General features: G+C 35.4%; 6 protein-coding genes, 1 long non-coding RNA gene and 1 other non-coding gene across 9 annotated transcripts; 3 read left to right on the top strand and 5 right to left on the bottom strand.

Annotated features, from left to right (window-relative positions):
- Positions 1-4,567: 4,567 nt before the first annotated feature.
- LOC110823846 (uncharacterized) lies at positions 4,568-5,540 on the top strand. The gene has a single exon (XM_022054333.2). The coding sequence runs from the start codon at positions 4,912-4,914 to the stop codon at positions 5,134-5,136; it is 225 nt and encodes a 74-aa protein (XP_021910025.1). The 5' UTR covers positions 4,568-4,911; the 3' UTR covers positions 5,137-5,540.
- On the top strand, positions 5,415-5,542 carry LOC148268960 (U6atac minor spliceosomal RNA). Its single transcript, XR_015817444.1, has one exon. It is a non-coding gene; the product is annotated as a U6atac minor spliceosomal RNA (small nuclear RNA).
- Positions 5,543-7,509: 1,967 nt separating this feature from the next.
- Positions 7,510-10,392, bottom strand: LOC110823883 (Rubisco methyltransferase family protein). The gene is made up of 5 exons (XM_022054380.2): positions 10,011-10,392; positions 9,277-9,443; positions 8,695-8,994; positions 8,276-8,539; positions 7,510-8,150 (listed from the first exon to the last, which is right to left on the bottom strand). The coding sequence occupies exons 1-5, from the start codon at positions 10,327-10,329 to the stop codon at positions 7,779-7,781; spliced, it is 1,422 nt and encodes a 473-aa protein (XP_021910072.1). The 5' UTR covers positions 10,330-10,392; the 3' UTR covers positions 7,510-7,778.
- A 2,926-nt stretch (positions 10,393-13,318) lies between these two features.
- On the bottom strand, positions 13,319-33,187 carry LOC110823849 (Golgi transport complex protein-like protein). The gene is made up of 3 exons (XM_022054341.2): positions 31,891-33,187; positions 15,619-16,092; positions 13,319-14,679 (listed from the first exon to the last, which is right to left on the bottom strand). The coding sequence occupies exons 1-3, from the start codon at positions 33,010-33,012 to the stop codon at positions 13,750-13,752; spliced, it is 2,526 nt and encodes an 841-aa protein (XP_021910033.1). The 5' UTR covers positions 33,013-33,187; the 3' UTR covers positions 13,319-13,749.
- Positions 33,188-36,801: 3,614 nt separating this feature from the next.
- On the bottom strand, positions 36,802-37,834 carry LOC110823819 (EF hand calcium-binding protein family). The gene has a single exon (XM_022054301.2). It carries the CDS (start codon positions 37,639-37,641, stop codon positions 37,021-37,023), a length of 621 nt encoding a protein of 206 aa, XP_021909993.1. The 5' UTR covers positions 37,642-37,834; the 3' UTR covers positions 36,802-37,020.
- Positions 37,835-38,508: 674 nt separating this feature from the next.
- LOC110823789 (Ankyrin repeat family protein) lies at positions 38,509-42,334 on the bottom strand. Its single transcript, XM_022054266.2, has 3 exons — positions 41,725-42,334; positions 40,405-40,814; positions 38,509-39,695 (listed from the first exon to the last, which is right to left on the bottom strand). Exons 1-3 carry the CDS (start codon positions 42,041-42,043, stop codon positions 38,826-38,828), a joined length of 1,599 nt encoding a protein of 532 aa, XP_021909958.1. The 5' UTR covers positions 42,044-42,334; the 3' UTR covers positions 38,509-38,825.
- Positions 42,335-43,513: 1,179 nt separating this feature from the next.
- Positions 43,514-44,497, top strand: LOC148268959 (uncharacterized). Of its 2 annotated transcripts, none has more exons than XR_015817235.1 (3): positions 43,514-43,934; positions 44,050-44,094; positions 44,248-44,497. It is a non-coding gene; the product is annotated as an uncharacterized LOC148268959 (long non-coding RNA). The 2 variants fall into 2 exon arrangements; XR_015817234.1 differs by having other exon boundaries at positions 44,245-44,497.
- Positions 44,498-44,585: 88 nt separating this feature from the next.
- Positions 44,586-55,213, bottom strand: LOC110823664 (ARM repeat superfamily protein). The gene is made up of 20 exons (XM_088214055.1): positions 54,787-55,213; positions 54,511-54,624; positions 54,296-54,361; positions 52,141-52,230; positions 51,936-52,055; positions 51,813-51,841; positions 51,545-51,687; positions 51,357-51,451; positions 51,026-51,112; positions 50,742-50,849; positions 50,553-50,644; positions 50,217-50,298; positions 49,039-49,104; positions 48,804-48,919; positions 48,545-48,665; positions 48,087-48,248; positions 47,755-47,883; positions 46,821-46,889; positions 45,662-45,955; positions 44,586-45,131 (listed from the first exon to the last, which is right to left on the bottom strand). Exons 1-20 carry the CDS (start codon positions 54,874-54,876, stop codon positions 45,030-45,032), a joined length of 2,175 nt encoding a protein of 724 aa, XP_088070181.1. The 5' UTR covers positions 54,877-55,213; the 3' UTR covers positions 44,586-45,029.
- Between the last annotated feature and the right edge of the window lie 923 nt (positions 55,214-56,136).

The raw sequence follows: 56,136 nt of genomic DNA, 5'->3' as shown, positions 1-56,136 counted from the left end.
CAATTTTTCTATCCACTAGCAGTCTGGGTAGTTCTTAAAGAAACACATCCGATAAGTTTTAGACTACTGGAATCTCTTGAATGCAAATTTTTTTCTTAGGTTTGCTTAATGTAGAGAAAATAACCGAGTTAAAACACTTTGTAATAAGAAAACTGCCATAAAGGAATGATATTTAAAATTTTTATTAACTTATAAATGACTATTCATTAGAAAGGTTGAATACAAGTTTCTTATGAAAATAATCTACGGTGGCATGATATGCCGCTAGCCAGTTCATTCTTAGGATTACATTAAAGTCCTCCGTGTTAATCTCTATCAGATCCATTATGGGTGAAATCGAATCCAGTGGAAAAAGGACCGGATATTGCTGGGGAGGGACTAAGTGACCCTGTGGTGGCACCTGGTTATATGGTGGGGCACCAGATTGTACTGTAGCGGTGCCGAATGATACAGTGGAGGAGCAGGGTTGTATCGAGATGACACTGAATCCTCTTGTTGTAGGAGTTGCTCATACTGTGGCAGTGGTGGAGGATCAGACAGCTCCCTCCTCTCTTCCCTATCCTGCTGGGCAGAGATGAGTCTCTATAACATCTCGAAGAGCTGATCGACATCCTCTCGAAGTGATCTGTCTCGTGTTGCCCTATTTAGTAGGAACCCTCCTCTCCTCATGTCCTTGTACTTATTTTTCGTAAGTAAATGTCTCGTATTTTATATTTTAAGTCTTTATGTAAGGAATGGTTCCGAAGAATGCGGCTCTAATAGCAACTGTAGAGACTCGGAACTTGAATGAAAATAAAGTCATAAATTAAATGCGGAAGCAAAATAATAGAGTTAGGATTTATATTCCTTACACAATAATTTAGAATGCTCAATAGAACTATGGGAATGTTCATTCTAAAAGAACAAACGAAAATAAAAAAAAATAAACGACAAATAAATCACTAAGCATCCTACGATGACCTTAACTAACTTTTGAATGGAGTGCGGGTGATGAACTATTCACAACCCTCTTGTTGATTGGAATCTGGATCTTGATCCTCTTGATCTGAAATAGTTAATGCATGAGTGAGCTACACTAGTCCTGTAAGAATATTACACTAATTACAGATACGAAAAACTAGAGATTGGTAAAAATAAAAAAAAACAACCAATGGAGCCCTTAATTTAATGTAAATTCATTTACTATAAAGAAAACCATTTATTCCATATTTGTGTAATAAGTTTTTCCCAATAATAACTTATGAAAACTCATATTCATGCACTATTATTTATCACAAGAAATTATCATTTTATATTTTTATCCTCTTACCAGTACCACTGGGGGTCCATAAGGATATCATTATACTCGTGAACCTAATATATAATTAAACAATTAACTGGCCGTCCCTATACCCCGTTCGGTAATAGGCACCAAACATTCCACCACCTCGATACTCCGTCTAGTATGAAGGTGAACCATATCTCCCAAACTTTATTGGTAAAGGACTTCCCAGCTACGTCCAACTGAGGTAAGGTTCACGATAGGATTCCCTATGTACTAGGTCCGTCCGCCCTTTTCTGAGTACCCAGTAAGTCTTTCTCGTACAGATTTCTATCAGTATAACAATCAATCATGCAATAACCATATCTCATTTTATACTTACAGTTCACTTAAACAACAATCAAATAACCAATGACCGAAATATCGGCACACAATGTTGGGAAAACAATAACCAAATAACGAAAAAGACCCTAAAAATTATCAATTGAGTTACGCATAGTATAATAGTAACCAAATATAGGCAATACAGGAAAATAAATAGAAAATCGAAACGATCATTAAATAATTAGTTCTGAATTTACTAGTGACCTGTAATTATTTTTAAGATTCTTTAATTTTTCATAAAAACACACAATTATTAATTATAAAGCCTCAATTTACTGTAACAGAGAAAAATGTGAGGTATCTTTCCCTAGATTGGTGTTTCGGTACACCGTGCTATCTACTACGCTTTCTAGTGGGTATCAGATTTTCTGAATTATTCCTACGGAATCTAAAACACTTGTTACGTACCTAAAAATATCTTAGAAATCCAGAATCGGTGTTCAAAACTTGTTCCGGCCAATTTCAGATCCCAGCATGGCGGCGCTGGCTCCACTCCCACGGTGGCGGTTCACCTCAGCCTAGCAGGTTTTGGACAATTTTTTTTTGGCAGTTTTGGCTGTATCACTACAGAAAAATATGTCAGGGGCCTTAGTTGACCAGAAAAATCGTAGAAACTTGAACTCACTGGCGGGGGACTTCTGGGTACGGCGGCTCCGCTGGTTCTCCTTCGCAACTGAGATTCTTTCTTTGGTCAACTTGCACAGAAAAAGAGGGTGAATATAATGGTCAAAACAATTACGTGAAACTGAAATCGAGAAAGAGTTCATCGGAGGAGGTTGCGAGTTTTGCCTGCAACGGCGCCGCCAGGCTTTGCCCGCAATTTTTGGCTCACCCGACGTTCGTTTTACTCCGATATAGCCATAAGGGTGCTCGGAATTGAATTTCAAGTGGGTAAGAGAATTTTTACTTTTTTTGGCAGTCAGAGGTAGCTCCGGTGCAGTGGCGGTCGGAGGTCGACAGTCGGCTCCCTTTTCTGGCGACTTGTTCTTCTTATCTGACGGGAGGCTGGCGGCTAGGGTTCAAGTTTAGTGTGATGCGAAATATTTATACTCACATCGTGTTAATCTGGGTTGTTATCGCGTTTAATCTCCTCCATTCAATCGCGCCTAAGGAGGAAATGAATTTAGATCGTTCATCGCGATTTGATCTTAACTGTCCGATCGCGTTTAAAGAAGAAAAAAGTGTAGACCATTCGTCATGACTTGATCTTGACCATCTGATTGCGTTTAAAGGAGAATCAAATCCAGGTCGTCCACAAGCGCGAGATCGATACTGAGCCGTTTGATCGCGAGACACGCAGATCGCCTGCGTGGCATCCCACGTGGCACCGATGTCAATGTGTCTTACTACGCGGCGTGCTCTAGTTCGTCGGGGTTGCTGATTGGGCAGTCCTACGTGGTAAATTTTTTTTATTTGCACTATGACCTCCAGTTTTCGTTTTTTCTTTCAAAAACACCCATCGAACCCAAATTTTCGTCACTTTTTTCAAAAATTATTTTCAATTTCATCAATAACCTATTTTTTTCTATAGATTCAACAAAAATTAAGTAAATTAATTTAAAAATATTTTTTTTTTATATTTAAAATGTTAAAATTAATTTCGAACTAAAGTCTGAACTCAGGTATTACAACCTAAATAACCATTCGATTACGACAGGCTAAAATCATATCAATTATTTCACCCCCTACTGTATTCTATTTTTTTCGTTGCTTTATATTCAAAAAATTAATTAATCAATAAACGTGCTAACAATGAACTTTTTCTAAATTAATATCTATTGATTTTTCTCGTATTCTTACATCTTTTAAGTTTTAATAGAATACGATAACTTTTTTAGAAAGAAAAAATTAAAGGTACCAAAAATATTATTAATAATTATATTTAATTTAAAACTAAAACTAATATAAGAAGTAAGCGTATTATGGTAAATTTAGAGTCTTTCTTTTCTTAATTTTGTAATATGATAGTCAAAGTTTGAAATTAAATCAATCAAATAAAACATGCGCTGAAATTGAATATTTAGGTTCCGAATTCCACATATATGGACTCAACAAGTAATTATTAGTGTAAGTATAAATTTTATATAGTTTTAATATAGTAACTTGCCTATAAAAAAACATATAAATAATTAAGTTAGGTTGTTTTCCTCCTTTGTACCATTAGATTAAAGTTGTGAGATAACCCATTACTCAAATTCAATTATTTCACAACTACCACATATTTATAGCTTAATTAATAAAACCACTTTTGTTTTCTTGTACAAATATGGGAATGCTTACACTAAAAAAAAAATAAAAAAAAAAAGAAAACAATATTTATATAGAAAGGCTTGAGAGAATTACTAACCAAATTACTTGGTTTAAAATAATTTGACCGGTTGAATAATATGATAAAATTTTGAATAATGAAATAAGAATAGGATAAATATTTAGAGTATAAGAATGTTATATTATACATCTGTATATTTGTTATAAATTTCAAAAAATCAATATTGTTAGCCTTTAGATGAAATAATCAGATTTGGTTAGAACTTATTTAAAGGAAAATATATATATATATATATGTTTTAATTATTTTTGTCATTTTGTAATTTTTTTTAATTAGTATTAAATTCATTTTAATTAACATAAAAAAAAACTTAACATATTAAATTAACACTAATTTTGTTTTTTGATAATTTTTTTTTTAACTATATTGGTAATCTACTACTTTCTCATCCATCAGATCTGATTTTTCCATTCAAATTTTATTAGTGTTAGTTTTCTGAAATAATTCTAAAAATTTAAGCCTAAAACATAATATTGGATATATTTCGGATATTAAGTTAAAGAGTATTTACGCGTGTGTGTATGTATATATATACTGCAATTTGGTAGTGTTCAGATTGTGGGGGTATTTTGGGCATTAAAAGTCTTTGTGTTAGATCTGGGGTAATGCCATCATCTAGAGAGTCACAGGGATTGAAATGAATCTTCTCAAATGGAGCCAAATGGAGAAAAGATGAAAAGCCTTGTTGCCCAACAACTTCCTTTTCTTCCTCACCTCATTCATCATTAACAAATCGTGTCTTTTTCACCTTTCAACTTTCCTTCTATATATACATATATACATATATATATATGTATCACATGTGGTGGGTATATATATATATATATATATATTTCTGCATATATAAGACTCGTCTGTAAGTGTTTAACTCCTCATAAGCAGGTATAGGGGACCGAAGGTGTGACCCTTTTGCACTCATAAACCATATATAAAAAAAATGGAGCAGAAGACAATCAGCAGCGCAGACGAGAGTAATAAGAGGGTTGAGATGAATGGGGAAAAAGGTATCCTGATTCACAGCCAAGTGATGAAGATCAAGCGAGAATTTGAGAAGATAAAGCATCCATCGCTGCAACAGACGGAGATTAGACGAGTTTTGCTTCCAGATATCAACAGGCAACGTTCCCCTTCTCCTCTGGGGTCTATCTCAGTCGGCAACTGATTTTTGGATCAGTTGTATGCAGTATCTGTGTCTTTTCCGATTCAGGTGTTGCATGTATATACATATATCTCTCCTTAGTGTTGTAGGATGGAGCTCATCTTCTTGTAATGTTACATTAGAGTTTTGGATTGATTCTGATTTCTGACTTCATTTATCGCATAATTCAACGAGTTCCAATGAATATTAGTAAGTGTTTGCTTTTCCGCAGTTTTTATCCCACATTGGTAAGAGATGAGAAATTTTTTTCTTTATATATTAGGTTTGAAAAACCAACTTTCGTGTTCGTAGAAAGGAGAGATGGTTGGCATCTCCCCTGACAGGGATGGGAATAGCTTTCGGGCTTTCCTGTTAACACATCCGGTTAAGGCAACCCACTTTCCAAGTGGATCTATAACCCAATTTTTTTTGTTCTTCCGAGCCCCATGGATCTATAACCCAAATTTTTTTGGGCTTTCCTGTTAACACATCCGGTTAAGGAAGCCTTTCCAAGTGGATCTATAATCCAATTTTTTTTGTTCTTCCTAGCCCCATGGATCTATAACCCAATTTTTTTTTTTTATTCCTAGTTCTAAACTAACCATGAAGCTAAAGACAACCCAAAACTGTCGTATTAGACTAACAACATTTTTGTCCGAAATTTTTCGCAGTGCAAATTGTATACCGGAGTACAACAAAAAAATTTGTTCATAAACTCTGCACAATATAATAGTTCCTTGTCACTCTTCGTTTGTTTCTTCTTTTTCTTTTTCACCTTAAGTAAAAATTTTGAAATTGAGGAGCTTCCTAAATCTATGATTAGTTCAATTCTCGTTTCAGCTGCTTTTTGAATGTTATGGCATTTTTTCCTATGATGAACTCACTAAAATTTTATAAGTTATGTCAGAAAATCAATTATAAAACCCATACATGTATAGAAAGAACATCATATCTGGAGGTTACCAACTCAAATGCTTATTAGCCAGTAATAGTTTCAAGGGTAATAGAATTGATGAAAACTATTATTTCAGTTCTCTTAACACCATATTATTACCCAGTACTGATGCAGAGATAACCAGAATAATAAATACACACTTGTCATCGTTACTCGGTCAAATTTTCAAGAGCCTATCAAAATACCATTACTTAAAACCCGTAAAAAGCAATGTAAAAAGAAACAGAAACAAATATTAGAACTAACCCAGTAGTGATGAACTCGCTAAAATTTTATAAGCTATGTTAGAAAACTAATTACAGAACTCATACATGTATAGAGGTTACCAACTCAAATGCTTATTAGCCAGTAATAATTTCAAGGGCAATAGAATTGATGAAAACTGTAATTTTAGTCCTCTAGCACCATATTATTACCCAGTACTGATGCAGAGATAACCAGAATAATAATACACACTTGTCATCGTTACTCAGTCAAATTTTCAAGAGCCTATCAAAATACAATTACTTAAAACTCGTAAAAGCAATGTAAAAAGAAACATAAACAAATGATAGGGCTAACTGCTTTTTGAATGTTATAGCATTTTTCCCATGATGAACTCACTAAAATTTTATAAGGTATGTCAAAAAATCAATTACAGAACCCATACATGTATAGAAAGAACATCATATCCGGAGGTTACCAACTCAAATGCTTATTAGCCAGTAATAATTTCAAGGACAATAGAATTGATGAAAACTGTAATTTCGGTCCTCTAGCACCATATTATTACCCAGTACTGATGCAGAGATAACCAGAATAATAATACACACTTGTCATCATTACTCAGTCAAATTTTCAAGAGCCTACCAAAATACCACTACTTAAAACCCGTAAAAAGCAATGTAAAAAGAAACAGAAACAAATGATAGGGTTAACTGCTTTTTGAATGTTATGACATTTTTCCCATGATGAACTCACTAAAATTTTATAAGCTATGTCAGAAAATCAATTACAGAACCTATACATGTATAGAAAGAACATCATATCCGGAGGTTACCAACTCAAATGCTTATTAGCCAGTAATAATTTCAAGCGCAATAGAATTGATGAAAACTGTAATTTCGATCCTCTAGCACCATATTATTACCCAGTACTGATGCAGAGATAACCAGAATAATAATACACACTTGTCATCATTACTCAGTCAAATTTTCAAGAGCCTACCAAAATACCACTACTTAAAGCCCGTAAAAAGCAATGTAAAAAGAAACAGAAACAAATGATAGGGTTAACTGCTTTTTGAATGTTATGGCATTTTTCCCATGATGAACTCACTAAAATTTTATAAGCTATGTCAGAAAATCAATTACAGAACCTATACATGTATAGAAAGAACATCATATCCGGAGGTTACCAACTCAAATGCTTATTAGCCAGTAATAATTTCAAGCGCAATAGAATTGATGAAAACTGTAATTTCGATCCTCTAGTACCATATTATTACCCAGTACTGATGCAGAGATAACCAGAATAATAATACACACTTGTCATCGTTACTCGGTCAAATTTTTAAGAGCCTACCAAAATACCACTACTTAAAGCCCATAAAAAGCAACTTAAAAAGAAATAGAAACAAATGCTAGAGCTAACTCATGTAATCATAACTATGATCTTTTGAACTTGCAAACAAGCAGTGATCAAGCCTATTCCCCTGCTTTCACAACTATCACTAGCTGCTAGTTGTTTCCTTCGACGATAATAACCTCACCCTCCTTGTGAGATCACTCATTACGTCAATAATGACGGATTTCTTCTGGATTCTGTACTGGATGGCCAATTCAGAGGAAGCTGAAATACCTTGTTTCAATATGGCTTCATCATCCATTATCTTTGTTGGGAAATGTTCCAATGCAATCACGCATAAGGCAATGATTGTCCGGAAGACAGCCACCTCATTTGCAATTCCAAGAGGAGCTTCAGCTGACAAAGATTTAAGGGTGTTTAGATCTTGCTTCTGAACTGATTCCATGTCACTTGTCAGTAGTGCTCTCAGGGCTGCCAATAATCTTCCCTCTACGATTTCAGGGCCTCCTAAGCTTACCTGTGAGGACAGTGCAAAAGAAAATGAAATTTGAGACTTCAGTTCTAGCAATGACTATGGATTTTGTTAAAACAAGTTCAAACTCGGAGGAATTATGAGGAAAATTTATAAGTAGAAATGGAAACCTTGAGGTTTTGAGCTTCCCCAGTCAAATTTAACTGGGAAAGAAGGTCCTGCTGCCATGGTGCTGGTGAAGAAAAGTTGGTTGATGATACTCCAGCAGCCATGCTTGCAGCATCCATAAGAGCTCCATCATATTTGAGTTCAACAAGGTCATAAGCATTTGACGGTATCACAAATCCATAATCCAAAAGGAATAGATCATTGCTCAGACCACCATAATTGAGTAGTAAAGGATCACTGTGCTCAATATCCATTTCTGCCACAACCTAGTTTGCAAAAGAAAGAACATGAAAATGAAAAGTGATTTGAGAAAGTGAAGAGAGATTTGAACCCATTTTCCTTTTTTTATTTTTAAAATTTTGTTCGAAATCTTTCAACTCTAAAAGAGACCCGAAAGACACAAGGAAATAAAAGAATCCACCTTAATCAGCATCTTCGAGTTTCCTGCATCTTGCTCTTGAATAATTCGGGCATTTGGATTGAAGCTATGATTACACATATCAATTAAAGGAAGCATCATAGGTACATCCTCACGGGATCCATCTGGGAGCTTTTTATCATGCAATCGAAATGCTCTGGATGAGACTGCTGACATTGCCCATCCAAGGGAGGACGCATCTACAGCTTGGCCACCAAAAGGGTGATCATCTGATTTAACATTTTCTAGAGAGGATTTGACCTCCCGCTCAAATTCAAGAAGAAAACGACATCGTTTGTTCACCTGTTTTCCAACTAACCAACATTTCAGTAAGGGTGCATAAGCACTTAAGCAGGCCTGCTTAGAAGAAAAGCATAACAGCAAAACACTTGCATCTTTTGTGGCACTTTTGGATAAAATAAACTATAGCAATCAAATTTGCCACAATTACCACAAATAGTAGGACTTTCCAAACTTCTGTATGGCACTCAAAGGTTTTGATTCGACAATCCCCTTTCTTTGACAGACTTCTCAACTTGGGTTAATGATATAGCAGATAAATACTCAATAAGAAGAATGATATACCTGGTAAAGAAAAGGAGCATATTGCAAATTCTTTATATCCTCCCCAGAGAAGAAGATCGGTACACTGTACGTTTCTGGGAGATTACTGATGTATGGCCACCAGAAGGATCCAACCTTTGCTCTTTCTTGTAGAAGCTTCAAACCCAACTTCATTGCCCAAAGTTCCTCTGCCAAATGCTCCCATAGTGTCCAGTTTACTCATATTCAAAACTTTAAACAGCCTAATTTGCAAAACTTTAAGTTACAAATTTATACTGGCAAAGCACGATGCTAAACAGGATAAGAAATCCAGGCCGGAAGATTCAAGATTGATATGACAGTTTTGATATGAGATATGATCCTTAAAATGCAAACAAGAATTCATCAATGCAAGTTATATATATATATATATATATAAAAAGAGGCAATCGCCTAAAGTATACAACAGCCACCACATTGAACTGTAACTAATATGTAGCTTTAAATTCATTGAAACTATAATGAATAACAATAAAACAAGTACATTCATTTGATAAGGAACAATCTTCTATTAAAAATGAAAACCATAAGAAACTGCATACTTTGGCTTGGGATCTTAAAGTACCCACATTTCCCAGATACACCATAAAACTAATAGTGAAGTGACTGATCTGCTCACCATCACCTCACTCCTTAAATTCATACATTCCATAAGCCTATCCATCAAATAGAAACAAATTGCCTATTAAAGAGAAATGAAAGGGGAGGAGAATTACCAGGAATCCGACGAGCCAAATTGGCCAAAATAGAGTCAGCTGGATCATCTCCGCCTTCTGATTGAAACCTCAATGGCACATGATCAGGGATGACTATTAGATCAGAACCTTTGGGGATATGTTGAGAGGCAACTAAGCCGAGTCCGTAGGTGGAGTCATGTGATATTGTCACAGCTCGGTGTACGAATCCACCTTCCCTCTTCACCCACTTGACGAGGTCCGGTGGTTGCGAAACCAGCCGCGCAGGATAAGAAGAAGCGGCACACGTTAGCGGGCGGATTTGTATCAGAGAGGCCACTACTAACTTTGAAGCAACCATAGTCGCTCACTTTTTGCAAGCTCTCCAGTGTCGACCTCTATCACATCTATCGTCGCAGCTGCCCTTCGCCCAGCTGGACCCTGGGCCGGGATAAAGAGACGAGCCCGAGTTTGGTTTTTTTCCGGGTCGGGTCAGAGTAAATATTAGAGACCGTGTTTAATGATTTGGTTATGTATTGTGTCTAATGTGAATACTTAATTAACATCATTCAATTGTAGATTAAAGTTTAAACATGACTTAATTTTCAAATCAAGGTAATATTTTTAGCTTGGAATTAAAAATTGGTGTGTAATTCATTTATATATATTTTATTTAATTACAATGGTGACATTGTTTTTTATATTAAAAAATAATAACAATTGAATTTATATTAAAATTTTAAGTAAAATTAAGGTATATAGTGAATTTACAAGTATGATTACAACCAAACATTCCTCTTCTTTTTCATATATATATATATATATCCTTTCTTTCTCATCAAATAATTTGATGGAGGGTCCTTGTGTGTGGTTGCATAATGTTCTAAACCAAATGGAATCACAATTTTTTTTTATTTAAACCTTACTTTATTCATATATATTGAAAAATATAAAAGTTAAATTGTAAGAATTTGTTTCTACCATCAAAAAATTCAAGATGGGTGCAGTGGTAATTTAAACACAATAAATTATGTTTTAGTTAATTTAAAAGTTAAAACTAAAAATTAGGTATTAATGAATGAGAGTTGAATCAGATGCAACAATAATTTAATTAAGACCAAATTTCAATAAATAACTTGGATTAGCCATATGTTAAATGATCAAATTTGAAATCTTTAGTAGAAGAAAAAGATCTAGGGTAAATCAAGGAAAAGAACTCGGTTGGATAACTTCTTGAAGATGAGTATACATGCATATATAAAACATAAATTTGCAGAAACAGATGAAGTAATTATGTAAAATAATACAAATGAAGCAATGAACAAACATGCGTATGTTATGTACGTATCTGTATAAATAATATATACAGAAGTAACCCCACACTCCAACCTACGAAACAATGTATTCGTATGCGCATTTGATTATGAACAAGATGGATCAAGAACCCTAAAAAACCAGACATTGGATTTTGACTTCTCTTTCTTCTGGCCTCTGGGCATCAACTGCTCATCGCTATATACACCAATTACCATATGGTTCAACCTCTAATAGCCATGACTCCACATCCTGGTATACCAACGAGTAAAAATCCACATCCTTCTGGTTCATATTCAACATATAATTATAATCTTCTGCTTCCCTGTGCTGATCCTCCAAACCCATCAGCTGCTCATAAGTAAATTGCTGTAGTTCTTCTGGGATAATATTGATCACTTGGTTGTCGCAGAATTCGAGTGATGAATCAATGGAGGGATCAAAAGAATTAACTTCATTACTAATGCTCTTAATCTCTAGGAATATTCCATGATCATCATCTTCATCACCCATACAAACATTAACAGACGGGACTTGAACTTGCTCAGGCACGGTAGGGTTTATGGGTGAGGAAGAAGATGATGATCTTCTGCAGGTCCTTTCATTTCCTGTTAGTTGTTGAACGAGAGTCTTGAAGCTAGAGGCGTCAGTGATGTATACTTTTGGCTTCAAGATTTTTATCAAGCTGCTGAGTTGCTTCTTTTCATGGTTCTTGTTGGATGATTTTGATGATGCTTGAGTTGCTTTCTTCCCCATAATTTAGGTGTCCCAACAACTTGGAATTACCCACCGACAAGTTTCTTGATCAATTTAGCGGAGGTTCCCAAGACCTTTGAATATATACACATGTACGTATATATGTATTTTACCATATGAAATGATGTTGAATGTTCGATGAAGTTTTGGATATGTGCTGGTGATTGGTGTGTGAGAAGAAAACAAGTTTAAATTCATATATAAAAATAAAAGTGAAAGATGCCCATTAATGATGTTGATCGCCATCAATTCTATACTATATATATATATATATTACCTTTATATATTTATTACCAGGAAAAACTCTTTACGCACCCACCAATCTCATTAGTCCCCCCCTCTCTCTCTCTCTCTCTCTCTCTCTCTCTCTCTCTCTCTCTAAGTGTGAATAAGTAGAGTAATGAGAGAATTATGCCATGGTTTGGATTAACATGGGGGATGTAGATGTTAATAGTCAATTCAAGAGGATATACATATATATATATATATACATATGGTGGATTTCTGTGCAAAGAAAGTAGATAATATTTACTACATTAATCAGATAATCATATATAATATATCTTTATATATTTTTATAACATAATATAATACATATGTGTGTTATGAGATAGACGGGCATGGAGGGCACGTAGCCTACTATTTGCAGGCAGAAGAATGTCTTCTTCTTGTCTTCCATCACAGTTACATCCATATGGTATGACATGAAGTAATTGACAATTAATAAAGCAATTAAATCATTTCTAATTAATTAATAAACTAAAAAAAAAAGCCAATAGAACTTTGTTTAATTAATTAAAAAAGTAATTTCGGTATGTCATAATTTTTCATATATGATGATCATACCCAACATCAAATCAAGATCTAGAAATTTGGCAGTGAAGGTGAAAGGAACCCAGTTAAGACTAATTACCAATTAATTAATCACAGATATAATTATCTGTACAAGCTTATATAATTTTTATATTAAAAATGGCTGCTTAATGCGATTGTCACTGTAGCGTCTTAAACCATAATGTCTATAATAATAAATATATTTTTTTAAAAAAATTAATATTTCATTCAATCATTTCTTTTGTCACAACCTTCACCTACTTGTGATCTAATGGCATCCCTAATTCTTAAGAAGAAAATTGAGATGGCTGACGTATAAAAAAATTATTTGGAATTCATTACCACAAAATAGATAGATTTTTGAAACACTTATTATTTATATGTTTTGACATAACCATCAGTCTTTAGAAGTTTTGCCTTCGATAATCTTTTTGTTCTCTAATCAATATAAGAATGCATCTATATTTATAGATATATTCACCATTATGACCTGGAAATGTATATTACATGAGCAACCCTGTGGAAAAAAAGTGCAGAAGAAACATGCAGGAAAAACAATGATTTTACAATCTCCAAACAGCTACTAATATCCGAAGACAGTGCACAGAACTCAAGGCTGTTGTTCAAGGGATGCTTCGATTATGAGTATCATGAGAATGGCGATATAAAAACCATTCATAAAAAGAATATCTTTTAATATGTTAAAGAAAGAAGACCTTTTTTTTACGTCAAAACTGGAAGTTGAACTGGCTCAACTGTTGTCTGATTCTGTCAAGTTTTCTCCAAATTTCCAATCGGCATCCTCCTCGAAGTAAGAAAGTTGACCATGGCTAGCCAGCTGTGAGTTCATTAATAGGTATATCTGTGACCAGGGATATCATGCAGAAACATTTTCAATCAATGAGGATCCTAGTCGAAGCATGAGAGGATAGACAGTCGTAAACTCCTTGTCTCCTCTTGCCCTGACCTTTGCTGCGTAATCATCCAAAGTTGCTTTGATTCCTTTCCAGATCTGATCCTCTCCTTGAGAATCAAGCCATAGTGAGTACTGCAAGTGTGTAAGTTTGTTCCTCTGCAACGGTGACTGCAATTCTGTAGGCCCTCGGGAATAAAGATGATGTAGTATGACACTCGGTGGTAGATCCTGAAGAAGAGGAGATGCTCCCAATTGAGATGTTTCCAAGAAAATAAGTGGCCTGAATGCTCGAAGGGCTCGGTAGGGTGCACCAAGTTGTTCTACTGGGAACAAATTCTGGCCCACGGTTAATTCTAGCTCAGCCATGTCCCGAGCCATTCTAAGCTTGCCTGATTCTGAAAGGGGTCTTACTAGGGAAGCATGCCTAATAAAGAATATCAGAACTCGAGAAGCCATTCTCCTAACCAGCCTAGTGCATATAGTTTCTGTTCCTGCTGTCTTAGCATTTGTTGTAGAAGGCAATAATCTAGATAGAAACTCACTACGGAAGTGAAGAATACACTTCTGCAACTCCTCCATGTATGGTGAAGCATTGTTGTCCATGGCAGCATCGATGCCAAGCGTACCAAAGTTCTGGTCATGAATTTGTAAAATGCAAGACTCAAGATGGTCAACCATCGCTTGAAACAGGGATGTTACCGAGTCACAAGCAACCCCATATATTACACCCAAAGAAGGAGACAACACATCTGCAGCAATAGTAGGCAGCCCAGAAATCATAGATGATATGCGTGTATGAACCTCTTGCAGATGCTGACACAATGCAAAGTTCTTGATTTGAGCAGGAGCTGCAGGACCAGTTACTTGGCGTGCTTCAGGACCAGTTGATATCTGCCAGTTCAAGGTAGTCATTTAGTTTCAAGTTAACCCCCAATAAAGTAACACTCAGCATTAATCATTTTAAGAAAAACAAGTGCCGGCCCAAATAATTAAATTGCAGGATCACTTGTCACGTGTCAGGATATAGTCCTTGGCAGTGGTTTCTTTGGATTTAAAGTTATGCTCCACACTAAACCATCAATTAATTGAGTCCAACATAAAGATTGAATGACAAAGGAGAAAAAAATATTTTACATTATATTTTAGGTGTTTACACTACAAACTAAAAAAAATTGTAAAATCATCAGAAAACACACCATCAGCCATGAGAAACAAACGTTCATACCAGGAAATTTATATTCTATAAGACCATACCAGGAACAAATTTTGACAAGGCTTGAGAATTATGAACACTAAAAATGTGAGAGGCTCACCTTAAGTTTTGAACTTTAGATCTATGTCTGAAACATTCAGAAATATGCAACTCACATATGCAAAACAGGCATCCAAAAGATCCAGAAAAACCTAGTTTCTACTTTCCTTTTACTTTAACTTCTAATATTTCATCAATCAGTTGAAATCAGCTTTATTTTCAGCGGTAGTATCTAAAACTAATGACTATAGTTCCTAAGTACAAAAGCTAACTGATCTTTTTGCTTATGAAGATGCTAACCTCTTTTGCTACATTGGTCAGTTTATAGGATGCATATTCATAGAATATAATATGTAACAAAATTCTCAAAATTTTATTTGACTCAAGACATTCTCCAAACATAACTTAGGCTCATGTTCTAACTAAGACAAAAAGGTGCTTCACATCCACATTTCATCCATTCATACAAGTTACAAACTATAAGTAATGTCTCTTCTCAAAAAATACAAACTAATGTAAGTAAAACCAGATGATGGATAGACAGCAAAATCTACATTAAAGAAGAAAAGGAAAAATACCTGGTACTCAGCACGTTGAGCAAGAAGGAGCAAGACCTTGCCTATTTCACGCAAGACAAGAAGAGTTAAACGACCATCCAATTGTACAGCCTCAACCTCTTCCTGAATACGTAAAATTATTTTGGAGATTTGTTCTTTGGAGGGAACGTTTCCACGGCTAGACACAGGGAATACTGTATTAACAAGATCAGACAAGCGACCTAAGCAGAGAGATAAGAAAGCTGTCTGGAATATCTCAATTGTTGCAACCATCTGATCTTTTCGCTGCAAGCTGATAGCTGGTATTACCCCTTTAACATCTGTGTCACGTGAAATTCGTTCAAAAAAATTTTCTATCATAGAGACAAGCTTTGGATAACCCATCGTAAAAATTTCTTTGACAAAACTTGAGGCAGTGAAAGCAGATTTCATTTGGCTAGCAAATGCTTTAACAAGTGCCTCCCATACTCTATCTGTTAACAGGGGATCATCATCCTATGCAAGTAACAGATGATATAAGCAAAAGAAGACACACATAAGCAAACAAGTAGCCATGACAAGCATAATAAGATGAAACAAATTACAGTAACGGAAAAAAAATTCTGAAGTCGAGTTAAAGTCAAAATGATAGTGTTGCTCAAATGTGTTCAGTAGCCTAATAGCTTTCAGACCAAACAATTAGCCTAAAAAACTCAATCGGATAGAACTACTGACTTGAAAACTTATAACTTGTAAGGGAGTTATCAGTTACATATTTAACTAATGTAGGATGAGGAAATTAAAATCTCCTTTATTTAAATCTTGATAGCATAATCAAGACTGCATATCGCACATCTAAAAGATGCTGAATAAGAATAGCAGAGTCTCATCCACTGAAATCCTTGATGTTGTGATCAAAGTTAAAAAGGACAATGACAAGATTGCAAAAGCATGGAGTCATCAGACTAGCAAATACCATTTGATAAACCGAACGCAAACCCAGAACATCATCCGGAAGTGTTTTTTGTACTGTGCAGCAAAACACAATTGTACAAACTTTTGATGTAACAAGGATTCTTCAGCCTATTTAGGATCATGGATTAAATTTAGATATTATTAGAGATCATTAGAAATAAAACCCAGTATTGATTAAGCATCAAAACTAGGGTGAGAATTTGACTGCATCAGACAATCATATGAATCTACTGCAAAAATGCTTTAAATAATTATGTTGGATGATGATTCTCTGATAAAAGAGATTAAATATAGGTTTTTATATGGTACTTTTATTTAATCTTAATATAACCAAGACTAGATATTTTATCTCTCATTCAAAAACCTTCTTGGTGCCTCGTAGAGACAGTCTTGAGAAATAAAATTTTTAATTTTGCTTGTCAGCATGAAGCAGAAAGGCAGAGAGAAGACCATGGAGCCTTCTCATACCAGGAACTTCGTAGTTATCAAAAGGAAATCCTTCAATATTTAGATCGCAGGGAGGAGAGGTGAAGGCCTGAAGGTGAGCGAGAATGCGAGAGGTTTTCGGTCATCAATCACATTCTGGGCAAGGAGGTGGAGTGGTTAATGGGGGCGTTGTAGGATTTCTATCGGCAAAAAGGAGAGTGTTTTTGGATAAGGAGCATGGTCAGAGAGCAACATATTTGGTGGTTAGCCATGAGGAACAACAAGAGGGGAAATTTCTAGTTTTTGCATAGAGGAAGGGGAAAGTGAGAAGGAGGATGTATATCCCCAAAGGTCCTCAAGCAGGTAGCTGATCGAGAATGATCTCTGTGATCTTTGAGGTGACTGAAAGAAAATCCTGAGCCCCAGGTTCTTGTGTCTGAAGTAGCATATGAAAAAGAGATCAGGTGTTTCCCCAATGGTGGTCCAAGTGGTGCAAACGTGCCTGGTTGTCTGGACTAACTACTGCTTGGAGCTGTGTATTAGTCTGGAAAAAGCAGTGGCAAGAAAGTTTGAAGAGGTGGTGGAGGGAGGAGATGAGGGGATTTGGGTAGTGAAGAAAGAACCTGAACCCAACCTGGGTCAAGTTAAATTCAGATTTAAAAAATTTGATATAGGCAAGGTGTAATCGGGCTCCCTTTAAAAGTGGGCTTCAGCTAGCAACCCCAACTTTGTTTCACAGGAGGAAAAGAATTGGCTGAAGAAAACCTGGGTTGAGAAGGGAGAAGTGGATCAAGGGGAGTCAGACTGGCTGTGCTGACTCAGAAACCACTGGACCAGAGAAGCGGACACCCCATTCTCATAACTGGAAAAGGAGAAGGAAGAAAGGGGCACGACATTGGGGAGACAACAGATGATGCAGAGAAGAGATCCGACGAAGGAGATGGCAACAGAGAGGTGAAGAGTGCAATCGACTGGGGAATGAGGATAAAATGGTTGATTGGACACCCTGGATGGAGGTAGTGTTGATGAAGAACAAACCAAGATCCTTGTTGTATCAGTGATGGAGGAGGTTTTGGTGGAGGGGAGTCTGGCCCAAGTGACGTTCTGCGACAGGGATTCCCTGGTGGCCAACCGGAAGGTGGGGATAAATGAGATTGAAAAGGAGGAAGCCGAACACCTTGTTGTGATAGAAGTGGAAAAATCTTTGGCCATGGTGGTGGTTAGGGATCAAGTTACAGATGAGAATCCATCCAGGATAAGAGGAAATGGGTCTGTGATGGAGGACGACAAGGGCTTGCAATTAATAACGTGTGGGGAGATAAAGGAGAGGTGTTTCTGTGGACAAACGCTCAAAATGGGTGATTAATAATATCCAGAAGATATGCAAAATGCTCGAAGTGGGTTTTGAGAGGTTAGAAGCATAAGCTATGGAGTTGTTTAAGGAGATTATCAAATACAAAAAACCTGAAAAGAGTTATCAAGAAAAGACAAAGTGTGGACAAAGAAAGAGAGCTGAAGAGATTATAATCTTCAATTAATTATGAGAACTCCGACAGGAGCATGAAGGGTGGGAATGGGGAAGTGTCATTCTTGGCCTTATGCTAGAGTGTATTATCTCATGGGACATGAGGAGATTAAATGACCATAAAAAGAAATCAGTTATAAGATTGTCGAGATGGAACCAGATTGATTTACATACAGGAGAGAAAAGTGGAATCTTTCTTTGATATCCAACATAGTATTTGGAAAATAAAGGAGGAAGGTTGGAGAGAATTGCCTGCAGGGGCGGCTGGTAAAATCGTGGTGCTTGAAAACGTGAATAGTTTGGACTATAAGGATGTCTACCTGAGCAATGCTCTATCTCTTGCTTGCTTGAATGTAGAAGAAGTGGGTGGCGTTGGGTGTTATGGTAGAGGTGAGGGGACGAAGAGAGTGTTGATTTTGAAGAAAAAAATAATAATTTTATTTCTCACCCTTTATGCTATTATATTTAAAGTATTTATAAGATTCCTAACTTATAGATAAGGAAATTCTTATTTTATTAAAATTCTAGTTATATAACATTATTATTCTCATAGAATTGAGTCGTTTTGAGCTGAGCCGAATAGAGCCAAGCCGTTTTGATCCAAATCAAGTCAAGCTGCTACCTGACAGATAGGATTTCTAACCTACAAATAAAATTTTTTTTATTCTAATAGAATTATAATTATATGAGATTATTATTTTCATAGAATTTTACTTACATGATAATAAACTAATAAAATAATTAAATAATAAAATATGATTACCAATAGAGAGAAAGGTTGTTAAGTCATCTAGAAGAGTATAAGAGAAGATGGGACCATCCATGGGTCATTTGAGATGACATTAACAAGGTTCTCAAGAGACAAGAGTGTTCTTGGGAGCAGTTCTCCATGGTATGTGCTGAGGAATTCCGTGTTATTATGGATAGGCTAGAGCCTATGGACTTATTTCTCTCAGAGGGCAAGTGGACTTAGTTTAGTCAAAGGTCTTGTTCTACTTCTCAAGGAATGATCTTGATCAGGTTTCTGTCCCCTTTCAATCTCAGAAGATAGGTCTAATCCAGTGATCTGCAGCGCACAATCTCAGACCTCTTTACTATTTGTTTGGACTCTGATGGTATCAAATGAGGTCCTTACCCTTTTAGATTTGATAATTAATGGTTGAAGGTACCAGGCTTACAAAATAATAAAGATTGGTGGGAAGATAGCGACGTGGCTGGTAATGCAAGTTTCAGGGTGGGGAAAAGATCATGGCTATGAAAACAAAAATTAAGCATTGAAGTAAGGAGAATTTCCTTTTTTTTGGTGGGGGGGGGGGAGGGGGAGGTTATGAAGGACCTTGAGAGTCTTGGTTTTGCTGGTGGTAAGGGTCATCTATCCCCTAGAGACAATGAGAGAAGGGAGAAAGTGCATCCAGACTTGGCAAATCAGATTCAAATTGAAGAGATCTCTTGGAGAGACAAAAAACAAGTGCAAAATGAATGGAGGAGGGTGGAAGAATCAATTATATGGAGGAGCTAGAAATAAATAGAGAAGTGGTGAAAGGCAATGATAACTTGAGGGAAGGGGTCAAATCTCATTTCAAGAACATGTACAATGAAGATTTCAATTGGACGCCCACACACTTGACGGCCTTCAAGTTCAATAGCTTGGAGGAGCACATCGGGTGCTGTCAGAAAAGGAATTCTCGAAAGAAGAAATTTTGGAAGGCCTCATGTAATGTAGGGGGGATAAGGCCCCAAGACCTAATGGCTTCAACATGCACTTCCTGCAGAAGTTTTGGTGTGTGATTAAAAGTGAAATAATTGACCTCTTCAAAGAATTTCATGAATTAGGTATCTTCATCAAGAGTTTAAATTCTACTTTTTAGTACTCATCCTGAGATTGAGGGGTCTACCAATATCAAAGACCTTAAGCCAAATAGTTTGGTGGACAGTGTTTAAAAACTTATTGCAAAAGTTCTAGCGAGGAGATTAGCTAAGATGGTGGGGGGGGGGGGGGGGTAGTACGTGAATGTTAACATGCTTTTGTAGAGGGAGACAAATTATGGATGCACTACTAATTGTCAACGAGGTGGTGGATGAATTGTTGTATAAAAAGAGAAGTGAAGTTCTGTGTAAGCTTGACATTAAAAAAACATATGACCATGTGAATTAGGGTTCACTTGGCTAAATGTGGAATAGAATGGGTTTCAGGGCTAAATGGTGCAAACGGGAGGTCTTAAGCAAGGAGACCCCCTTATATCGTTCACTCTTTAACATTGTTATGGAGGTTCTGAATAAAATGTCAAAGAAGGCTAGTGGGAGATGGAGTGGAAGCAGAAAAGTTGACACATCTATTTTTTGCTGCTGATGCACTGTTATTTACAAGCCAGATGCTAGGGCTTTTCTCAGGTGTGCTCTTCTGAGCTTTCAGGCAGTTCTGGGCTTAGTATTAATCCAGAAAAGTTTGAATTGGTGAATTTGGGAGATGGTAGCGATACCAGAGCTTTGGTTAGAATTTTGGGATGTAAGTATACTAACCTTCCCTCAAATATGTAGGGATATTTGTAGGATTCAGTGATGTGTCTACATGGGACCCTGTAATAGTGAGGTTTGCGTCATGCTTACCTGGATGAAAGAGAAATCTATTATCGAATAGAATAAGACTTACCCTCATCAAAAGCACCATAGTCAAAATCTCCCATCTATTATATGTCTTTGATGAAAATGCCCATTAGTGTTGCCAAGAAGCTGGAGTCCATCTAGCGCAGGTTCTTATGTGGTGACTCTTAAGGAGAGGAGGAGATACCATTTAGCGGCTTGGAATGCAGTAAAACAACTGATTCAACATGGTGGTCTGGGCTAAAGATTTTTAGTAGAGGGTAATAAGGCGCTCCAAGGAAAATGGTTGTAGAGATTTATTTTGGAGCGTGGTAGTTTGTGAAGAAGAATAATATGTGCTAAATTTGGCATGCAAGCATAGGTTGGTATATTAGGATAAAACTCTAATGATAGCATCCTAACTATTATGATAAATTTAGATTTGAAAGAAATATAAGGTAAATCCATTTGCATTGTTCTCCATGTAGTATGAAAGTTGAGAACTGTTTAGGATGTTGGGGCTTCGGGATTTTGGGATTGTGGTATCATTCAGGAAGTTTTGGCTCTAGTACTCAATTTATGTTGAACGAATTACATATTAAAGTGCCTACCTATGGGTTATTGAATTAATGTTAGGGATAATTTGATATCACATTTAAGAATTGGGATTATGGTTTCTTTTAGGTAGAAAATAACTATGGCTAAGAATCACATCAAGGACCCCTTAAGCATCATGTCTAAGGCGAGGATTTGACTGTACCACTGAATCATGATTGCATCAAACAATCAGCGAAAACAATTCTACTGAAAAAAATATTTGAATAGTTAGGTTGAATGTTCAGCTTTCGGGTCTAAGTTGGGTGACAGCAGGTTCAGTAAGGGAGGAATTCTGGGCTTGTAAAGGCATCCAAGATGATAAGAGACTAAGACTTATATCTTTGTCTACTTTTTGGGTTATTTGTGAAGAGAGGAAAATACGAGCTTTTAAGGGGACATAACTAAAAAATTTTTTGTTCCAAACCCTAAGTTTTTTGTTAAAGGATCATCCATTGTATTCTAGCGAGGACGTACAGGACCTAATTGATATTTGTTGAACTATAAATACTTTTGTATAGAGGGTTTCTACGTCCTTAGTACACTTGAATATATTATAATTTTCTTTTACAAAAGAGAGATAATATAGGAAGAGATAGTGTTTTAATATAGTTCTAATCTAAAAATAACTAGAAACTCTAATAGAAAACTGAAAAGAGTTTAAGGCATGAATTAGACTCCAATACCATCTAAAATTATAATAATACTTCTAACTATCAGCATAACTTCAGATTTAAAAGGAATATGATTCCTAATGTACGTAGAAAATCAAGTTCAGATCTGTTCTTCATCACTTGAAAAACTAACATTTTGTTACATCACCCCTAGAACCTTAATATTAATTCTATGGCTTATGAGCTGTGGAGTATGGTGTATGGACTTCTGGGATTAAACTGGGTGGTGGCCGGCACTGTCAGGGAGGAAATTTGGGCTTGGAGTGGTCTTTGTCTTGAAAATGAGTGCAATAAGATGATTCCACTATTATGTTTTGGGTTATTTGGAAGGAGAGGAACCTTAGAGCTTTAGAGGGTAAAGAGAATTCAATATTTAGATTGAGACATAGGTGGTTACATTTTTTTAGAACTATTTTATTGGGGCATGACATGACTAGGGATAAGGATTTTAAGTTTGTCATTGATACCCTAACTAGAATGTAAATTTTATGTACATGGGTGGTACTAGCTTTTGGTACTATGTCTATAATACTACATTCACACTTTTTATTTAAAAAAAATATATATTAATTCTATTATTGTAGAATTAGTTATCATGGTTAAGTGTCTACAAGCATAGATTCACTGAAGTAGAATTTCCAAAGAATCCTCTTTCCCTTTTATATTCTCTAACTCCTAACTATATCTCAAATGAAATCTTTTTGCGTAGAAGAATTTTAGTAATGGATAAAGAAATTACGAACTAAAGGGCAACAGCCTATCCTTCAAGAGAAAAAATAGCAAAAAGGAAATGAAAGAAAAACTAAAAAATTAAGAGCAAAGATCGTGACGATACAAAATTGCATTCCCATCCCTCTTAGCATAAGATAAAATAATCCCATAAGAAACCAATTGATTTAACCTAACGAGAGGAAAAGCACACCATCCTCTCCCAAAGATATTAACTGAATGAGGCGATCACCGCAAAATTTCTTGCATTTCTCTCCAATCAAAGGATCCAGAACCTTGTGAAATAGCCCCCCCTAACCCACCAAATGCTCCTTACTCCTCCCGACACCGCATAAAGAAGTTGAAATAAAAATCTCCAAGTTTCTCAGCACACACAGAATACACTCCATTAAAGAACATAATCTATTGTATTTCCATTCAAGTCATCCTACAATCCAGAAATAAATGACTATTGTATTTCCAACTATGAACGCACATGAAACAAACATTTGAGTAAAGAGCTTTTCAAGGTCTAAGAGCTAGAGCAAGCTATTAGTGTTAATCTTGTTTAGAACTGCAATCCAAATAAAAACCCTCACCTTTGAGAGAGCTTTCCTCTAAAGAGAGAGAAGAAACAAAGTTCTGATTGCTAGGATCATGGGTGAGAAACTAAAAAATATGAAGATTTTGATAGTAGAAAAAACTCCTTTTTTCATCTTATTACATCAATGATTAGTACATCATTTTATAGGCAAAACAAAAGGGAAAAAATAAATTAACAACTTTCCCTAGTGGAAGGAATAATCAGTAAATGACAGATAGCATTCTGTTACGGTGCCTGGTTATCTAATAAAAAATAAAAAATAGAAAGCAGTAACAATAATTGTAAATACAACTTATTCCTAATATTTCTACACTCCCCCTCAATCTAAGTTACATAAATGTTGAGTAAACCTAAATTAGATATCAATTCGTTGAAGGGTCCTTTGGGAAGTGTCTTTATTAAAATATCTACAGTTTGCTTACTAGTAGAAACATGGAGTATTGTAATGGTTTGATTTTCAATCTTCTCTCTGATGAAGTGCCTATCTATCTCCACGTGTTTAATTCGATCATGATGTACAGGATTTTTAGCTATACTGATTGTTGATTGATTGCCGCACCATACTTTCATGGGAGTAGTAACCGAGAATTTTATTTCCATTATAACCCTTTTTAACCAAACTCCCTCACATATTTCATGAGTAAGTGACCGAAATTCAGCTTCTGCACTACTTCGTGACACAACAGATAGTTTCTTACTCCGCCAAATGACTAAATTTCCCCAAACATAAGTACAGTACCCAGATGTAGATCTTCTGTCAGTTACAAAACCCGCCCAATTTGCATCTATGTAGATTTCAATATTCCTGTTCATTGTTTTCTGGAAAAATAGTTATTGTCCTAGAGTTTTCTTAAGGTATCTTATGATTCGATATACTATATTCATATGATCATCAGTAGGTTGATTCATGAATTGACTTGCAGTACTTACAGCAAAATTGATGTTAGGTCTAGTATGAGTGAGATAAATAAGTTAACTCACAAGTTTCTGATATCTTTCTTTATCAACTGACTTGTCATTGGTTTTAAATCCAACTTTTGTAGTCGTTTCCATGGGGTGTTTCTGCTGGTTTACACCCAAGCATCCCTGTTTCTTTCAGCAAGTCAAGAATATATTTTCGTTGTGACACAGATATCCCATTTTTAGAACAAGCAAATTCCATTCCCAGGAAATACCTGAGTGCTCCAAGATCTTTTATCTCAAATTCTGCGGTAAGAAAAGTTTTGAGTTTATGAATTTCCTCTGTGTTATCACCTGTTAAAATAATATCATCAACATAAATAATTAGAATAGTTTTCTTACCAGAGACATTGTTCTTGACAAACAAAGTATGATCAGACTGATACTGCTCATAGCCCATATGTTTAACTGTTTTGGTGAATCTGTCAAACCAACCTCTCGAAGATTGTTTTAGACCATAGAGTGCCTTTCTGAGTTTGCATACCTTGTGAGATTCATATGTGGTCTCAAGGCCTGGATAAACTTCCATATATACCTCTTCTTCTAAATTACCATTGAGAAATGCATTCTTTGCATCAAGTTGATTGAGAGGCCAATCAAGATTAGAAGCAAGAGAGAGTAATACCCGAATAATGTTCTGCTTAGCCATTAGGGCGAATGTCTCCTGATAATCTATCCTGTAGGACTGAGTGAAGCCTTTAGCCACTAAACAAGCTTTGTACCGATTCACACTTTCATCAGGATTGTGTTTTGTCGTGAATACTCATTTGCACCCCATATGTTTTCCAAGTGGAAGTTCTAGCAGTTCCCAAGTCTTGTTCTTTTCTAGGGCCCTGATCTCTTCTTGAATAGTACATCTCCACTCTGGTAGGGCAAGGGCTTTATGAATTGTTTTAAGTTCAGTGGAGCTGCCATCAAGCTTACTTACATATGCATAATACTTTGAAGACAAGTTGCTAAATGAAACATAATCCTGTATAGGGTGTCTAGTACAAGATCGAGTTCCTTTCCGCAAAACAATAAGTAACTCAGTATCATGGTCAGTAATGGTAACAGTATCAGAAATTGTGCATGAAAACTCATTACTTGATGTGTCTTTACTGCTTGGAACTGGAATAGACTCATGCCAATGTGTAGTTGGTTCAGAATCTTTATCAACTGGAGTTTTGTTTCTCATAATATAGACACGTAACTCTTTATTGATAGTAGTAGGTACAGGTTCTGATTTAGACTCTTTGATACTGGTTTCAGGGAAATTTGATGAGAACTCAGGAATAGTGAGGGGAAAAGAGGTGAGAGGTGGTGTACAGGTGATAATAGTAGGTACAGGCTCGGGTTCAGACTCTTTGCTACTGGTTTCAGGAAAATTTGATAAGGACTCGGGAATAGTGAGGGGAAGAGAGGTGAGAGGTGATGTACTTATATCCCATACTTGATATTCCTGATTAATACTGTCCCCCTGAATATCAGTAGTGGGATAAAATTACTGATTTTCAAAGAAAGTAACATCCATAGTGTTATAGAAACGACGGATCCTGAGACAAAAATATTTGTATCCTTTTTGACTTGGTGAATATCCAACAAAAACACATTTAATGGCCTTTAAGTCAAGTTTACCCCTAAGATGAGTATGAACATAGACATAGGCTGAACAACCGAAAACTTTGTAGGGAAGGGTATGAAGGATATGAGATTGTAGAAATACCTTTAAGAGTGTATCATAGGGTGTTCGAAATGCGAGAGTTCAGGAGGGCATGCGGTTTATCAAGTATGCAATGGTGAGAACAGCATCTCCCCAAATAAATTTTTGAATATGGATAGTGAACATGATTGATCAGGCTACTTCACGAATGTGTCTATTTTTTCATTCGGCTATGTCATTTTGTTGTGGGTTAAACACAGAAATTTTGATGAATAATGTCGTGGTCAAAAAAGTATTGTCTCAAAGTGGTTTCAAAATATTCACACCCATTATCTGATTTCAATACTTAAATTTTAGTGTGAAATTGATTTTGAATCATAATGTGCAATTTTTGAAAATTTTGACTAATTTAATATTTTTCTTTCATGAGAAAAATCCAAATAATTCTAGTGTGGTCATCAACAAAAGATACAAACCATTTTGTCCCGATGATATTAGTAACCCGAGAGGTACCCCATACATCATTATGAATTAATGAAAAAGATTTTGTGAGTTAGTAAATTGAACTGGAAAATGAATTTCAAGTATATTTAGACAGTTGACATAGTTCGCATTGAAAGGAAATTGGATTTTTATTTCGAAATAGTAAGAAATAACTTTTTCAAGTACAAGAAATTAGAACCTAAACATAATGTCATAACATGATGGGACATTTCCTATTTAAATTGTTTACAGATTCAGAATTAATACATACTGCATGATGATTTTGTCTACTAAGAGAAGAGTTGTCAGCTTATAGTAGATAAAGACCCGAAATCCGTACTAGCATTATCAATCGTCTTTCCCGAGTCCAAGTCCTGAAATTCACACAGTTTAGAGTTAAATGTAGCTACGCAATTCAAGTCTTGTGATAGTTTGCTTATTGACAGGAGATTGCAATCCAAATTTAGAACGTATAGCACAGAGTACAAAATTAACTTGGGTGACAGTGCAATTGTTCATGTTCCTTCGACTTGAGAACTAGAGCCATCAGTAATTTTAACTGAGAATTTACCTCTGCACTTACTGTATTCCTTAAATAGTGAGATGTCCCCGGTCATATGATCGAAAGCACCCGAGTCAATAATCCACATTCCCCTTTTTGAGGAATAAGTTGAGAGACTAGAAAAATTACCTTTGTGAGCTGTGGAAGCATTACCGAGAATCATATTGGGAGAAAACATTTTCTAGAGGAGGTTGATCTGTTCATGACTAAATAGAGAGCTTTCGATAGGAACGGCTGCAGCTGATTCCTCCTCAATTGAGACAAAATTGCCCAGATGAGTCCCCTACTTTTTGGTGTCTTCTTATCAGCTGGCTTCCCGTGAAGCTTCCAGCATCTTCCACGAACGTGCCCAGGCATTTTACAATATTCACACTATGGTTGTCCCTTCCGCTCAGTCACCCGACTTGTGAGAGCTACACTAGCCTCGGGTGAGAGAGAACTGCTTTCAGCAAGGTTAGGCCTGAGTTGCGATTCACCCATCATCACCTTTTTCTTGCTTTCTTCGCATCGCACTTAGAGAACACCTCTCCCATGTTCGGGAGAGATTTGGTTCCAAGGATGCGTCCTCTTACCTAGTCGAGGTATTTGTTCAATCCAAAGAGGAATTTGGATATTCATTTCTGTTTCATGATGCTTCGGAATCTCCTGGCATCCTCGGTACAGCTTCAAACATGTTCCTCAAAAACGTCAAGCTGCTACTATTTTCGGGTAAGAAAATTGTAATATTGAGTTACCGTCTATTATCTTTGGTGCAGGTTATGAAGACTTGCTTCGACTTCGAAGATAACGAAAGTATTGTCACGAGTGGAATAGAACTCACGGGCTGCGACCCAGATAACGTGCGCAGTCTCATAAAGGAGAAAATTTTCTCAAATATCGGTAGTCACTGAGTTCACCAAGCAAGACATAACAAGATTATTCTCTACTTTCCCTATCCGAGTATTTGGATCATTCGCGGGAGGTGGTGAGAGCTCTCCAGTGAGGTATTCGTCCTGGCATTTCCCTCAAATGAACATTAACACTGAGGACGACCATTGAAGATAGTTACTGCTATTTAGTCGATGGCCAGTAACAAAAGGAGTCTGATTAGCGAGAGCATAGCTGTCAGGCACCGAAAGATAGGAACCCGAAATGACTTCAGGCAGAGAAGAAGTCTGTTCATCCATTGCCTATTGAACACCAAAGGGATGCTGAAGAATTTAGATCAAGTAGGCTCTGATACCATGAAGATTTTGAGAGTAGGAAAAACTCCTTTTTTCATCTTATTACATCAATGATTAGTGCCTCATTTTATAGGCAAAACAGAAAGGAAAAAATAAATTAACAACTTTCCCTAGTGGAACGAATAATCAGCAAATGACAGCTTGCATTCTATTATGGTGCCTGATTATCCAACAAAAAATAAAAAACAGAAAGCAGCAACAGTAATTGTAAATACAACTTATTTCTAATATTTCTACAAAATATATATATATATAGTAGCAAGGCTCCAAACAATTGAAAGACCATATTCTGTAATCAAGGCTACTTTTTTTTTAAAAAATAAAAGAAAAGTATTATTATGCACAAGATATCAAGGGGGTACCGCCCAAATACAAACTACTTACATATCAACTAAGGAGTTTATGACAGCACCAAAGTCTCATATGTCTTTGATGTTATGACCCATCAAAATAGATCCAAAAGTATAAACCCATCTATCTCTAATTGTTGTAAAGTTAGTTTTTATACCCTCAAAAACTCTACCATTCCTTTCCTTCCACACAACCCAAAGAATTGTAATTGGAATAAGGAGCGATTGATGTTTTTTTTACAAATACCCACCCACGCCCACAACTTATTTCTCACACACCCAGTCATGACCCAATTTAACCCTAACAACCCAAAAATAGCGGTCCAAATGCTATAAGTCACTAGGCAAAATATATATATATATAGTAGCAAAGCTCCAAACAATTGAAAGACCATATTCTGTAATCAAGGCTACTTTTTTTTTTTAAATAAAAGAAAAGTATTATTATGCACAAGATATCAAGGGGGTACCGCCCAAATACAAACTACTTACATATCAACTAAGTAGTTTATGACAGCACCAAAGTCTCATATGTCTTTCATGTTATGACCCATCAAAATAGATCCAAAAGTATAAACCCATCTATCTCTAATTGTTGTAAAGTTAGTTTTTATACCCTCAAAAACTCTTCCATTCCTTTCCTTCCACACAACCCAAAGAATTGTAATTGGAATAAGGAGCGATTGATGTTTTTTTTTTACAAATACCCACCCACGCCCACAACTTATTTCTCACACACCCAGTCATGACCCAATTTAACCCTAACAACCCAAAAATAGCGGTCCAAATGCTATAAGTCACTAGGCAAAATATATATATATATAGTAGCAAGGCTCCAAACAATTGAAAGACCATATTCCGTAATCAATGCTACTTTTTTTTTTTAAATAAAAGAAGGTATTATCATGCACAAGATATCAAGGGGGTACCGCCCAAATACAAACTACTTACATATCAACTAAGTAGTTTATGACAGCACCAAAGTCTCATATGTCTTTGATGTTATGACCCATCAAAATAGATCCAAAAGTATAAACCCATCTATCTCTAATTGTTGTAAAGTTAGTTTTTATACCCTCAAAAACTCTACCATTCCTTTCCTTCCACACAACCCAAAGAATTGTAATTGGAATAAGGAGCGATTGATTTTTTTTTTTTACAAATACCCACCCACGCCCACAACTTATTTCTCACACACCCAGTCATGACCCAATTTAACCCTAACAACCCAAAAATAGCGGTCCAAATGCTATAAGTCACTAGGCAAAATATATATATATATAGTAGCAAGGCTCCAAACAATTGAAAGACCATATTCCGTAATCAATGCTACTTTTTTTTTTTAAATAAAAGAAGGTATTATCATGCACAAGATATCAAGGGGGTACCGCCCAAATACAAACTACTTACATATCAACTAAGTAGTTTATGACAGCACCAAAGTCTCATATGTCTTTGATGTTATGACCCATCAAAATAGATCCAAAAGTATAAACCCATCTATCTCTAATTGTTGTAAAGTTAGTTTTTATACCCTCAAAAACTCTACCATTCCTTTCCTTCCACACAACCCAAAGAATTGTAATTGGAATAAGGAGCGATTGATTTTTTTTTTTTACAAATACCCACCCACGCCCACAACTTATTTCTCACACACCCAGTCATGACCCAATTTAACCCTAACAACCCAAAAATAGCGGTCCAAATGCTATAAGTCACTAGGCAAAATAATAATAGGTGGTTGCACGTTTCTTCAGTAGCATGACATAAATAGCATCTATTGACCAGCACATTCCTCTTCCTTTTAAGCATATCCAAGGTCAAAATACATTCATTAGCAGCCTCCCATGCGAAAAAAGTAATTATGTAATCAGGGCTACAAGTGGGACAAATGATTCCAACAAAGTAAAAAGAATCCCAACTTTAATAATTCTCAATCATTGGGATTTCTTGGAAAAGAGAGGTTTCAATATATATGAGTACCTTCTAGATTCTGGAAAACACTACCTTCAAGCTATCTCAAAGCTTTGTTGCAATAAAACGCATCACATTTTAAACTATTCTGACAAAATTCTCACCTTGAAATTAAATATAAAAGCTGTATTGCTCTAAAATCTAGCACATCTTATACCTTATTCAGGGACTAATGAATATCACAGTGGCAATTAAAAAGGGAAATGACAAATTTTGCATTGTTTAAACTTAAAAGATCAAATTATGCAATTAGTGGCGTGCCAGATCACAGGGGTCCATGGCGGCGTTACTAACTTCCAGCAGCATCTCCATCTCCAATAGAAGGAAAGTAAAAGAGGCAATCAAATGCACTGCTGTTTTCTGTTGATTGCTTGCTTCACTGAAAAGACATACCCAAGATCATCAAAAGCCCATATGCAAACTGATACCTAGCCTCCTTGTCTTCCCCTCCTTAGGGAGAAAAGGCTGCCCTGTCTATCTACAGTTCCATTTCTTTTCCACCAAAATTACCAGAAGTGTCAAACTGGGTTCCATGTTCAGCCTCAAGCCTTAAGACCAAGATATATTTAGCACTATTTTTCTCATGTGCAAAGCTTGCTTCAAAATCTTGGATGTATTTTCTGAATCATTCCATATCAGACTCTTTCTACAGGTTATCGTGCATTTTAAAGTCGGTACCTTTGTCCCAATTAACAAAAATATGTTATTCAAAATTCCAATTCTTCTTCATTGACTCCAGTCTAGCTACTATGAAACTATCCGGAAATTCTCTATCATATAAATCCCACACCAACTTGCTCACTGAACACTCTTCCATTGACTAAAAATAGCTGTTAACACATTAAGATCTAAGCCTACTTTAAACCTAAAGTAGTCAAGAAAATAAATAAAACATCTACTTAGTATAAAGAAAATGACTATCAACAACCAGTTTTTCACTAGATTAAGAACTACAAGAACTTTTACAATATTCATTTCTAACTTCCCAAATATTAAGCAACCCAAACAAGTAAAATGGTGAAACAGTGAGGTACCTTGATAACCTCATCAAGCAACAAGACATGGGTAAAGGGGTCCCTTTTCTTCGACAACACCCGTTGCAAGTGCCAAACCGCGACCATGATAATATGCAACTGATCCATACAAGTTGTCATCCTCTGCCACAAAGCCTCCCTAGCTTTGGCCCCGCCACCAATCTGCGGTGTCCCACTACCCCGTATCCCCCCCGGCCCGAACCCACCACCGGCACCGGGACCGGAAGATATGGCCTTCATATCCAAGGCCACGCTCACGCTCTTCACCGCCATACCCTTGTACTTGTTAATCAATTGCTCCACCGTTCCGCCCAGCTCGCCGAGATTGTAGAAAACCTGCAATCCAGTGCCCACCTCGGCCTGATTCAACCCTTCCATTCCCCTTTCCAACACCTTCATCGCCTCCGTCCTCAGCCGATTCCCGATCTCCTTTACCCACTTGAGCTCCTCGTCAATGACTTCAACGCCGAGGAGATCGTACTCGTGGCACATGTTCAAGATCTCGAAATGGAGCTGGGCTGCCTTGGCAAGGTCAAGCTTATCGGGATCAGCGTCCGCAGCAACCATGAGATCACGTAGCTTCTTCGAGAGGCGGAGCGCGCGGATGGAGTGAGACAGGAGTTCAGACGCAGAATGAAGGTTGGACAGCTGGAGGGTCTTGGAGCGAATGGCATGGAGAGGGTCAGAGAGCTCGGATCGAACACGGCGGAGGGAGGATTGGAGAGAAGAGAGAGAAGATCGAAGGGATGAAAGGGAGAGCTCTGCGTGGGAAAGAGATGAGAGTTGGGAGAGAAGCTCTTGGTGGCGGGAGAGGACTTCCGAACGGAGCTGGGACTCGAGAAGGCGGATGGCCTGGTGGAGATGCTCGGCGGTGGAGGCTGGTGAGCCAGAGGAGAGGGCAGCGGAGGAGAAGGAGGTGGAGGAGAAAGAAGGGGAGAGGAAAGGAGAGAGAATTGGGTCGTTGGCAAAGGAATCTAATGCAGAAGCGGTGGTGGAAGGGGTGGTGGTGGGTGGTAGGGGAGAGGCAGAGGAGGAGTTTTTGAAAGTGGAGAGGCGTTGAAGAGGGGAGGAGGAGGATGGGGAGAGAGGGGATCTTTGTTGGAGAGTTGCTGGTGACGCCATTTTTGTTCTTCTAACTGCTGCGGGTTGCTCTTATTCCGGCGTTATGGATCTGCACAGTGGAGAAGAAAGGAGGAAGATGAACTGTACATTAACCACCATTAATACTCATCTGATGTCCTTCTGAAAGTCGAGACTTGAGCAATAGCCATTAGCGGACGGTTTATCTCGGTAAGCTTCATTTTATATCATGTTGTTTTATGCTTTTCTCTAGCCAATTAATATTATTTGATAAATTATTAATTTTTTTATTAAATTACAGAATATGATTCTATTTTATTTTTATTATAATTCAATCTCTAATTTAAAAAAATAAATAAAATCTAAGTTTTGATAAAAAAATTTTAAAGAAATAACAAAAATTATATTTATATTACTTAATTCTCACAAATAATAATTTTAAAATATAATTTTTATTTAGCAATAGAGGTTAAAAAATATTTAAAAAACAGTTATTGCATTTTTTTTCTTTATTATTATTTACATTACTTAGATAAATTAATTAATTTCTCTCTAAATTTATAATTAATTATTAATTTAAGCTATGAAATTAAATAAAATTTTCTTATAATTTGATCTTTAAATTTATAATTTTTTTAATCATAATTTCATATAACTATAAAAATTCTGACAAACATTCTTTCAAATTACACATATTTTATTTTTGGTAGAATTTAAAAGTTGTAATAACTAAAAATTAATTTTAAACAAATTTAATAAAGATAACTAATTTATTTTATTGAAGTAATATAAATAATAATAGAATGCATTATGGAGAAAAAAAAAAGGCATGAAATAATTATATTTTGAGATTTTTAAACTTCTAGTCTTAAATAAAAGGATTATATTTTTAAAGTTATTTTTTATATCATACAAATAAGGTAAAAATATTTTATTATTTTTTTAGAAAATTCGGATAAAAGTATGTATTTGTTTTGTGAGTATAGAGTTGTAACTAGAAAAAGTTCATTAAAGTTAATTTTTAGTGTGTAAATATAAATTTTAATTTACATATTTAAATTATTCTAAGTTAATAACATATTAAAACTACTCAAGTAGAATAAAATAAGTTACCTCATTGCAAGCCTTTGACCAAGCCAAGGCTTTGGGATGGCCGACTTTGAGCTTTAGAACAAAAGAGTTTGGGCTGAGTTTGGACATGGGTTTGAAACAAATAAATCTTGGGTTTAATGGTTTGGGATTGGATTCAAAAGGACTTGGTTAAAAGTAGGTTAAGATGTTGGTTTTTTCTTGAATTGGATCTCGTGTACAAACACTTGTAGAACATAAGACTTTTACCCCTACAACATACTTACTCTTCCATCGTATTATACTTGAAAGTATTGGTGAAAGCTTAATCATAGCAGTTATAAAAAGCACTAAAAAGATAATTAAGCAAACGATATCTGTAGTAATTATAATTTTCTCGTTCTTTATAATGTTCTCGCCTTTAGTTTTTCTTCGTAGTTCTTGGTATAGTTTTCGTTTTTTCTTTGATTTTTCAACTAAAATATAGGAGAACTTCATAAGAGTGAGGTAAACTTTTATCTCATCTTTTGTGGTTGGTATAAAAAAATAATAATGCTAAGGTGAATATATTGAAGTTGGGTTCGGGTATGTATTAGTGTTATTTATAACAATAACTATAGTATTATTACAAATAGTTGGGGAAAGATAAGATAAATTATTTTAAAAGTTATTCTATAAACAAATACAAATAATTTAAAAAAAAAACAATTTGATAATGGTATAGGTATATATTAGATTATTCTTTTTGAGAATATATGTTATTTCTCTGTGACTTGTGAAAAAAAAGTTTTGGCACACTATTTCTATAATACAATAAACTTAATTACCTATTTTAGACTTTATTAATTTACACAAATTAGTAAGTAAAAACTTTTCAACTAATACATTTTTTATATTTAAACATATAAGATTTTTAGAAAAAATTTTAGAAAAACATAAATAAAAATTAGAATTAAAGTAAAAATAAGATAAAAATAAAGAATAGAAGAGCTAACTATTTATATATTAATTAAGACGAGGTTATTGAATGAGAATAACCTAATAAAATAAAGATATTTCATATACTTCATTACTCATATTATTATGAATGATTATTTTGATTATTATAAAATTTTAAGAGTTTCATGCAAGCCTATAAATGCACTAGTTATATATGCACATATGGAATTTAAAGCTAAATAATCGTGAAAGTGATCATTAACGTGAAGGCATTTCATATACTCCATTACCCATATCAAGCTTTGTAATAATTCTTTCATTTATTACAATCAATCATTTTGACCATTATCAAAATGAATCTTGAACCAAAAAAAAAAAAAAAGTGAGTTAAATGAAAAATTGCAAGTCTATATGTATACTGTTTTTATATACGTATACGTGGAATCTAAAGCCAAATAATCATAAAAGTGATCATTAACACGAGGACATTCATACACCTCATTACCCATATTACCTTTTCTAACAATTATTCTATCTACTATAATAATCATTACCACCATAAAAAATGTTAAAAAATTTCATAAAACATCAAGTAAAATGTTGAAGAACAAAAATTTGATATCCCGATAATTAGTAAAGTAAAAAAGAAAAAATTGATAACAAAATAAATACAAATAAAATAAATTTTGAATACTGATTAAAATTTAAAATTAACATAAAAAATCGTAATGCACTAAAACATAAAATTTTAAAATACAATATTTGAGTACAGAAATTTTGTGGTGTTACATCAAGAATATATTAAACATATCTACAAGTTTCTTGCTTTATAGACATACAAGTAAAATTTAAAATTAAACAAATTTAATTAAGAAAAAGACCAAAAAGGTTAAGTCAAGAATGTAAAAAAAAAAAAAATTAATTTTTTAATGTAAAAGCAAGAAACTAAATTATAAATATTAGGATTTAAATTTACACATATAATAAAATTTGTAAGACTCTTACCTAATATAAAGAGTGACCATATAACTGAACAATCAATATAAAATAAAGTATATAATTTTTTTTTTATTTAAATTAATTGCCACGTAATTTATATATATACATGTTAGTATTTCTTTAAGAAGAAAGTACCAAAATTTTCTGTCAAATAACATGTGATGCACAACTTTTTTCATTCTTGGCATGTACATATGCATAGTGCATAGCATAATGCTGCATGTGATTCAACACGTGCCGACTAACTGCTGTAGAGGAAAACAAATTTTATTTAATTATTTATTAATTTATACGTATCTTTAAAGAGTTTTCTTTTTAAAAAAAGTCATCAACGCATTTTTTTCTGAATTAATCTTTAGGTTTGAGAATTCGACGGTTCACGACATTCGACAGAAGAGCGGTGAGCAGGTGCCAATGCGCGAGAAAAAACATACCCACCGCTCTAACCAAATATTAATTTTGGTTTTTGAATTATAAATAGAAAAATTAAAATAACATAGAACTGTTTTCTTTCAAAACTTTAAAAAAAAAAAAATTTAATTTACTATATTTGTTATATATTAATGAATTATTTAAAATATAATTCCAGAATTTAAAGCACATCCAGATTTCGAAATACTTGCATGACGTTAACGAGTTTGTGATGTGTGATCTTTAACAAATTGATAGAGGAGAAGGAAGAGAAGGAAAATTCAATGAAAACTTGATGGAACTTGAAAGAATTTCAATATTCGGATGGAAAAAAGTGAAGGAGAACTTTCAGAATTTGGAACAAAGCAAATTTACATTGCTAATAATTCGCAACAAACTGTATAAAGAATTGGATTAAGTGAAGAAAATCATTGAATGAATATCATTAACAAATAAAATCCAATACCAATAATCTGAAAATATAGACAATTTTTCCAGAATTTTTCGCTAATTTTTTTGTCCAAAAAAGTTTTAAAAGAATGAAGAAGACAGAGAGAATCCCTAACAAGTTGTGAACAGAAATTACTTCGTTAATGGAGAACGAGAAAGAAAGAGGAAGAGCAGGTAGAAATATCAGTCAATCTTAATAGAAACGCTTCTCTGTGAATGGGAGCCCATAGCATCGTACCTTGATCCCATCATCATCATCACCTTGAACTCCTCGAAATCGATTGTACCATCGCCGTCCTTGTCGACTCCACTAATCATCTTCCTGCAATCGGCGAGAGAGCACTCATCACCGAGGCTACGAAGGACCTCGTGCAGCTCCTCGGCGGTGATTGATCCATTGCCGTCGATGTCGTAAACAGAGAACGCGTCCTTGAGGTTCTCCAGGACCTCGTCGGAGTCCATGCCCTTTGTGTTGAGCTCCACGAACTCATTAAAATCAATGAAGCCATCACCGTCGGCGTCGACCTCTGTCACAACCTTCTGGAGCTCCTCCTCCGTGGCGACATGGCCGAGGCTAGCCATGATCGCTCCGAGTTCCGCCGCTGAGATCTTACCATCGCCGTTGGCGTCGAACTTCTTGAACACCTGTTCGAGCTCACGGATTTCCGTCTTACCGGAGTGGTTCTTGGTGAGGAAAGGAGATCCAGGCACAAAAGACGTGGTGGCGAGCGGTGGAGAGGCAGGCGCAGAGGTGGAGGACTGGTTGGATGATTTCTTCCGATTGAAAAGCGTTCCAAAACCCATAGCTCGTTGTACTGATTTTTGGTTTCCGTTGGTTAAGATTTGAAAATGAGAGGAGAGCGGAGGCTGTTTCCAGAGGAGACCGTACAATGGTTGAATGCGGAATTCGGAAATTTGATTAAGTTAAATACGGAGGAAGATGAAACGAACAGACTCCGTTTCCTTTTTGGATTCGTAAAAGTTGTTCAGAAACGGAAACTGAATGTTTGTTACAAACGCCGTGTAATTTCTAAATTTAGAACTTTTAAAAAAATTAATAATTCGAAATTATAGGTGATTTAGGAGGAAGTTTAGGCGTGATTTCACTTGCCATAATTTAGGGAAGTTATTATGTATTAATTATTTTTTAAAAACTATTAATTAAGTTTTCATTATTAGAGTAAATTTATAGCCTATAGTATTTTGAAAGACAACAGATGGAATGAGAGAATCTGCGTATTAAATTAGTTCACGAAGGCGACGCGTGGTCCCCATGCACCACAAAGTGCGACTAGGCCACTCATTCCCAAGTTTGGGTTAGCCCATCACGGACATCCATCCATGATCTCCTAGCCCAATATCTATTTTCTCAACGGATATTGGTTTCCTATTTTATGCTTTCTAAGAGTTCTAGTTTCCTATTCTAGATCATCAATGTCCTCCGTTTAATTATTTGCCAAAAAGAAGTTTGAGCGTCAATTTTCTGGTAATCCTTTGGTGAATATTCGTTAAGGGTTAAGAAGTAATCTTCTCTCTCTCTCTCTCTCTTTCTCTCTCTCTCACTACAAGTATCAAAATATCTCCTCCAAAATTTGGATGGAAGCAAGTTGTCATACAAGAAACACACACAGGAATCCAATGGTTAAGATGGACCATGAGAAAGATGAGCAATGAGCAAAATAATCTTGTTATAAACAGGAAGATTGCCGGAGTTTTAGCGGATATACATATGGAACCCGATTATACACAATATGATCTGCTTCTCAGCTAAGAAACACTAATTGATTCTTCCTTCCACCTTGGAAGATTCATTCTTTATGCTCTTACCCTGTCAAATTAATGTGATCACCCAACACTAAGAGACCATATGCAGTGATGTAAATTTGCAGGCTTTTCGCGTTTTGATAATGTCTACAAGCGCCAAGAGACAATCCTGTTTTCCTAGAATCCTGGTAGTTGACTCTTCAGTGTTAGAAGGATTTTCCTATTTATAAGGCATAGATTCTCTCAAGATCTGAATCATCATCTGATACATTAGCTGAGTAGACCGACCATGAGAAGGACTTGCTTCCACTTGCCCTTTTGATGCGTCTCTGAGAATCACTCTTGAAAGTCCCAAAATGTTGTCTGAAAACAAAGTAACACATGCTTGCAAGTGTCCCAACAAGAATTGGAGCTCCCATGAGGGTTATAGTGATCGCCATCCAAGAACGTTTTTTTCCCACAACCACGAAAGCAATTGACAAGAATGCACCAAAAGTGCAAGCGCAGGCAGCCCACATTAGCTTGTTAACTACTGATACAACCTGCTTCTGAGCCCTGGTATCCCAGGCCACCAAAGTTATCTGAACCACAACAACAGCCAGAGATATGAAGAGTGATGTAGTATTCAGAAGGCAAAATACACGAAAACCAACGCTTCCAGCTATATATGCTTTCCCTGAATCTGGTCCATCTGATAGATATTGGCCCGGTAAGTTGAATATAGCTAAGAAGGCTATTGAAGCGAAAAGAACAGCAACAACTGTGACAGAGTTGGTGGTGTTTTGAACAGCTTCTCTGTGAAGCTTCCTTAGTTCTTTGGCAATACCAGAAACTCTTCTATTGGTTTTTTCATTTTGTATAAGTTGGGAGTGAACCTCATGCTTAATATCACTCACAGTCCTCTTGAGCTCCATTGCCTCATCGATTTGGCCAACATGTCTAGCATGCTTGGCACCAGCATCTATTAGAGCTTCTTTGATTTCCAAAGAAGATTCTCCATATTGGAGTTTATCAGCCAAGTCCATTGCAGTTTCACGCTGATTATTGATGACATTGACATCAACAGACGTATAGCTTAGCAATAGGCTTACGATCTGAAAGACAAGAGAACAGAGTGTAAGAGGAACACCATTACACATAATTATCGAGATTTCTTTTAATATCTTGCATTATTTTCAGAAAAACTTCAAAAACAAGCAATTTTTACCCTCTGAAAAGACACGAGTAATTCTAATATGATCATATTCATCCATATTTACTCACGAATAGACTTCAGAAACTCAGTTCACACTTATACCATGCCAAAGGCAATTCCATGGTATTTTTTAATGTTCATTATATGCATAGTTTCAAGCTACCATGTTGGATCCCAAAGCGGGATTTCACAAGTTGAAATAGTCCCAATTGAATAACACTTTTTCTATAATGTTTCTATTTCATCAAATTAGTTACTATGCCTAAAAATTCCAGTGTGTTACCATTAAAAAACGAATGAGATAACTGTTTTACAAACCATACTTCTACTATGCAGGAAATACCAAAGGAAACAAGATGCAGAACCCAGACTCAAGCTGAAGTAGCCATCATGCATTTGCGCATACATGAAGTTCCTTTGCTTGTGTCCCAAGATGTCGAATACAAATCTTTATGTGAAATAATACTTATTTAACAAATTTGAAGTACTAGGATTTAGCAAAAATAAAGATGGAATTGATAGACAAAATGTTGAAGAAAATGGAAAGGGAGACTCATTGAAAAAGGAAATAAGTAAAAAAAAAATGACCACAGAGAAGTGAAAAATACCTGTGGACGACATTTCCTTGTCGTTATGTGAACTGCTGTGTTTCCTTTCTTGTCACGCTCATTCAATATTGAGTGATCAGCAAGCAGTATCTCCTCTACAACTGCAGGACTCTGACCCTTAACAGCCATGTGGAGAGCAGTTTGGCCCTTTTTGTCTTTGATGCTGACTATTCCTGGATCCCGGTCTATAAGAGCTTTTACTATACGAAGCATACCATACCTTGCAGTTGTATGCAATGCAGTTTTCCCATTTTTCCTCACTATTCTTATAGAACTGACATCGGCATCTAAAATGGCATTCACCACATCCAAATGATCTTGAGCAGCAGCTGAATAAAGAGGGCTGGTACTTGTGGAGTCACATGACTTACAAAGCTCAGGCCATATGATCAAAAGTTCCTTCACAATGTCTGAAAATAAAATTTTGAGCTGAGAAAAAACTAGGAAAGACATAACCCAGTGAATTGCATCGTCTCTAATGTGAAACACTATTCCCAATACAAATAAAAGAAATTTGACTAATTAATCACAGTCAGACTATAAGATTCAAGTTCGGAGCAATGACGTGAAACAAATTCTAAGTCAATAGGATACCTTACCAGGAAATAAATGGGAGAAGATTCATCTCCATCAATAGGATACCTTACCTAGCCGTTGTTATGGCTTTCGCATAAAACAAAAGCATATTTAGGCTCAAAACACAAAGATTTCCATCTCATTCTCAAGCTAATTTGAGAATCTACTGCACCAAACCAGAAAAGGAAGGTCTATGCCCATCTTCTTGCCAATTTCATACATCTTAGGGGTTGTTTAAACGAAGACTTTTTTTTCTTTTTTGGTGAGTAAAACCAAAGAATTAATGGCTCAATAGCAGCACATAATTTTCTTCGGGAAAAAAAGGGGGGGGCAACATCAAAATGATTTAGCTTTGGTTATCTGGTAAAGGAAACAAAAAAAAGAAAAGGAGCAATAACAAAATCCCAAAAGAAAAACCATCAAAAACCAAAAAATTCAAAAACTGAAAAACCCAATTCCAGCAAAAATTAAAAGCATAAAAGAGTGATAAATCAGAAAGCATCTCCAGGATACCCATCCAAAAAAACAGAAAGTGAAACCTTGATATACCACGACATCCTCATTTATTGAGCTAATGATAACACACTGAAATAATTTGAGGGAATTAAAAAAGTGAGTATTGCAGATTCGAAATATGTAACATAATCAGTGATAATACCAAAAGAATATTAAATATTAAACAGAAGCACAATTGGAAAATGAATTCGAAAGCAGCGAAAAGTCACTGAATCAGAAATATCATACCCAAGTGTCCTCGCTTGGCAGCAACATGAAAGGTGTTCAAATCAGACTTGGACCTGATCTTCACAATCTCCACACCACAGAACCTGATCAAGTAACTGAAAATCTCTTGCAAATTATTGTCTGCAGCAATATACAAAGCGGTTTCCCCTGCATCATTCTGCAATTTCATCAGATCAGAAACGGAGGAAGAAGACCCATCCGAGGTCTCGTTTTTGGTGAGCTTGTCCAAGAGCTGCTTCAGACACTCAAGGTCCCCAGATCGGACGGCGGAGAAGAAAGCTTGGTGGGTTATGAACCTTAGAGGCTTTGCCTCCATCATCAATAATTAGCTCAGCACTGTTCTCTCTCGATCTTTTGCTTTCTCTGATCTGGGTTCGAGTGGGGAGAAAACACCGAGTTTAACAGAGTAACCGGGTAAAAAGAAGAGATAATCAGAATTGAAATCTGCAGCAGGGTCTTGTTGTTTGCTTCTTTAGGTGAATGAATGATTGATCATGACAATGATAAATGCTTCTTTACTCTTTTTTAGTGGATATCATGTGGAGAGTTGACTGTGGGGAGCTCTATACACACGGATTCCTTTTACCTCAACATACAGTATCGTGTTTGTATGTATCCGTGCGATGCTGTCGATTCCTGCTTTTCTTCTGTCCGTCCATGGAAATTTATTTATATTTTTACTTTTATTTTCGTTCATCTTAATTAAATACATTCCTATTTTAGTTTCACTTTTTGTAAAACGTTTTTCTGATAATAATCGAGTAATGTTTGGAATATTGGCATCTAATTATGAATCTATATAATTACAAATGATAAAAATTCTCCTTAATTTTATACTCTCCTAGTTTAATAAAGGATATGTCTAAAATAGATTTCATATTTTATTTTTACAAGTTCAGAATATATATGCAAATTAATTCAACAAGGCTTTTAGAATTGTTGGGAACATAGTCTTAATTAAATTACTCAAAAAATTTAATTAAGAAATTATGGACAATTTGATAATCGAATAATAAAATTAATAAAAATTAGTAATTAATTAATGAATATTTTTGAGTGGACTACTCTCGTATTTCCTTTTCTTCTTATGATCATCTACGAAAAAGACTAGCACCAAATGACTTTCGTGAACCCGTTTTCTTACATCTTGGACGTCTCTTATTGCGGACCCCACACTCCCTGAAAGGACTTGAAAGCCGAGGACCCACAACACGACAACCGGCAATCCCCAATTTCTAGAATACCTTTATATTATTTTTATGAAATAAAAGTTAAATAAGATTATAATATTTATTAATACAAAAACTAATCTAATTATAATAAATTTATAAATTATAATTTATTAAAATAAGTATTATGATTTAATTACTGTTAATTTATATTAAAATTATACATTTTTAATAAAATTTTAATTCATAAATTTCAAATAAAAGTAAGATTCGAACGTGTACTCTTCATGGGTTAACAGGCTTGGGCCTTTTTACAATCAATTGACAAATAAATCCATGAACCGTAAGGAGACCCCCCTTTCCCCACCTCCATCGCAAACGTGCCTCCGCCAAACGTCTAGCCAAGAGGCACAAAAACCATGCACAATCCTAAGATTCGAACATGCCGGGATTGAAGGAACCACGCAGTAAGCTCACAGCCGGTAACAAGCTCGCTGGAAAGGCTGCGGCAGATCGTCAGATGATATGGAGTCTCTAAAGTCAGTGGGCACAGGCAGATACTGAGGGTAATAGAGGAAGACTTGCATCTTGGGGAAGATACCATTTATTACCATCAACATTATACATACGTCCTCATAAAGAATGGTTCCTGGGGAGTTCCATGTTGCCTCGCTCGCCTCTAAGCAATCAAGGTAAGAAGAGACTCCCCAGGAACCGCACGTAATAATGACGACAATTCTGATATTGATGGTCATAAATAGTATCTTCTCTAAGGTGCAATTCTTCTTCTTCTACCAGCTTCAGGATCTGCCTGTGTAGATCCCCTCCGCTTCCCCACCAATTCTGGAGACTCCATACCATCAACGATCCACCGTGTTTAACCTCCAGTTCTTCTGCAGTCTTTCCGACGAGCTTGTCACCGGCTTTGGCCTCAGACGATGATAACAAGACGTGATCTTGATGCAGTTTGGTTGCCATGCTCGATGGACAGAGAGAGAGAGATGAATAATCCAAAACCACTCCTATCATCGAATGTCGTGGGTACTGTACCTTTATTATTTATATACATGACGAAGCAATGAAATAGTGCATTTAAGGAGATCAAACCGACAAAAATTGTCGTGTATGTTAAATTTTTTTAACACGTGTGTTGCAGAGGAAGAGTTTGGGGAGAGCGTCATTCCATATCCAGAGATCTGAGGTAAGAATGAAATGGGGATGACGCTTGTGGATATACATACTTATATACGTGGTGTGTATGCTGTTTGTGTTTATGTATATGCATTTATGTATATATATTGACTATACATATACATATATAAACTTGCTGGTGGTTGTTTGTGACATTTAGCAGGAGAGTTGTGAAGATTTGAGTTTGGAAATCTTCACCCACTGTTTCTGCCTGACGGTCATTTTCCTTGGCTGAGATTTGGCGCGCTTTCGTTTTCCCTCTTTTCTAGATTTTATCGGGGATATGAGGTTGGCTACTCGAACAAAAGATTGAGAAGGCATGTAGACATATATATATATATATACACATGTATATGCAGAGAGAGAGAGAGAGAGAGAGAGAGTAGCGTTTGTGCGTATACATATGTATATATGCATACATATGAACATATGAACTCAATATATGGATTTTTGCATGGAGAGAGAGAGAGAGAGAGAGAGAGAGAGAGAGAGAGAGAGAGAGAGTACAAAAGCCGACCCATCATTAAGCAATAAATAATACAGGCATCACTCACCCCCAAAATACTAATGTGTACATGAATTAGCTGATTTGCTTATTTTATGAAGCTGCTTAATAGCTGAAGGGGAAAATAAAGAAAAGAAAAAAAAAACAAACTGGATTTTCTAAATTTAATATCTCCCTCTAGCCCATATGGTTTCCAATAAAAAAATAACACAACCACATGGGCATTATCCCGTTTACAAAAGAAAAAAGAATAGGTTGGGTAGACCCAAGCTTTCTCGTCATCCAAAGCCAATCTTCACCATCCCAACCTCCATCAGTTTAATAAAAGAGACTACAACGATATACAATTTTACAAATTATAACACATCTCACCCACAACTGCCACATTTGCTGATATCAGTATATATCTGGCTTGACTAAAATGCTGACAGCTTTAACCATTAGAGTTGTAACTGCCCAGGGCCTCTCCTAGATGATCTTGACGATGGCCTATTTATATCTGATGTGGATGCGGGTCTCCTGGGCTCTTCTAGTTGCATCTCCTAAACATAAAGTACATTATGAGTAATTCCGTGTATGATATTGGCAACTGCTAAATACATTTTGAAACTTTTGAAGAGTACCATGGTCCCCATAACCACAGTAAATGACAAACGAAGGAACCAAAGAATGGTTCATGCCAAATATATGGACTGGAGTTGACTTGCAAAACATTACAGGCCATCCTTAATTTAACTAAATTGCTGTTATGTACATAGCAGACCAATTTGAAATGATTAGTGATTCTGGCTTCAGATCCTTTTCTCAACTGCCAACATGATAAATGCAGACAACCCAAATTAGTTCCCATTTTCAGCCTCTATCTGGCATCAAACGTTTTTGCTTGAATTATGTACGGACGGCACCAGTGAACTAACAAAATTATCCAAAAATAGAAAAGCAAGAAACGCATTTATTGAGTTTCTCTATTCAACCCGTCCATTTTTTATTCAACTAAAACCATGTTCCAGAGCAGATATTAAATGACAGCACCAAGCAATAATTATTAGTATAAAAAAACAGCCAAACATACCCTTGGTAATGTAGTGGAACTGTTCCGAGACTGAGCCTGGGCTTTTGCAGCCATACGATGCTGGCACTGCATCTGTTCAAACTGTTGCAGTCTAGAAGCAAAATTAATTCCATTGTGAGAACTTCCAACATCCTGGTTTATATCACCATCATCGGTAACTTGCAATCCACTTTGCATATGGAGAATTTGAGAGTAGGGATTTCCTGAAGATGTTCGTTTGACTTGTTCACCACTGAAGGAGTATGAAGGTACAGTTTTCAAGCGAGTACGTAGTATCTTGAAGGCAGCACTTTGCTGAATCAAATTAAATTAAAAGGGAATTGACAATTAGCAACTAGGACACAGAACTGATGCCCACTGGAATCAAGCATAACAGTATATTTCAAAGATTGATCCCCTCAAAATTAAAAGATGTCTCCAGAAGAAATTAAAGAAGAGTCCTGACATCAACAACCACAGAATACCACATAGAAATAATATACCAGCTATTTTAAGACACGCATTGCATTAGATTAACTGCTTTGCTAACTTTCTTACGTGTTTAGTTGAAAAAAAATTAAAAACATAGACTAATATATCAAAACCAAAATGTTAGTAGTCAACTAAAACAATAAAAGATAATTGGTAACGGAGCTAAACAACCAAAAACTATAAAAACATATTTGCTTATGTTTTGTTAGACAATTTGCTAATATCAAGATTAGATAAGAAGATGATAGGTTTCTAATAAATTTTTCTTTACATACTGTTTCTGTTAGGAAATGCATGGGACATTTTTTTTCTTTTCCAGAAGGAAAAGAAAAATGGTATTGACCTATTAATAAGATGCACAGGAGTGCCACCCATGTCTAAAAGAATGGGTCACAAGTTAGTCAAAAGGCTTAAAATCCCCCTAGATCCTGTCTTGTAAGATGGGATGACCCTCGAACAAAAAAGAGAGAATTTGGAATCCATGATCTCTAGGCTTGGGAAAAGGGAAACAGACTTGAGACTCCCCTCAAGAGAAATCACTGTCTCTCTCTCTCCAGATGACTCAAAAAGTGGGGAATGGAATGTTAGAAAGCTGCGCTTCATGTAATATAAAATTATTTAATTACACCAACACAATCCAACTACAAGATGGAGTGTTACAAGATGCAGTATTATTATTTGAGCCTACCTGGGGAAGCAACATCAGTAGGCCATTCAGGGCCTTTAACAACCATATATATCTTCCAGGTTCAAGAAGCTGCAAGACCACGTGTAATTCAGAATATAAACAAAATAAACATCATCTCATAATAATAGCGAAAAAAATTTATGCATTTTATGTTAATCTAACACCAATTCATGGTAATTAATGAACGAAGAAACAGCACTTCTCAAAAACTATAAGAATAAGTAGCAAGCTACTATACACTAAATGAACATAGAAAAAGAGATATTTCAACAATTATATGCAATATCACATTAGAGGCACAAAATTACCATCCTACTACAAGGCTTGTAAACAACTCAGAGCGTTACATATCAAGAATGACAGAAAACCAACAAAAGAAAAAAAAAACCAAACCTTGCTATAAGAAAATTGAACATTCAGAATTTAATAGACATAAGCTCTCAACAATACCATGACGAGAAACATGCTACATATTTTCCCAGGTTTCCCCTTCTCTCTAGTGAAAAATAATAATAATAATAATAGTAATAAGCATTTACCTATTGACAATACCTCTTCCAGCAAAGCAGCTGTTTTCAGCCAAACATTTGATATTTTCAACATTTTTTAAGAAAGCTACCTGGCTTCCTTTTTTAATTAAAAAAAAAAACCAACAAAGTGCCCAAGGTACTGAAGCTAAGAACCAAGAATGTAAAGTGTCAAGAGAAAAAGAAACCAAAAGAAAAGGCTAGAGAACGCAAGTACCCAACCCAGAGCTCTGACAAACTACTAATGAAATAAAAGAATATTGGATAGTGATGTCGGACTGAAAAAGTCAAATGACTAGGCAAACTGTAAGGACATCAAAATATTATTTAGTTTCCGATAAGTCATGCACAGATTGACCTTTCAAATAGATAATGAGGCATAAGCCCACAGCACCAGATATACACACCTGCAATCTAAGATATGCAAAGATAGGGGTTTCCAACAAGCGAATCAATTTATCCAGCTGAACTAAGAATTTGACGTTAATATCCTCCTCCACCAAAGACTGAATAACAACACTTGCATGCTGGTACGTCTGTCATGAACAAAAGCAAAATAATTAACAAATTCAAATAATAGGTGAAATTTAAAAAGCAAAAAGAAAAAGAAAATTACAGAAATACCAACTCAACCGAAAGAGGAATATGTTGCCATGGGCAAACACGTGTACATGGCACATGGATATGAAGGAGATAGAGGAAACAAGAGAGATCGCCAGAAATAAGTTTCAGTTATTACCTGAGCTAGTAAGCAAAGACTTATAATTGCCATAGGTGAATGGCACCACGAAGCATACAGTGATACAAATAAGTCTTTTCCAGCAGGATTAACCAATGATTGCTTTAAGAGATCTCGCAGCTCAGATAATTCAGACGAAGTAAGTAAAATCAAATTTAGAGCCTGAAACAAGAATAATATGAAATCACTTCGAGGTAATAGATAACTGATAGGGAAAAGAAAAGGGCAAGCTGCCATGTAGTAAGAAATCTTACTCAAAAAGAAAGAATGAAAACCAGTTTCTAAAGGACCCATCTGGAAAAAAGTGAAGCTCATTTTATAATTTCATGATCGTGCTACTGACTGTACCTTAAGATGTTGAGTTTGTTTTACTTTTCAATAAATCATGGCGAAGCATAAAATGATTCAGTCACTCATGTAGAGCAGCTGTGTAATAGTACTCAGAGAAATGACAGAACCTGAACCATAATAGTCGCAAAATCTAGATCTGCTTCGCCTTCAAGTATTGTTGAGAGTTCTCTGTACACTCTTTCAGCATCTAAGAGGACACAAAGTCGACGGATTATCAAAGCACCACGCCTAAGGAGAAAAGAAAAAGATTACCAAAAGATGAGACATGTTTGAAACCAAAAGTGAAGAGAAGAACATCAAACTACCTAAACTACTTGCTCCATTTCCTTTTTCTACATGGAAAAGATTAGGAAGAGGAAAACTCACTTTTCTAGGAGAGAATTATCAACTCGAAAGTTATGTACTAGGAAGACCACAAGTTGCCGAAAGTGTTGCAGATCTTTTGCTATGCATGCATGAACTTCAAGAACTAGAAGTACCACCTGAGGAAGAATTGAAGTTGCAACACATTATAAAAATCTAAAAGTGAAATAACCTAAAATGCCAACTTGGAGAAAAATTTAGATACTGCAAAAAGTACAATCAAGAATCATATATTTACCTTATCCGAAGGATCTGAAAGTGCTTTCAGAAGCGTATCAAATATATCATTCAGAAAACTCAACACCTGAAGCAAGCAGAAGAAAAAGGTCAACACTCATAAGATAAGCAAGAACTCACACCCCTTCCCTCCTGTAATATTTCCGGTGGATTCCCTCCCTTTGCTATACTGGAATAGAGCACTACTAACAAAACACAGTCTAAATCTTGTTCTTCCTCCAGTACATATAAAATTCTGGCCACAGCACCAAATATTTTTTTAGAAGCACATGACATTGAATTTTTTCTTTTAAGCACAAGACACGAAATCCGTACAGAAATTCCTTCTTCCTAGATAAATTTGATTCACAGTCAACGCACACACACATAGATATATATTTTCTTCATAACAGTCAATAATCGTCATGCAAGTTTGCAACTGTAGGTTCATTTCTTTTTAGTCAGTTTATCTAGCGACTGCATACCTCACATGCAGTGTATAATGCCACAACTAGCTCTGTAACTTAATGGGAATCCTTCACCAATATTTAGGTATAGAAGCATCAATACCTCTCTGTTTAGCATTTAAACTACTTCTACATCAAGATACTCACAACTCTAATAATAAAGGAGCTATCAAAACCATGCATGATTAGGTACTGAATATGCAAGTAAGATGCACTTTACCAACAGGAAGTAGTAACGCAAGACCGTGAATGCTAAATAATCCTTATATTACAGTTGCCTACTACTTTTGCAGCACTGGTAATATAAAGGATAAGGCATTCACCTCCCTGTAACATGGTAGTAAAGAATAAGGGGAACACATGAAAATTGTTTCAAAGTTAGAAAGTCAAGAACCCCAGGAGAAGAGAAAACAGAAATCTACCACCATAAGATGCATGAATATAGAAAATCAAGAATCACGTACATTTAATATACCATACTGGGCATCAAATCCAAAACGTATATTATACTGGAGAGGAAAATAAGCATATTACCAGATTCAGACTAAGTTGACTTCACCTTGTCTATCATACAAAGGAATTGTGCTGCTCTCTTGTATTGATGTTTTGTTTTCTTTCTTTTTGTTATGTTTATGACATTTTTCTATTTTAGGAGGATATCTGATATCCACGTATTCTAACTTTCTGATTATTTTCTTTCTTTAGATAAGAATAAGGTGGAAGGCATTCCTACCTCACTACGCCGCCTGTTTAAAAGGGTAGAAATCCAATTCAATGCCTCAATTCGGGTAGCCTCCCATTCACTAGATAATTCCCTGATAAGTTAAAAGAACCAGTAATCACTATAAAATCATGGCAATGCCAATAATTTTCTAGTTTTTTTTTTTTTTTGAAATAACTGACAATAATTTTCTAGTAAGCCGCAATATTGTCTTAGATTACACAAATGGCTACTCCGAGCACTTCTTTTAGCCATTCAATAGGTAGAATCACTATGTTTACCCCTATAAGTTCAAATCTCAACTGACATTTCAAACCTAGCACTTTTTCAAGGTTAAAAAAATTACACCTCCTCGCAATTGAGAGGATGGCTCCAACGTCAAATCCTTCCGCAGGATCTGCCTTGATTAAACGAAGTTCTTCATTAGTTTCGCGAGCAACCTGGTACATGGAAGAAACAATATCAAATTGTAACCATGTTGCATACAGTAAATAGGCCACTTCTATGAATAAAAAAGAATGGCAAAAAGTAACTTACTACTCTGATTTTCTCTTCTTTATCAGATATACATGGTAAGATGGCTCCCAGAATATCAGCATAATAAGGAACAAGTTGGTCCCCACCAAGTTTTACAAACTCATTTATCTGCAAAACAAAGAAACAGGCATGTGATCATACACATAAAAGCTGCCATCATGATGAAGCCAGACAATCTCTGAATCATCTTTTATGAATCACCAGGAAATTAAAGTACAATAATGCTCTCAAGTCTCAACTAACTGATAACAGGAACAGCAATCATGCATCCTAGTTCTGCTTACCCATGTGATAGCTGTTAATCGGGTAAATTCATCAGAAGAGGCTGCCCTCTGCACCAATATTTCAGCCATGCGACCATAATCTACAGACTTCAAGAGTAGCACTGCTCGAGTCAGAAAATTACAAATGAACAAGATTTGTTTTAAAAAACATAAAATCAACCTAAGCACAGCACTGGAGAACTTTTGTTTCTTTATAATGAAATCTAAACCACATGAGACACCAACCAAAATGAAACCAAACTTAATGATATTAGAAGAGCATATGGTACAAATAAATTTAAGACAAAGCCTAAATTAGTAAAGTTTGAAATTTTCGTGTTAGGAGTCTTACTGGAGAATTCTTAATCTCCTGGAGAAACTCTGAAAGGGCCGAATCAGCTTGTTGCCTGATCTCATGACTAGAATCACTTAGCATATTAAATAAGCCTGAAATTCATATCTAGTTTTAGTTCAAAAGGATCAATAACATGGACAATAAAAAAAGGAGCAACTCTACTTTACAACAGAAACAACATTTACCATCAAGAAAATCAGGAAGAAATCCCAGCATATCAATATCTGGAACACTGTCAAGCACAGTGATCCATCCTACCAAAAACTGTCGTACATAAGGATTGAGGACATTCATCCGCTCCCTTAACAAAGGTATGAATTCCTCAATACTGCAAAAAGAATGGAAAAAGAAAAAGGAAATAAGTTAATAGAGGATAATCATAGACTATTTTTCATCTTCTGTCATCTAATATTACAGTTTTCGAATTTAAAATGAAATGAAATTTTGATAAACCTGAATTGATCACTTTCAGTAACAATATCCTGCATCCACAAAGAAAAATGATAATCAATCCGACAGAGGTTAGAATCTCGTTCAGAGAATTATCAAAATACTGCGGTGGAAATTAATGTTTACCTTTACTAGCCGATCTAAAAGATGGGCAGCACTCTGTACATTAGCATCTGAATCTGCTGAGAGTTTGCATAATGCATCAAAAATTTGGTTGAAGAAAATGATAAAATCACCTCTGACAACCTGTAAATCAGCAGAAGGTGACATATCATAAAAACTGCAGGGGAGAGAAAAGTATAAAATTTTAAAAGAGCCAATTTCATCATACCTTTGCAATGTTATAAAGAGCTTCACAAGCATAATAGCGAACTCTGCTATCTTGGTCAGAGAATGAATTAAGCACAGGTGGAACAATTTGCTAGCAGATTGAATCAAAACAATAAGTAAAGCAGGTAAAACATGAACCTAAAACAATAAATGAAATTAAAGGAGAGACAAATGCACTTTAAGAACTAAAAAGTAAACAATTTACAAGCAATTTGCAATCCAGGAAAAGACTGACACAAATATAACAGCATTGCATTTGATTCAATAATTCTTATAAAAAATTAACCTAGCCTATCAAAGCTCAAAGATTAGGAAAACAGCTATAAGTTTATTTGATTTGGAAAGAAACAGTTATGAACACCCATATAATGATAAAATCATTATTTTTCAATCTATTCATAGGAAAATTTCACAACTCTTGAAATAGAAGATAAAGCAGAATATTTTGTTTTCTTCTCCATGCACACGAGAGGAAGAAACTTAAACCATAATCAATCCCATCCTCCAGTCCGACTATCCATTCCAACTATCCATTTTAACACAAGAAGCAACATAGAGGTCATAAAATACTAAATTTTGAAAAAAAAATTTGAAAAAATACTCATAAACAGCATTAATTTAATGAACTCCAGAAAAAAGTCAACAGGAGCAGAATTTCCATTTCCTGTGAGCACATATAGTCAACGTTTATATGAGAAGAAACCCATGTTACTCTTGAAAAACTTTGCTCGACGGTTCAGTTAAGGCCATGGATTGAGTAGTTAGCTGTTCAAGCCATGGACTCTATGGGGCTTGAGCCCTTCTGTCATTTAACTAGATAGAAACTATAATATAACTTTTAGGGAATTTTCTTCACAGCAGATAAGTAATCAAGAGAATTACTTTCCTCCAGGTATGCAAAGGCTTTCATCAGTAGCCAATAATTTTTTTTTTTGAGATAAATTGTCAGTAGCCAATATATTTTAGACACAATAAGTTTAACTAAAAAGAAAAGGGTGTTGTTTTCACTAAGTATAAACAGCATAGACATTACATATCTACTTATTTATAGTAGTAGCTGCTTCTACAATTTTGGTCAAATTACCCTTTATGATGCAGAATTTTTTTTTTAAAATAATTTTTTATGATGCAGAATTACTCTATATTAACTAAGTTTAAACGGAAAATAAACAACCAAATCAGAGTGACTAATCCAAAGTTCAACTATCAATCTCTCATCTAAAAGAGAAAAAAGAAAAAGAAATTAGAAGACACTAAAAGCCACATGAACAATGCCTTGAAGAAAATTATTGGATGGATAAAGGTTTGTCTCCCCATTCAAAAACTCTATGTTGAATCTCCAACTCAAATGACCAAGTATAATAGCTCACGAAACCACCAAACAAGAGTTAAATACCGTAACACCCAAGTGAACAATACAAAAACTAAGGTAGTGAAATTCCGATTTATCACATTTCCATCATCAAAGGAATTTCTTTCATCATTAATAAAAAGAAGAGATAACTTGGTTACTTGATCAAGTTTTTGCCCCTCTTCAGGGGCTTGGCCACAAATGCAAATCATGCCGTGCAAAGAAAGCCTATAAAAGCACAATTTTCAAAGTATAGGCTCTACATAAACTTCCAAGTTCTCAGTCAGCTTATCCTTTAGCAAGGTGCATCCGTCTATCATGTACTTGAAGCATAAACTCAAGAGCACCTTCACCAATTTGGATAAAATAAAATCCCTCAGCAAAATATGAACCTAGCAGTGCCCACATATGCACAATTCCAGAAAGCTAGCCACCACTGCTCCCTTATTCTAGCTACATGAAAACCACAAAGTAGGGGAATGCAGAAAGAAATTTCAAAATATCAAACCACAATCCAATACGTTAGTATGAGAACTGTATAACTCACCAATTAATCCGTCATGTATAACATACAATGACAACTTATCTACCATCAAGTCTCAGCTGATATTTAGTATCCTTTTCTAACTAAGAATACATAAACGACCTAAGAGCTAAATGTGATCAATTTCTTCTCAGATTTCATCATTTTTACATGGCACCTCACCTATTAAATAACCGCAAAAATAAGTTCTTAAAATGCAAAGAAATTCAAAAACCCGAACAAACACAAGCAATACTTGTGTAGCTTCTGTCCATAGGTTACCTCAAGATGTTGAGCTGCTTCACTAGTCAACCCAACAGTAGCAGCAGCTAACCCTATCAATCCTCCCTAATTAAAACAGACAAAAAGAAATAATAATCAACCTAGTATGATTGGAAAATGGAGAAGAGGTAAAAACCAAAATTCAGAACAAACCGTCAGTAGCACTAGACTTCATTCGACAAAAACAACATAATTATTCCAATTTATCTACCAACCTTACGGTGATTTGCTTGGGGAGAATAGGTGAATTCCGTAGTCAACAAGTTGATCACCGCAGAGATCTTCTCATGATCCCCCGCAGCCGCCAGCTGCTTCACAATTCCCTCAACCTACAAGGACAAACATAACCATGATCGCAGAGTCAGACATATTGCTTTATATAAGCATCTATAACGCACAGATGACACCAAATTTAGATCAAAATTAAGAATTAAATTTAAAACCCCTCCAAACGAAATTCCAAATATTTAGAGGCAGAAGTAAATAGAAACCTCGAGAGCGGCATTCTTTCGCTTCTCATAAAGCTTGTCGGATAGATTGCGAAGAACAAAGGCGGGAATTACAGACAGAGCGTCTGCCATGTGAACGGAGAGAAGCAGACAAGAAACCTCGTCCTCTCCGATTCTAATTCCCACGCGGTATCAAAGTCGCTTCCTAACCTTTTCCGGCTCCAATCTAAACATAGCTCCAATTAGGGTTTGTACTCCGTCGCCTGAGATCGAGAATTTCGTGGATGATGAAGAAACGAGAGACCGATTTCCTTCTACGATTTTGTGAGGGAAAAATCAGATCTGGTAAAATGGAGAAACGAATTCGGTGTTATGCAGAGAGGAAATAATTTTCCTTGTTCGTTATTTTGACAAATTGTTTTCCCTTTTTTCTTGTTGCTTTGGTTTTAATGTGTTGAATGGTTTTTTGGGAGACGGTAAGCTCAGATTGTAACTGTAGCGTCGTTCTGGTGAAATGACAGAAAGCCCTCTCGGCTTTTTCACATTTTGGATAATATGAAATTGACGTGTTCTTCTCCCTTTTTATTTATTTGTTTCTTTCTATTTAAAGATAATATTTATTTAAATTTATCTTCTTTATGTGATTAAAGTGGTATTATTTTTTAATCTTTACATAATAAAATATATATTGCCTTTAATTAAAAATAACAAACTATTACACAATCAGATATTTTAACACCCTATATATATTTGTAACTTATTCTCATTTAAATAAATATTATGTGAATATTTTTTGAAAATAATGAAAAATTATATATTAATTACATTACGAATATAAAAAAGTGTTCAACAGATAAAACTTGTTCCTTACTTCTAACAAAAATAAAGAATGGTCTCCTTAATAATAATTATAATAATAATAATTCACCATGTTAAAATTGATTATTTATTTACCACACATGGGTATATAGTGATTTTAGTTATTTCTTAAAATAATTTTTTTTTTAAAAATCTTTTTTGAAATTTGAAATATATATAGTTAAATACAATAGCTAATATTTTATACTAGTAAGTAAAAAAATAATTATTACTGATACAAACAAACTAAATAAGAATAATATTAAAAACTTTAATTTTTTACTATAATTATATTTGAAAAATGAGTGTATCAACTGTTTATTTATTATTTTTCCTTAACTATACAATTATTTTTTTCATATTTGTTTATATATTAAAAATTAATCTACATTTTCTAAACTTAAATACCAAAGATTTCACTTTCTAATTTTATCTAAATTTAGTCTGTCTATTTAAAATAACGGTTAAAATTAATTAATATATTACATTAATTAATTAACGCGATATTACTATTTAAAAAATAATATAATTATG

The sequence above is a fragment of the Carica papaya genome, chromosome 2 (assembly GCF_054855325.1).
Source record: "Carica papaya isolate Zhongbai chromosome 2, ASM5485532v1, whole genome shotgun sequence".
Lineage (NCBI taxonomy): Eukaryota > Viridiplantae > Streptophyta > Magnoliopsida > Brassicales > Caricaceae > Carica > Carica papaya.
The sequence above is the reverse complement of the archived record's forward strand: the minus strand, read 5'-3'. Positions and strand labels throughout refer to the sequence as shown.

Excerpts from the sequence above, each read along its gene's own strand:
- LOC110823849 (XM_022054341.2), bottom strand. The coding sequence starts at position 33,012 with ATGGCGTCACCAGCAACTCTCCAACAAAGATCCCCTCTCTCCCCATCC. Across the intron at positions 16,093-31,890 it reads TGCTTGATGAGGTTATCAAG|GATGATGATCCCCTGTTAAC; the intron begins GTACCTCACTGT and ends TTACTTGCATAG. Across the intron at positions 14,680-15,618 it reads CTCAACGTGCTGAGTACCAG|ATATCAACTGGTCCTGAAGC; the intron begins GTATTTTTCCTT and ends TTGAACTGGCAG.
- LOC110823846 (XM_022054333.2), top strand. The coding sequence starts at position 4,912 with ATGGAGCAGAAGACAATCAGCAGCGCAGACGAGAGTAATAAGAGGGTT.
- LOC110823819 (XM_022054301.2), bottom strand. The coding sequence starts at position 37,641 with ATGGGTTTTGGAACGCTTTTCAATCGGAAGAAATCATCCAACCAGTCC.
- LOC110823789 (XM_022054266.2), bottom strand. The coding sequence starts at position 42,043 with ATGATGGAGGCAAAGCCTCTAAGGTTCATAACCCACCAAGCTTTCTTC. Across the intron at positions 40,815-41,724 it reads TGCCAAGCGAGGACACTTGG|ACATTGTGAAGGAACTTTTG; the intron begins GTATGATATTTC and ends TTTTATTTTCAG. Across the intron at positions 39,696-40,404 it reads CAAGGAAATGTCGTCCACAG|ATCGTAAGCCTATTGCTAAG; the intron begins GTATTTTTCACT and ends CTTGTCTTTCAG.
- LOC110823883 (XM_022054380.2), bottom strand. The coding sequence starts at position 10,329 with ATGGTTGCTTCAAAGTTAGTAGTGGCCTCTCTGATACAAATCCGCCCG. Across the intron at positions 8,995-9,276 it reads ATGCTCCTTTTCTTTACCAG|GTGAACAAACGATGTCGTTT; the intron begins GTATATCATTCT and ends GTTGGAAAACAG. Across the intron at positions 8,540-8,694 it reads ACTCGAAGATGCTGATTAAG|GTTGTGGCAGAAATGGATAT; the intron begins GTGGATTCTTTT and ends TTTGCAAACTAG.
- LOC110823664 (XM_088214055.1), bottom strand. The coding sequence starts at position 54,876 with ATGGCAGACGCTCTGTCTGTAATTCCCGCCTTTGTTCTTCGCAATCTA. Across the intron at positions 54,625-54,786 it reads GAAAGAATGCCGCTCTCGAG|GTTGAGGGAATTGTGAAGCA; the intron begins GTTTCTATTTAC and ends TTGTCCTTGTAG. Across the intron at positions 48,920-49,038 it reads TTTCAGATCCTTCGGATAAG|GTGGTACTTCTAGTTCTTGA; the intron begins GTAAATATATGA and ends ATTCTTCCTCAG.